Below are 60,948 nucleotides of genomic sequence, written 5' to 3'. Positions count from 1 at the left end.
GTCAGCCCCACAAGCAAGTTCTAATCTAACTGCAATCCATACAGTGACCCGATACGCAGATACACCATAGATACCTCACAATATCTATCTAGTCTATACATATATATATCCACACTATGGGACCTTCACTGAACTACAGTAGGGATCTCAACCTGAATAGAAGGCAACATGCGAATACGCACCCAAAAGTGGGCATGAGTACCTAGACCTAACAGGGTACACCCAACCTACTATAACCAGCTACACATCCACTGCATATACGTACCCTAACCAACAAGTTTGAGACTCAAGCTCAACTCGTGGTACCATAAACATATATATCTAAACTCCGTTCCTAACCATTCACAAGAAATCCAATAAGTCATTCGGCGTATTCAACCGTACCGACTTATATATATATAAGGAGGATTTATTTAACAACCCGTTCCCTTATTCCAAAATAGGTAGGACTGAGTATTTTAAATCAGTCTGTCCCTAATATGCCACCGTCCCATACCGGTGCATACAATCCACAAAGTCCATATAATTGATAGAACCAGTCATACTGTTCACCAATTAAAATCCATAAGGTAGGAATTAGCATTTTGAACTAAACCATACCTAGTATGCCACCGTCCCATACCGGTGCATACCATCCTCCATATCCATGTAAATTACAACATTCAAATGATAAGCAAGTAATTTACAATGCAAAACCAAACCCAGATAATTGACAGAATTTTAATGTGAGAATTCAGCAATTAAAATCCAATACATAATTCCAAATAATTGGTCAAATTTAATATAAGAATTCAGCAATTATAATCCAATATATGATTCCAAATAATTGACCGAATTAAGTATAAGAATTCAGTAATTATGTTCCAATACATAATTCCAGGTAAATTACAAGGCATAAATAATAAGCACGTAATTTATAGTCCAAAACCAACCATCCACATCGTTGCAGAATAGTATTGAGTATTTCAACAACTTAAAACCAAAACTATGTAAATTATAGACTAAGAATGATAGTACCGCAATTTAAAATCCAAAACCAATATCTAATTAATTACTGAAGATTTTTAAAAGTTTCAGCAATTTAAATCCAAACAATTAACCATATAGTTGCAGGGGATGATTTAATAAATCAACAACTAACATCCAGAGCCTGCATAGATTACATCTAACACATCAATGACCCTATAATATATTTAAGACCATTTTATAAATATATTACATCCCGCTCGAATGCCTAAAAATAAGCTTAAGCATTTAAAACTTCATCCATCCACCAATCGTATACAATTGTACATAAGTGTTATACAGTTTGATCTGTTAATTTAGAATTAACCTTAAATTAATTTAGTGTCTTAATAACACCCAAAAATTAACTATTTAATCCCTCCGTGAAGTCTCATTAAATTTCTAAAATTTAATCAAGCCATTCAGTTCCTTTCTCTGTTAGTAGCATACACCATTATATATTTTTACACTGCTTCATCCCTTGTCTTAAAGACTTAAACCATGCAACATTAAGTTTAATAACACTTAAAATTAACTACTTAGATCTTCTGTTAAGTCCCTACAGTTCATTAGCATCACTCAGAAGCTCAAACAGTGCTCAAAACACCAAACAGAGCCCTAAAACCACTTTCTGGACGTAAAAACAAATTGGAGCCAGCTCTTGGAATGGAAGAGCCGGCTCTTCCCCTATTGGAGCCGGCTCCAATCCCCTAGGAGCCGGCTCTTGCTGAAGGGGAGCCGGCTCTTGACTTTCTAGAGCCGGCTCTCTCCCTCTTGAGAGCCTCCAGTTCAGTCTCTGCTCCGTTTCCGTCAATCTGCTCCCTCTCCGATCAATTCCTACCCCTCTGCTTGTTTCTTAAACTGATCTAAAGGATCTAACACCTTCCTGATAGCATCCCCAAGGTTTGATTATAGCAATTTAAATCAATTAATAGAAGTAAACTTATGCAAAAACTGAAACCTCATGCATGGATTACAACGAAGCAAAATGCAACAGAGATCTAAAATAGAAATAGCACCCATCCTACGAGATTTACATAACTCCCGTAGTCTTTCCATACTTAGTTTACAGTAGTTGCAAAAAAAACAGAGACAAAAACTACGACAAGAACCCTCATGCTTAAAGGACGTAAAACTGAACCAACTTGCATGCACTGTAACAGATATTGCAGAAATCATCACAGAAATAATTCAAAGCATACATATGATTAATTTGATGTATAACATACATGAATGATTTAGTTTTCAATTTCCTTAAAACCCTAGAGCATATCTAGGTGCACAGAACACGGCTCAAAGGGAAAGAGGAAGATAGAATTTGCCTGAATAGGTTTGCAAACAAACCCTTGTTGCCGTTGGTCTCAGTTTTTCCGACATCCACGGAAACTTGTCTAACCTCCTAGAACCTCTGCTCCTTCCTTCTCCTTGGTTAAACCTTGGAACCCCAGTCGAAATTCTCACAAACTGCTCTGTTCTCACCAAAACTCCCTCTGTAACTCTCTCTATTTGGTAGACTTTTCCGTGTAAAAGTTATGACAATATGTAACCCTAGGTTTAACATATACTGAGGTATTTATAATTGCAAGATTAAAACCCTAATCCATAGAGCCCTAACTTCGTCGGCCCACAAAGTAACCCAGTTTAGATACATATCAGATGCTTACGAGACGGCTCCAAAAACCCTAACTAAAACGTATCTAAAACCCTAGTTAATGGGAATTACATAATTACCCTGTTCCAAAAATTAAATACTTAATAAATAATTAATTTAATAAAACCCATTAATTAAATCAAATAAGCAAGCAACGAATCACTTAAAACACATAAAATAAATAAAACAATTAATTAAAATAAACCAACAAATAAAGAATTACACCCTTAATTAAAATAAACAAACAATTAAAAAAAAAAAAAGAACACAATGAATTAAAATAAACAAACAATTGGACACATAAGCATATAGATACAAAATCAATTTAAAATGTACAAAAAGAAAATTTAAATTCCATTTTTATCCCTTTTGAAATTAGGGGTATTACACTTTATAAATAAGGTAATATTATTATAATAGTTGTATTACATTTTTTTTTTTTGTTTTTTTTGTTTTTTACAGTAAATCCATTCATTAAAAAAAAGAAATTGTACAAGGAAAGGCCTAGCCCAAAGGCAGCCCAGAAAAACAAAACTAAAACAGGCCCACACAGGAGCACATTGCAGTTGCATCCACAACTGTAAGAACAGGTACAAGTGCAACAACAGAGCAAAAAAGAAAACCTGCATCACAAAAAAATAGAGCTTGGAAGGCTCCACGCTGCTATCTTTACATCTATATATTTATTCAATTTTTCATTAAAAAACTGAGATCTAACATAAAAAAGGGTACATTTTTTTCTTTTCCTACAAGTGTCCAAGTGTCCGTGTCCAACTTTTGGACACTTTTATTCCGTGTCCCCGTGTCCTATAATTCGATAGATGGATGGATCAGACCTCTGGACACGCACCCGTGTCCGACACCCGCACCCGAGTCCAGGTAACATAGCTGTAATCTATCTTCTTCCTACAATATATATATATATATATATATATATATATATATAGATTGTGATTAATCAAACCACCACCGCCATCATCGTTCTTCTCGTCGGAGCAGTGGAGCCTCAGCATCAGGTCGTTGTTTTCTCTAGCCATCAACGTTGTCTGGTATGATGGTCGCCTTCGTTGAAGCTTCCACTGGTCGTTGCCGTCGTCGAGAATCACGGTTGGATTATAAGCTTTTGTTTGGTGGTGGGTTAGCGTCGGTGCAATGGCAGCGGCTGTGATTGTTGGGGAGAGGCGGTGGCGACTGTTGTTAGTGTCGGTGCGATGGTGGTGGCTGTGGATGAGAAGTGGTGGCGACGGCTGTGGTTGTTGGGGAGAGGTGGCGGTTGTTGTTGGCGTCAGAGAGACAGCGGCTGTTGTTGGCGTTGGAGAGACAGCTGTTGTTGAGAAGGGCGGCGACGGCGACGGCTATGGTTGAGAAGGGCGGCGACGGCTGTTGTTGATCATGAAGCGGCGACGACGGCTGTTGTTGAGAAGGGCGACGACAGCTGTTGTTGATCATGAAGCGGCCACGGCGGTGGATCAAGACGCAGAGGCGACAACGACGGCGGGTCAAAATGGCGGCAGATCAAGAGGCGGCGACGACAACGGCAGATCAAGACGCAGAGGAGACGACGGATCAAGATGGTGACGGTGGCGGATCTAGATGAAGGAGGCTTTGAGATTTGGTTATGTGTATATATATATTTATATATATATATATATATATATATATATATAATGGTATTAATGTAATAGTGAATATATATAAGGGCAAATTTGACTTTTCATGAGTTATAATATTTTACAATAAAAATAATTAAACATTAAAGGGCAATTTCGTCTTTTCAAATGTGTTAAGGGCTTGTTTGGATCAGAAATTCTCACAGGGGTGTCTTTGTTCAAAAAAGGGCTAAGTTGTATATGACTGTCAATATAGCAAACTTCAGGGGGTGTCATTGTAATTTTATACAAAACAGGTTCACGAATGACACTATTATTGTTTTTGGGAGCACCGAATTAAAGTCTTTGATTTGGAATTGAGAAAAAATTAATTGAAACTTTGAACTAAATTTTTTTCAATTCCAATTTCAAAGGACCACCAGTGTCTTGCATCAAAATTATTTTGTCAATAAATCTCCAATGTATCATGATGATGAGGTAAAGAAAAAAACCCAAAAAAACCATTCCAGATAGCAATTAGGCTTGCATCATATGACTTGCTCGTAAAATAACAGAGTAAAACATGGAGGATAACAACCACATAAAGTCTATTAACACATCATCAGTAGAGCAAAATATTCAGCAAATTAAGTCCACATACTCAAAGAAAGAGACCCACAAAAATACTATCATTGATCTCAAACTCCTCCTCCTCGTCGAACCTCTGACGACAAGCGGCGAACCGATGTCTCCTCCTTCAAACGTATAAATCCCTGGCTCGTCAAAAAATTCCATCTTTCTCTTTCCCATTATCTTCATTTTACTCTTGAAAGTCCGTTTGATTGCAGAGAGAGGTGAGAACTGAGAAATTTACTACAATATATATATTGGATTTATTTTCTTAGGGTTTCTTGGCAACCGAAATGGGGATCAGTGTTTTTATGCCTTTCATTGCCCTTTTCAGCTTCAACTCATATGAAGTGTTAGTTTAGTCCAGGCATTTCATGTTCTGGGATGTGTGCTGTCTCTTTTGGTTTACCTGGTAATTCTTTAGGGTAATTTTTTATAAATAAAATATAAATCAAACCATAGTTCTTTAAGGTTATAAATGTAATTTTGCATTCTATTTTATTTTGATTACAAAAAATAGCTATTTAGTACTTTTATATAATTTCATACATCACTTAATCATCCTTGGAAATGCAGTAGGAGTACTTTAAAAATTGAAAGACTTGATTGAAATAATTAATAGTTGAGGAGTGTATTTTGTAAAGTAAATATAAAGCTTTTTATGCTGAAAAAAAAAAAAAGAAAAATTTTGATTTATACTAACTTATATGCAATATTGGTAATATAGTGGGCTCCCACAAGTTATGGACACTAAAACTTATTTTTTTAAAATTATAAAAGATAAAAAATAAAAACAAAGTAAAAATTCATTCAAATCCATGAGTCTGCAAATTTATATTTATATTTTTTTATTTTCTTTACCGTCTAGTGTCATCTCCTAGACAGTGCTTGGGATTGGTTTGCTTTTTTATTTATTATTTATTTATTATATTTTTTTTTTTCATATGATTATTAGGTACAATATATGAGGAAATCAAACCCCTCAATTCTATATAAATCCGCTTGCCATATGACTGGATCAATAGAAAAATCCCAATTCATTGGGCCTTTTCGATGCCATCAATCAGAAAGCCCGGGGTGCCATATTGGAGGAGTCCAAATTATGTGATTGCCAAAAAAATAAAAAATAAAAAAAAATAAAAATAAAAAATAAAAAACCTTTGTGAGTGAATATCTTTTTCGTTGCGGGCGATGGCTCACTTTCCTTCCCCTTCTTCAAATTTTGATTTGTATATTTTGTATTTTTCATAGAGAAAATTTTGATAAAGGATAGAACAAGATATATTTTTATCGTATTTAAGGAATTTATTGGTTCAGGCCGAAGAAGCAATGTCACTTGATCATTATCAAATTGACTACAATCTTTTTATGTCCGTGACTCGCGGATCTCACCTGAGTGCCTTTTACTTCTATTAAGTTATGAACCAAATCAGAATAATTATTAGTGAGTCCATATGAAGTTATCCCATTTCTTTCATCGGGGTCGGGTATAGACCAAAAATCTTGAGTGACCGATCCGGCAGAACAACTCAAAAGATAAAAAAGTATTGTTAATTCTTCATGCTCGTTCCAAGTTCAAAGTACCATTTGTACAAATAAAAATCCCTTTCGTTTTTGTGCAACAGCCGTTCCTATGTGATAGAATAGGATCCCATGATTCTCAACCGATCTTATCTGGAATTGCAAATCCCAAGTTTGTTTATGAAGAACGAATTTAATTGTATTAGTGTCTATAATTGATTTCTTATGTGTAATACTTAATCGATAGAGCCTCATTGGTAAGTGCTAAACGGAACATGTAGACCTAATAGGGTTTGATTGGCTTAGTTCTTTTTAGAACAATTAACGGAGGTCAATCTTAAAAGGTCATTACCACTATATTCCCCAAAGGGACAAACCTGACAAAAATAAATTATGTCCAAGAAGCTTAAACTAATGCCTAGATTGCAAACCGAACACCCAGGCCAATACAAAGGTTCAAACAACATAGATTGTCAAGTAATACAATTTTTAGGTTTTGATGTTGTATGTAATTCATGTGCAAGTGCAACTAAGCAAGCCAAATGGTTGGTATGGTATGCATTGAGGTACATTCTCCCAAATTTTAGATAACTCTATAATTCAAACAACCCAAAATTGGAAGAGATAAATAGACAAGGAACAGATTTTGGATTATTTGTTAAATTTGCTTTTTTGGTAGTTCAGTCCAAAAGAAACAAAACAGATGTGCTCTTCTAATCAAACTCACTCCAATCACAAACAAAGTGCATGAAATGTGATAAATTATTGAAATAATTTTCTAATACAAAATACATATGCCTATATCTGAATATTTGCACGATCTGTACTTGAACCGCTTCAATAATTCACCCAGGAAATTCCAATTAACATAATACACTCACAAAAAAACCAAAAACTTTCGCCTGATTAAGCAAAAATAGAAGCAGAAGCTGCAAAAACTGCAATGGCGAATCCAACCTTAGCAAGGGGACCCTTTAAAGCAGAGAATGGAGCAGCAGCGCTAGGGGAAGGCGCGGGAACTGTGGCAGAAGGAACCGAAGAATTGGACAATGCTGAAGGAGTTGGAGCCATTGAAGAAATGCGAGGCACGTTGATGTCAACCTTCTGTCCAATTTGGCAGTGACCAGGGACACCACAGAGGAAGTAGTGGTGACCACGAGTGGTGATGGTGATGGAGTCATTGCCGGTGGTGTGAGTAGAGATGGGGGCAGTTGTATTACAAGACCTGTACTCGGCGTGTGTGACTTGCATCACATTGTGGAACTGAGGACTGTACTGAAAATCTGATGCAGCAACCACAAGAAGAAATTAGATCAAACGATCAAAACATATTAAATAAAGTAACTAGCATGATTTGAGTATATCTTGCTGAACATCCAACCACGCATATACATAAGTAGGAATCTAAGCAAAAAATAAAAAAATAATACCTAGAATTCATAAATCACAAAAAATATAAACGGTTTAATGTACAATATCAAATAATTTTCAATGGAGAGAAAATTAATTAGAAGTTAGAACATGGTTAGTTTCAATGATGCTTTGAAACCTCAAAATCTGCCATGGAAAGAAAAAGAGACTACAAAAAAGAAGACTTGACTATTTATTTCGCAAATGTTTGACAGGCATTTAATTATGGATTTTATTTTATTTTTTTTCCGGAGAGACACTTGACATGATTTGAGGGGCTCAGGGAAAAGCACAGAGGTCCAGTAAATGCTCAAATCAGTTATGGCCTTGTACAATGTCTTGTCCCATTCAAGGCAACCAAATGGAGGAAAAGTTTTATAGGGGTGAAAATCCAATTGATGGAGGACATGGTTGGTGTCCACAAAAGTTGGACGCTATAAAAGCAAGAAAGGACATATATTTGATTGAGCTAGCATTGCAGTTGGCAAGGAAATTTCTAAACTAGCATTCAATGTACTGCATTTGTAGTACAAGAAATATTCCGCAACTTTTTTTTAAAAAAGGCAAAACGGGGCAAGGTAGAGTCATCACCATGACAATGTTACAGGAGCAGCAACGATGCTGCAATTGGCAATAGCAAAGCCCCAAATTGCCATGCTCGGTGAGACTTGATATCGGGCAGGTTGCCTCATGCTAGGGGTTCAGATAGAAGCAGAGGCCAGACAGTTTCCTCTAACAAGGTAACATAGCAAAATTAGAGAGTTCCTGCAAATTGTTTCACTTCTCCAATTGACACTCATTTGGGCTGCAAACTAATACATTCCCAGTAAAGCAAAAGGAAAAATATTTATGTTATATTTGTAAGCACCGAATCAATAATTTAGATTTAGAATTTGAAAAAATTTAATTAAAATTTTGATCTAAATTATCATTTCACTTTCAAATACAACATTAGTCTAAAACAGACTTCGGTCCAAACTATACATAAGTTTTCCAGTTCGCACACATATTCAAATACAGGATTGAGTGGGAATGGTCAATGGTGACTCATGTCCAGGTCTAGCACTACACCTGTATATCATTACAATTTTACACAAGAAAGTCGTTTTGGAACTCATAGTTCCTGTATTCCTCTGTTCTGTAAAGTTTTTTTTTAACTATGTTTCGAATTTTTTATATGGATTGTTCTCTGTCAGACCAACAAAGCATGGATAGACAATTACTGCAACTGAAACAAAAGTGGTGGGGCTATGTTTAATGTTGAAGTAATGATGGGCATCACCATTGAATGTGTGCATGATGATGAGTTGGGTGGGGACGGTATTCATGATGTGGGACAAGACAAACATGGGGGTCAATGGGGTATGGTCCCAAACAAAAAGAGCCATTGGATGTTTGCCAGGTGGCAGATTAGAATCTGAGTGTCATCATACTGCCCCAAACACAAAAGGGTTACTTTTCCTATAAGCCAAATAGCCAATGGCAGGTCACTCATTAACATATGACCACCAAGGCATATGAACAGACAAACAAACAAATATACAGAGACCATGCTTCTTCTTGAAATGATCTGAAAATGGGAGAAAAATAGGTTTTATTTTGGGACAGAGAGTATTAGACTAGTAAAAGAGGTTTTATTTCCTGTTTGGTAGCAAGAAAACTACTGAGGGGAAAAGAAAGAATTTTTTTGCATTTTTGGGACTCGTACTAAAAATTAGGACTAAATTCGCTCCACTCGAGAGGATCCCACACCGTAAAAAGTTTTTAAAAGATTTTAAGTTCAACAAAATTTGATTTGATTTATTTTTTATTTTTTTTTTATTTTTCAAGTAACATGAACAAGATCACATCACATGGTTATCTTAGCCCCAATTTGAGAAGAGGCATTTGTGATGGTTTATGATGTTGACACGGATATGAGAGTAAGATATGTTGGGTGTAAAAGATGTTGGGACCATAAAAAGTAAAATACCCATGTGATCAATTAAAATCCCTGGTATTACATTTTCCAATTTTTCCATGTGCATGATGAATTGAAGGGGGTTATACCCTGTTTGGATTAGAAATTACCTGTGCAGTTTAGGGTTTTTTTTTTCCTTTTCCCCAAACCATTTTAGCCTTTTCCAGTATAAAAATTTTTGTTTGCCTTTATATGTATATATTCTTCCAATTTTTTCTTAACAACCAAACGGAGTAATAGTGAAAACCAGTTAAAGATCAAGAATATAGAATGGAGGGTGAGAACCCAATTATCCAATTACCCACAAACTGCAAATCAACACAGAAAATGATAAATACTTCACATACATACATACAGTATATATATATATATATATATATATATATATGAACTTACGAATGATATCTCCAACTTGAAAGGTCTTAGTAGCAGCCCACGCCTTGTAGTCAACATTGCCAATGGTGGTCCAACCAGCAGAGTCTCCAACCTTGTACACAGCTGCAATGGACACCTGCATCGCACCTAACATGACCAACAACATAGCCACGACTCTCTTCTCCACAGCCAAAGCCATGGCTAGCTCCAAACCCTTGAAAAGAATTTTTTTTATTTTTCTGTTGAAGGATTTGAAGAGAATTTGAAAGGTCACAGAGCCTGCGTTGGGATGTAGAATTGAAGGGTCTCCTCTGCTGTTTATAAATATTTGAACTCACTACTGATTTGGATGTTTTAATCTTTCTTTACAAAAGGGGTGCATGTTTTGATGACTCTTTTGTGAAATGACAGTTGTGGTCCTCCATTAATCCAATTATTTTTCATCTTTCCAACTTTTTTTCTCTGTCTTCTTTAACAAAAACAATTTGATTTGATTTGATTTGATTTGATTTTTATTTTTGATGCCTTTTGAGTCATTATTTTCAATTTCATGTATTTTTTTCAAATGAACAAATTTGGATGCTTGTAGCGTATTCTATAAACCATTTCCATGCACCTCTCAACATTCTAGCTAAAAGCAACTCATGAATTCAGTTTTGTACTTAAAATTGAACCTGAGAATTAGTAGAATTGAAGATTTTGAATTGTCCCAAGTATATCTTCCAAAATATATTTGGGCATGTAACTTTCCTGTGGGAGACTGGTGCGATCAGTGGCGCGAATTTTTAATTTCTTAGATGATTTTCCACACCAAGCATATTGGACAATGTATAATACAATTTAAATTGATACATTTAAGATCTAAAAGCAGAAAAGGTCTGTCTGTTTGGAGAACTTGGAAGGGAAGAATGTTATGCGTGTTGGTTGGTAATAGCATGGCAATGGTCTGTCTGTCTTCACGATAGAGAATTGGAGATCGAGTGCCATGATGATTGATGACATTTTGCCCACTATCTGATTTTCTTTCATTTTTCTACTTCAACCTATTGCTTTATACTTGGGACATGTATGTAGTTTCTATACATTGCTTCAACTACGTAGACCGCGGTTTAAGAAGAAAACAGAGGATACTGTATTTAACAAGGCTTTGGCAGTCAATTTTGATGGTGTTATTAATAGACTATTTAGTGAAATTTCTTTTCATCATCTCATGCACTCTTAGTGATGGTGTCAATTGAGCCATTCATTATTATCAGCAATAGTAGGGTTGGTGGTATGGGGTGAATATACCAAGTTCTTACTGCCAAGACAGACAACTAGACGAAGAAGCAGCCTTCAAGTTTGGTGAAACATATATAAATTTCAGATGTGCACCGTCCATCAACCATCTGTAACAGCAAACACTTCACCTACTTCTTTTAGTTCTTTATATATATGCGTTGGATCTTTTGGTAGGTTTATATGTTGATGAAGACATGTAATCGCAGAAACTTGTGGAATTGAAATCCAAATCAGCTTCAGCCGAAAAATTAAGGTGAAAAAAACATGTCTTGTTATATTAATTTCTTTTCCCATTAGCACGTTTGAATTTGCTTACACATCTGCAATTCATTCGACCCCAACTCTGCTCCCCCAACAAATTTTCATTCTGCATTACTCCAAGTTCCCAAGTTCAAACTATTGACAACAATGATATTTTTTTTTTTTCTGAAGCTTTCATTAATCAACCAAAACAAAGAATACAAGGGTAAGAGTCGTAAGACACAGGAAGTATCCTCAAATTACAATTGAAGATAACCATTTCCAGAAACTGAAAAAAAAAAAAAAAAAAGAGAAGCTGAAAAAAAAAAAAAACAGATAAACTCCCATCCACACACAAAACAATTGGCATAGTTCAAAATGTCCCCCAATATTCTAAAGATTTAGAATCGGGAAGCAGGATCAAATCCATTGGTATGCCCATTTTCTCCCTCCACATTGTCATCCATGAACCTTTTCCAGAACCAATGGCGCTTCCACACTCTCTCCGTCATCTCCTCAATCGGAATATTTTTAGTCTCCGGGAGCAGAAACAGCACGAAGAAGGACATGATGAACACCCAGCCCGAGAAGAAGAAGAATATGCCATACTTGAAATGACAGAGCATGGGGAGAAAGGCATGTGCTATCAAAGTGGTGAAGAGCAAGTTGACACAAACTGCCACGCTCTGCCCGGCTGAGCGAGTTGCTAATGGGAATGTCTCACTAGGAATGAGCCATCCTAGTGGCCCCCAAGACCAGGCAAAAGCAGACACATATGTCCACACCATAATGACAAACAGGATTGCAAAGCCATTGCTGAAATTGTCCGAGTGATCTTTGACCTTGATTCCCAGTATAATGGCAATCGCAGTTTGTGAGAAGAACATTTGGACGCCACCCTCCAGTAAGAGCACGCGACGTCCCACTTTGTCCACTGGATAGATGGATACAATGGTGGATACCACATTGACAGCTCCTGTAATAATGGCTGAGTAAAATGATGCATCATTTCCAAATCCTAATGTGTTAAACAACACTGGTGTATAAAAGACCATCGCATTTATGCCTGTGAATTGCTGGAAGACCTGTTAAACATTTTCGATAAAACAAAAAAAGAGTAAGGTAAGTTGCTGAGTTACATTGTGGTTGTGCTAACAAAAAATTTCGACCACAGCCATGAAATTGAAGAAATGTGGAAAGAAAATGAGAGATGAAAAGATTTAGAAAATTGAACTAGAAAAGTGAACTACTGTAGGAGAGATGATTTGTAATAGAAAAAAAAAAAAAATGAGAATTCATTTGGCCGACCCTATTAATATGGAATTGAAGCATGGACGATGATGTGGTAAAGAAGCTAACCTGTAAGGACACTGCAATGACCAGTTGGGGACGGTTCCTCCTCATGAGGAGATTCTTAAAGGGGTGTTTTACTTTTTTAGCTACACGGCTGGCCTCAACAAGCTCCAAGAACTCTGGTTCAATTTTGTCAGTGCCTCGAATCTTTCTAAGCACCAATTTTCCTTCATCCAAGCGACCACGCTCGATCAGGCTGTTGGGTGTCTCCACCACCAGGAGGGCTCCAACAGTTAGGAGGAGAGCAGGAATCGCACCCAGCCCCAACGACAACCTCCAGCCCCATCCTCCCTTGATCCTGTAGTTGCAAGGGAAACACAAATGACCGGAAAGAATCAAATGCAACTCCTGCAATGCAACTTGTTGCCCAACTACGTTGGAATGATTTTTTTTTTGGTTAACAACATTTAAATGCTTTAGAGGCCAATGTGTGGGGTTATTTAAATTACTGATTCACCAGTTAATAGTTTTGATCATTTGGGCTAAAGGTGAGCATGGGTCTTGGGGATGTTTCGAGTCCTGGAATTTTTTTTTTTTTTTTGGCAAATTAACCTCCTCGCTAGAACCAAAAGAACACCTACTTTTGAGTAGTAAGAAGTAAACACTCCATCCCCAAAAGAACAAACAATTTTGAGTACTAAGAAGTAAACACTCCATCCATAAATGGTAGCTATTGGAATTCAATAATTTATTAGCTAAAAAAAACCCGAAATGAATTATAGTCGATGTGGTTTGATAATAATTCGATCTGATCAAATATCAAATTAATAACAATTGAAGGGACTAAGAAATGAAGAACATGGGATTGATTGAAATAGAAAAAACCAAAATTACTTTGCAGCGTGATTGTCAACAAGAAAGCCAAAAAGAATGCCGATTGTGACATTAAGCTGGAACAATATGTTGAGTCCACCACGTATTCTTGTTGGTGCTATCTCCGACAGGAACAGTGGAACCGCCTGAAATTCATGCAAATAGATACAGTATTATAACATCATTAATAAGAGTTTTTTTGTTCGGAAATCCAAGTCATCACAAGAGTAATGAATGAAAGAACAAACCTGATTAGCGAAACCAACTCCACAACCAAGCAAGATCCTCCCAATAATGAGCATTGCAAGGTCCTGAGCTCCAGCATTCAGCACCACTCCCACGACGAAGAAAAGCCCGGCAATCAACATGGTGGGCTTTCGGCCTAGCCTCCTCGTCGTGTAGGAAGCCAAGAATGTTGCCGTTAAACCAGCTAAATACAGAGACGTTATGAACAATTGAAGTCCTTGATTTTCCTGCTTGCAATAATTACTGTTCGGTTCCGATTCTTGAATACTCCGGTAAACCAACGGAAAAAACCTTTCCAAGAAATCGCTCATTGAAGTAACCCCACCTGCATTAATTAAGAAAAATCATATGAATAACAACAATGCTTTCTGTCAATTATATTTTAGTGATGGATATTTACCAAAATTTTCTCTCAACCAAACCTAAATCTAATGGTTACAAAAACATATTATCATTTTTGCATGGAACAAACTGTGTATGAAATATAGGTAAATTACACAAATGATGTCGTGGAGTTTTTTTTATTATTGGCTGGAGAATTGGAGATACTAGAACAAAATTCAAATCCAACATTATATATGAAATAAGAATGAAGAAGATTATCCAAAGTAGCAAAAGAAAAGGAAAGATAAATGGACGAAAAGTTGAAGCAAGTTTACGAAGGCTAAAGATCAAGTTCTCAATGGTATAAAATTTTGTTCATGCTTTACTTGTCAAAAAATATATTGTTCATGCTCATATATAATAAGTAAATTTATCTGCAATCAAACTTGAGAACGAGTTCTTTTCTGTATGCAGATCATGTAACTGAAATTTTCTGACACAGTTTGATCAACCAGTTTCAAATTGCAGAGACCTTTTCGCCATTGGAAAGCGTTACCAATCAAAACCCCTAGTCTTGTGGCCCATAAAACCATTTTTTTTTTTTTAACAAATTTCATCTTTATGATCCCGAAAATGCTTTTTTTTTTTTTTTTTTCTTGTACATTTTCTTTTCTTTTCAGGATCCAGAAAACACATTTTCATTTCTATAGAAAGACAGCTGCATATTTCAGTATTTTTATTAAAGGTCTAAGTAGATTTGTATTCTTCTGAATTTTGGTACTTATCTTAGTTTAGTGATTAGAACTACTCTTCAAATATTGTTTTCATAACTTTTAGAGATAGCATCATTTTAGGCCTTTATTATTATTGTTTTTTTTAAGGTTTAATAATACTGTTAGACTTTCTATACGATTATAAGTATATGTATGGTAAGAGCAGAATTATTTATTCTTACATTGATTAATAAATATTTTAGATTCTCTTTGCTAAAAATATTGCGGACTCAGAGATTTTTTTTTTTTTTTTTTTTTTTTTTTTTTTTTGTGAACTCAAAAACATCCGTTCAGTCAGATTTTTCCTATTTTATATCATAAATAAAAATATATAAAGTATACACAAAGCTAAACAGAATATATATATATACACTGTATAATAGTTAGAAGGATTAATATTTAATAATAAACCTGTAACGCCGATGTCATAACCAAACATGAGGCCACCGGTGGCGGCCATAATGGAGAAGATGATGACAATCGGAGTGATCTTCGCCTCCAACTGGGTTCCACCAGCCGCTGGGCCAAAGATTCCTCCTCCCGCCATGGTTGTAATAGTTAAGGTTTCTCAGTATATATATGATTAGGATGAAGGAGAAGAGCAAGAAAATAATTTGACTTTTATTTGAGATGAAAAGAGTTTATCCATTAATTTTTTATGACTTTGTTGCATAGACAAGGCTCCAGAGAGAGGAGGACCATGAAAGACGTCATCTATGGTCAATAAGTCAACCAGTCAACATTATCAATTCCCAAAATTGAAATTAAAAAAAAAAAAAATTCAAAGTACTGATTTTATTGTTTAAATTAAAAATAAATTCAATTAAATTTCTTCCAATTCTAAATTAGAATTAGTTAATCCTCCAAAGGCATCAGAACTGAAGAACCATGAGATTGAATTCTCATAGTTCACTAGTTAAACACCAACTTTTTTAAGTTCACTAGTTAAACACCAACTTCTTTTAGGTTTTTATTTATGACGGATCTTATCGGATGTTTTATAGTAAATATTGATTAAAAACATGTAAACAGAGCAAATTGGGTTTCATTTCAATTTGAAATCCATTTCAGCTTCATCCGAAAAACTAAGGTGAAAAGCTAGTCATGTATTGCTATATAATTTCTTTTAATTTCCAGTAATACATTTGAAGTTGCTTACACATCTCGATTCTGCTCCCCCAACAATTTTCAATCTGCATTCGCGAACGCATGGGGTGATAGTATCAGAATGACATAAAACACTCCAAGTTCCTAAGATCAAACTATAGACAACAAATGAAATTTTGTAGACGTTCCTATTCATTTATTTATACATCCAACCCAATGTTGAGGTTTATATCAATTGGGAAGCAGGATCGCCCCTTTTTCGTTGCATCAGTGCTAGTAATGCCAATTTCTCCCTTCACATCGTCATCCATGAATCTCTTCCAGTACCAGTGACGCTTCCACACTCTCTCCGTCATCTCCTCAATCGGAATATTTTTAGTCTCCGGGAGCAGAAACAGCACAAAGAAAGACATGATGAGCACCCAGCCCGAGAAGAACAAGAATATGCCATACTTGAAATGACACAGCATGGAGAGAAAGGCCTGTGCTATCACAAAGGTGAAGACCAAGTTGACACAAACTGTCACGCTCTGTCCCGCTGAGCGAGTCTCTAAGGGGAATGTCTCACTAGGAATGAGCCATCCCAGTGGCCCCCAAGACCAGGCAAAAGCTGCCACATATGTGCACACCAAAACCACAACCATGATTGCAAAGCCTTTGTCAAGGTTTTCTGAGTGGTCTTTGACCTTGAGTCCCAGTATAACGGCAATCGCTGTTTGTGAAATGAACATTTGGACCCCAGCTTCCAGTAAGAGCACGCGACGGCCTGCTTTGTCCACTGAATAGATGGATACAATGGTTGATAGCACATTTACAGCTCCTGTAATGACGGCTGAGTAAAGCGACGCATCACCTCCAAATCCTAATGATTTGAACAACACCGGTGCATAAAACATGATTGCATTGATGCCTGTGAATTGCTGGAATATCTGTTATACATTTCAATCAAACAAAAAAAGATTAAGGTAAGTTGCATAGAAAATGTGACCGACCCTATTTATATGGGATTAAGGTAAGGATAAAAATAATGCAAAGAAGGTAACCTGTAAGGCCACTGCAATGACTAGTTGGGGACGGTTCCTCCTCATGAGGAGATTCCTGAAGGGGTGTTTGACTTCTTTAGCTATACGGCTGGCCTCGACAAGCTCCAAGTACTCTGGTTCAATATTGTCAGTGCCTCGAATCCTTCTGAGCACTGCTTTTCCTTCCTCCAAGCGACCACGCTCTATCAGGCTGTTAGGGGTGTCCACCACCAGGAGGGATCCCACAGTTAGGAGGAGTGCAGGAATTCCAGCCAACCCCAATGACAGCCTCCAACCCCATCCTCCTTTGATCCTGTGGTTGCAATGAAAACAAGAGTGATAGATCAGCAAATAAAAACAGAAAGAATTAATGAATCTCCTGCAACTTGTTGCCTTTTGAAGTTGGAATGATTTTTTTTTTTTCCGACAACATTTTAATGCTTTGTAGGCCAATGTGAGAGGTTGATAAAAATTACTGATCCATCCCTTAATACTTTTGACTTTTTGGGGAAAATGTGAGCATAGATCTTGGGAATTTTGAGTCCTGCAAATTTTTTTGTAAACTAGCCTTTGTGTTCGAATTACAAAAACAAACACTTTTGAGCACCATAAATAAAGGGTTTGTTTGATTCTATTTTTTGATAACACTTTTTTATTTTCAAAGAATTGAAAACTAAAATATTCTATAAAAATATGTTTGGTCAACAATGTATTATAAATGTTTTTTGAAACTAAATTATATATATATATATATATATATATATATATATATATTTAAATCTCTATCTTTTATAATTGTCTAAAAATAATATTCTATTTTCTATTTTCTAAGTGACAAACCAAGCAGACTTAGACAATCATATATAAGATTCATCTATCCTTAGTTTTTTGTGTGCCCTATATGTGTGGTTTCTCTTTTGACATTTCAATGGAGTAAGTGCATAGTTCAAATTAGACATCTCAAGTAGGGAAGTTCAAAGTTCAAAGGTATGATGAGATATGAGTCTTGGTGTTGCGTGTGGTCTTCACATAGAAGTAAACATTAGGGTGTCTCTGTTCTGATTCATTACACTAATTGTGTGCTACTCCACGCACTTACGTCATCTTTTTGTTAGTGTTCTCATTTTTCAATTAATGGACCATACACTAATGACAGGCAATGAAGCTGAAATTTTAATGCAAGGATAGGGTTTGACATATACCAACAAATTAAAGTCAACAAGTGATCAAAGAATTTGAACTAAAAAAATGGTGGTTTTTCTAACAGTAGCAACCTTCCTCTAATAGTGACACTACCGGCCACGGATTACGTGTATTATATAACTAATATTATATAACTAACTAATATTACTTTATACTTAAATCAACAATATCATAATACTTGTAGATATATATATATATAATTTTTTTTTCAATTTCGAGTAAGAAAAGATAATATAATACTCATAACCTGAAACAATTAAAAATTCCAAATTAAGCTAGGGAAGATATTTCAATTCAACTATTTCAAAAAATTGTTCAAAAGGGATTGATTGAAATAGAAAAATGAACTTACTTTGCAGTACCGTAATTGACAAGATTAGCAAACAGAATGCCGATTGTGACATTAAGCTGGAATAAAATGTTGAGTCCACCACGAATTCTTGTGGGTGCTATCTCTGATAGGAACAGAGGAACCGCCTGAAATTCATGCAAATAATACAGTAATTAATTTAATCCTCAGAAATATATATATATATACATATATATATATGTATGTATGTATGTATGTATATAATTTTATTAAAGTTGCACAACATTTGCATTAATTCACATCACAAGTAATTAATTTAGTCCTCAGAAAAAAAGAAAAAAAAAAAAAAAAAGATGTATGTATGTATATAATTTTATTAAAGTTGCACAACCTTTGCATTAATTCACATCACAAGTAATTAATTTAGTCCTCAGAAAAATTAAAAAAAGAAGTTCAATTGAACTTTTTATCTGATAAGATCATGAAAAGGTCATATAGGTATAATATGTGAATTAAATGGAATAGTACAAATAAGTTGGGAGTGAAAAGGACTAAATATGATCACGTTAAAGAGTAAGGGTAAAGATTTTTCAAAGAGAGAATGATTCAAAAAGCAAAAACACCACCGAGATTCATAGCCCCTGATCATTTGCTAACTCTGGAATAAAGTATGAAAAGCAAAGTGGCTAAAGAAGTGTTGTTTTGACCTTTTATAGAAAGGAAGAGGCATTGGAATATGATTTGAAAGACTTATCTTAAAATATAAAAAAATCTTGTCCTCACCTTTAATTTTATAATCTTATCCTTATTTTATTCCATACAAATTCTTAATCACAACATCAAATGATTCAATATCATCAAAAAATAATAAAAAATCTATCAATAATTCAAGTTTTCGAAGTTACACCTTCCAAATAACTTAAATTTTTTAGAATATACTCCCACCATTCCCACAAAAAAAAAAAAAAAATTATCCACATAGAGTACTCAAATGATTCAATATGCTCAAAAAAATAATAATAAGTCCATCGATAATTTAAGTTTTCAAAGTTACACCTCCCAAATAACTTAAATTTTTTAGAATATCCTCCCACCATCCCAAAAAAAAAAAATTATCCACACAGAGTACTCATTGTCCCAAAAAAATATATCTAGGGGGATATATATATATATATATATATATATATATTTAGGGTTTATTTTTTGCTAAATAATTTCTTGAAAGTTAGTTGTTAAGATAGTTTTGGAGGACCACCTATTTTTTTGTACTTTCTCCACACTTTCCATACGACCGGTGTGTTCGACGAACTTTAGGCCACACATAATAATAGAGAAGCTAAGATATTTTTAACTTTTTCCTTTGTCCATAAGTGCTAATATTACAAAAATAACCTTGATTGATAAAAATATAAATTGAGAGATTAATTGAAATTAACAAACCTGATTAGCAAAACCTACTCCACAACCAAGCAAGATCCTCCCAATAATGAGCATAGCAAGGTCCTGAGCTCCAGCATTCAGCACCACTCCGATGATGAAGAAAATCCCGGCAATCAACATGGTGGGCTTCCGGCCAAGATTCCTCGTCGTGTAGGAAGCGAAGAACGTCGCCGTTAAACCAGCTAAATACAGAGATGATGTGAATAATTGTAGTCCTTGATTGTCGTATTTGCAGTAGTTACTGTCCAGTCCCTCTTGAGTCTTCCGGTGAACCACCGGAAAAAACTTCTTCAAGAAATCGGGCATTGAAGTAACCCCACCTGTAATTAATTAATTAAGAAATCGCATAATTATTCATCAATAATTATATTTTAGTTCAACAATCATGACCCAAGTTTCAAAGTATGGAGTAAATCAAAAATCTTTCTCCGAATTTTTTATTACTGTAGATTTTGTAATAGAAATTTGGATTTTCCTCTCTTTTTAAAATTAATTCTGACAGCTGGTGATGATGGAGTCAATATTTCAGGCATAACAGCTACCTATTTTTAAGCATATCTTTAATGAGGAATTTGAACAACATAACATATACATATATATATACACACACACACAAATAAACGAATCAGAAAATAGACAGATTACCCGTCACTTAAGAGACTAAAAACCAAACACTTTTTTAAAACAATGATTTAATGCCCATAATAAATATCGAATTACCAAATTAATTCCCAGTTAAAATATATAGAGAGTATTACTATCTTGTGAAGATAGAGAGATTCAGAGAGTAATGATATGAAACTTTCTCTACACCATAATTGGCGACAGTTGGATATGATTTAATCGTAAAAAGGGCAATTACTAAAAAAAAACATAAAAATTTATATCCAAAATGTTTGATGTGGCTCTATTCATAAATAAAAATATATAACTCATTTGCTTAAAAATTTTCTCATACATAAAATATATATATATATACACACACGCAGTTGAATTACCCAAATGTAAACATCAAAGATTACTGCATCGGTGCAAGAACAAATCAGTGACAAAATCATGTATATAAATGTGCCGAGTCAGAGGAAATCAACAAGAAACATAATTGAACAGATATTACTATATATATATATATATATATATATATATATATATATTGAGAAGGATTAATAATAAACCTGAAACGCCGACGTCGTAACCGAACATGAGTCCACCGGTGGCGGCCATAATGCAGGAGATGATGACGATGGGAGTGATCTTGGCCTCGAATTCGGTTCCACCGGCCGTGGCCGCGAATCCTCCACCAGCCATAACTGTAATATATAGTGGAAACTATATATATAATTTCTGTGTATATATATAATATATGGTTAGGAGGAAGAAGAAGAGACTGATGATTCAATGAGAAATGGAAATGGTTTATGCAATTTGGATGGGTTTATATAGACAGAGCGATGGGACCATAAAAGAGCACGAGCCACGAGCTGTCCAAGAAGATAGATGTATTGGTCAATCAGTCAACCGCCCACAGCTTTACCGTGTCCACATACTACTCCGTTCCTAATTGGCGCCGATTATAGCCAATAACGTCTCTCTCTCTCTATATGTATACAACTCCATCTCTGTATCTGAATTCTGTCGGTCACTGTCTGGAGTCAGGACATGTAACTTTCTTGGAAGAAAATCGTCTCCATTTGCATCTCACTGGAACTTGTCCAGCGCTCAGCCCCTCAACTGATGTGACAAAAGTAATAAAATGAGTACTTATTGTAGTTTATGGTATATCATTTTTGGTACATATTTGTTTATAATACTTCTTTTCTTTTTGTACACTTTTCCTTTGTGTGTTTGATTTTCAAGTTAAAATTCTTTCTCAAAACCAAAATTGAAGTTTCCTAAAACTGATACTGATATATATATATACAAATATATGCCTTTGCTTTGTAAATCGAGAACTCTCTTTTCAAACATTCAAACTGAACTCTAATGGAAAGAGAAATCGAGAAAGAAGGCAACCAAGACATTAGACACAAAGATAAAAAATTTTAAAGAGAAGGTTCCTGTTTAGACACATAACGATAAAGATTTTTGAAGAGAAGGTCCCTGTTCAGAAGCTCCGTTCGAAAAAATCACCATAAATTCTGACGAGAAGCTGAAGTTCCGATCATCCCTTCCGACGAGAAGCCAAAACTGCGATCATCGATTCCGGCAAGAAGGTGAAGGCCCGATCATCCATTCCGGTGAAAAACTGAAGCTCCGATCATCCAGTCTGGCGAGAAGCTGAAGCTCTGATCATTATAAGCATTAGGTTGTTATTTTGAATTTCTTGTAACTTTATTCATAATGATATATCAAATCCGGTGGTGATTATTGGCAATCCAAAAATTTAAAGGCTGGGTTATTAGTCCTGATGGGCATGAATTCATCTTATTTTTAGGCAACTCGAGAATTGGGAAACTTGTTCTTGTGCGTATTTTATGTTCATATTTATCTGTTTTAGCCTTGTTCTCTATTTCTAAATGAACCCCATTAGTCATTAGTGAACAAAAAAATTTTACGATTATATATGCATATACTAGATTTTGAAGCTTGTTCTTGTGCCTATGATATGTCCATATTTATCTGTTTTAGCCTTTGTGAAATAACTTTATTTGTGAATGAACTCTATTAGTCATCAGTTATAATAAAAGTTTAGGATTGTATATGCATATACTATTTTGAAGCTTGTTCTTGTGCCAATGTTATGTTCATATTTATCTGTTTTAGCCTTCTTCAATCCTAAACTTTATTACTTTTCAGTTTGAATAAAATTGTAGAATTGTTTTTGTATATCCGAATATTGAAAGATATGATATTGTATTTATGAAAGTGTAAACATATATTATAGAAAAGTTGTGCTGTGAGGGTTAAAATATGTATTGCACCAATTCTTTTCATATAAAGTGTACAGTTTAAGTATGTTAGATGTATTTGATCTGTCAACATATGCCACATGTTATAAAACAGTTGCATTAATGGTAATGCATTATAATAGCGTAGAAGTCAATTATATGTGCATATGTTAGGTTTGCCACCAATTGTGTTCATATCTAGTGTACAGTTGCCGTATTTGAGATGTATTTGATTTCTTAACATATGGCACATATTAAGAAATGGTTGTATCAATGGTAAAGCATTTTAGTAGTGTAGAAGTAAATTTTTTGTGAATATGTCAGGTGAAAGATGTGATATTGTATTTATAAAACTGTTGACATATGTTATAAAAAAGTTGTATTGTGAAGGTAAAATTATGTTTGCCAGCAATTATTTGCATATCTAATTTAAACTCGAATTATGTTAGATGTATTTGTTATGGCAACATATGCCATATATTAGAAAAAAGTTGTATTAATGGTAATAAATTATAGTAATGTCTAAGTAAATTTTTAATGGATATGTTAAATGTATTTATAAAGTTGTTGACATATGTTATATAAAAGTTGTGTGAAAGTCGAATTATATTTGATACTAATTGTTTTGATGTATAATGTACAGTTGAAATTTGTTATATGAACTTGATCTGTTAACATATGGCACATATTAAAAAATTGTTGCGTGAATGATAAAACATTATACTAGTGTAGAAATAAATTTTATGTGAATATATTAGGTGAAAGATGTGATGTTGTATTTATGAAACTGTTAGCACATGTTATAAAAAAGTTATACTGTGAAGGTCAAATTATGTTTGTCACCAATTGTTTGTATATGTAATTTAACTAGAATTATGTTAAATATATTTGTTATGGCAACATATGCCACATGTTAGAAAAAAATTGCATTAATGATAATTCATTATAATAGTGTACAAGTAAATTTTTAATGGATATGTTAGGTGAAATATGTGATGTTATCTTTATGAACTTGTTAACATATGTTATATAAAAGTTATAATGAGAAAGTCAAATTATATTTAACACCAATTGTTTTGATATCTAATGTACAGTTGAAATTTGTTATATGAATTTGATCTGTTAACATATGGCACATATTAGAAAATGGTTGCATGAATGGTAAAGCATTATACTAGTGTATAAATAAATTTTATGTGAATATGTTAGGTGAAAGATATGATATTGTATTTATGAAACTGTTGGCATATGTTATAAAAAAAATGTGATGTGAATGTCAAATTATGTTTGCCACCAATTATTTGCATATCTAATTTAAACTTCAATTATGTTAGATGTATTTGTTATGGCAACATATGTCACATGTTAGAAAAAAGTTGTATTAATGGTAATTCATTGTAGTAATGTAGAAATTAATTTTTAATGGATATGTTAGGTGAAATATGTGATGTTGTATTTATGTACTTGTTAACATATGTTATATAAAAGTTGTGGTGAGAAAGTCAAATTATGTTTAACACAAATTGTTTTATTATCTAATGTACAATTGAAGTTTGTTATATGAATTTGATCTGTTAAAATATGGGCAAATGTTAGAAAATGGTTGCATGAATGGTAAAGCATTATACTAGTGTAGAAGTAAATTTTATGTGAATATGTTAGGTGAAAGATATGATATTGTAATTATGAAACTGCTGGTATGTGCTATAAAAAAGTCGTGCTGTGAATGTCAAATTACGTTTGACACCAATTATTTACATATCTAATGTACAGTTGAATTATATTAAATGTATTTGTTAAGGCAACATATGTCACATGTTAGAAAAAAGTTGCATGAATGGTAATTCATAATAGTAGTGTAGAAGTTAATTTTTAATGGCTATATTAGGTCAAATATGTGATATTGTATTTATGAACTTGTTAACATATGTTATAGAAAAGTTGTGGTGAGAATGTAAAATTATGTTTGACACCAATTGTTTTTATATCTAATGTACAATTGAAATTTGTTATATGTATTTGATCTGACAACATATGCAACCTGTTAGAAAATGGATGCATGAATGATAATGCATTATAGTAGTGTAGTAGTAGATTTGATGTGGATATGTTAGGTGAAATATGTGATACTGTATTTATGAAATTGGTGACATATGATATAGAAAGGTTGTGCTATGAATGTAAAATTATATTTGCCACCAATTGTTTGAATATCTTGTGTACACTTGAATTATGTTACATTTATTTATTATGGCAACATATGGCACATGTTACAAAATTCTTGGCTGAATGTATTATAGTAGTGTGCAACTAAATTTTTTGTGGATATATTATGTTAAATATGTGATGTTGTACTTATGAAACTAGTGACATATGTTGTGATACCCCCTGATTTCGGAATACGAGTTGATCAAATCTGCGCACAAAAACAGGGGACATCTAAAACAATTAAAGTATTTCAAACAAGTACAAAGTACAAAAAAAAATAAAAATAAAAAAATAATTCGCTGAAGGAAAATCTATTAAATAAAAATTCTATTAATAATTCTCCCAAAAGTTACAACTCGGGAATCCCGTAAATCAAGGACCCCTGATAACATAATCCAATAATCCAGTGATCTCTAAATAAAATATATCATCTAATAATAAAAAAAATATCCTACATTGAAATAAAAAGAAAGAATTGATAAATCCTCCAGCTGCGAATCCCCAACCTTGAGATTTGAACTTCTAATAACCTGAAAAAATAAATCGTGTGTTAAACCCTACGAGTAAGTTCTCTCTACCAGACCTCTGAAAACCAATAAGTAGATTATCTCTGATCAAAACCAAACCTAATAAAGAATTTTAACTTTAATACAACATGATATACATATATAAATAATTATAAATACTACACTAATCATATCCATTAATAGATTTATTAAATTTCAAAACCTATTAAATAATGATTAAAATAATAATCATACCTAGACCAACGCACCATTTCTTTTGAAAAAAACTCCTTTAATCTTAATCCTATCTTAGTCAGTTGTTTAATCATTTAAACAATAAATTATAATAAAAGGAAAATTATATTTAATCCCAAACCCGATAATGATTTTAATTATTTAAATCACAAATCCAAAATTTAAGCTTTGACAAATCATCTATATCTCCGCTAATATTATTTTATTAATATAAAATAATACATTAACTATTAAGTACTAGATTATTCTAATTTAAGAATATATAATCCTAATCCAATATATACATACAATAACCATAGATGATGTTTTAGTCATCTAACACATAGCAATTTAATTATGCTTTGGCAAATTAACCATGCCATTATAAATATTTTCATTTAAATATTGGCAACTCAACCATGCCTCATAAAGTATATTTCTTTATACTTTGGCAATTCAACCATACCTCCACAAGTATATTTATTCATACATTTAATTAGCAACTCTTCCATACTTCCCATATATGTATTCTATTCATACAAATATTTAAGTAATATATTTAATCCTTTGACAATTCATCTACGCCTACACTTTAACCATGAATCAACTTTAAACTTAACAATACACTAAATCATACATAGCCATCTCATGTGTATTGTACGCATATCCTTAATTTAATAATCAACCTACCAAGATATACCAAATAAGAATAATAATATTAATCATCTTAAATGATATATATATACACACATATTATATATATATATTTAAAACATATACATACATATATATATATATATATATATATCAATACATATATATATATATATACCTATATATATATATTAGTTAATTCATATACATATAAAATAAAAATATATATATGTACACTTCCTTCAATAACCAAAATATTTATTAATTATAATTACGCTAATTAAATGCAACAAATTGTTGTAGTAGCATCCTACAACCCTCAAATATCTAAAATACATCCTCTAACAATTAATTTCAACATTTATAAACTTGAAATCAATTCTGGGACATCACCGGACTCCACAGTAGCTTCCCGGGACCTCAAACACATCTGCACACGCCCCCACGCTCCGCCACACTCTCCTAGACATGCTGTATGTGTGATACCCCTCGGATCTGAGACACGGGTTGATCAGACCCAGGCCCAAACCCGAAGGAATATCAAACAATTAAAGTATTTTAAAGTAAACACAGAATAGAAATTTAAGAATTTAAATAAAGAACCAAAAGAAATATAAAATCCTCCAAACTGAAAATATTAATAATCCAATCCTTCCAAAACCTCCAAGGTTACAACTTGGGAATCCAACTAGTGGACCCCGAAATAAAACTTCAACTGAAACTGAATAACTGAAAATAAAAATAATCCAAGACTAAAGCGTGAAATGAAATCCAATGTTGCTGGTGGAATGAATGAGAGTCTCTGCTTAGCACGATCAAGCTTGAGACTGGAACTGTCCAATACCTGAAAAGAATAATAAAGCAGTGGGTCAGACCCACGAGCAAGTTCTAATCTAACTGTAATCCACATAGTGACCCGATACGCAGATACACCGTAGACACCTCACAATATCTATCTAGTCCATATATATAAGTATATCCACACTAAGGGACATTCACTGGTCTATAACAGGGGTCTCAACCTGGATAGAAGGCAACATGCTAAAACGCACCCAAAGGTGGGCATGAGTACCTAGACCTAACAGGGTACATCTCAATCTATTATAACCAGCTACGCATCCACTACATATACGCACCCTAACCAACGAGTCTGAAACTCAAGCTCATCTCGTGGTACCATAAACATATATATAAAGTCCGTCCAAAACCAGGGTATGTAGTTCAATTATTTATCGAACTGACATACAATAACAAATTAGTTAATCACTCAACTTATTCAGTTGATATGACTTAACTATAATCCATTAATCCAGGAAGCCACTCAACTTAGTTGCAGTTGATTTGACTTATACACAATTAGGATTTAATATTTATAAATCCATTCCTTCCGTTAGGTTAGGTTTAGGCGTTTTGAGCTAAACCGTCCCTAGTATGTTACCGTCCCATACCGGTGCATACAATCCTCCATATCCTTGTAAATTACATCATATATATAACAGTTTAGTAATTTAAAATCCAAAACTAATATCCAAATAATTGCAGAAAGAAGATTAACAATCTAGCAATTAAAATCCAGTATTAATCCATGTAATTGCATCAAAGAATTGAATATTCTAACAATTAACATCCAAAACATGCATTGTTCAAATTTAATATAACAATGACCCTATCATGTATTTAAAATAAGTTCTATAATAATATTATAGTCCAATAAATCGCTAAATTAATTTAAGCGATTTAGTTCCTTCCATCCGGTAACAGCGTACTAAGTTGTATACTTTCTTTCTGTTTTATCTTTTAGCACAGAGCCACACACTATGCCACAAGTCCAATTTATTAATTAAAAGACTTCACCGTGCATTTAAAATAAATTTAGAATCATTTTATAGCACCCTAAACTATCAGATTAAAACTAGACAGTAATTCTCCTTCCAGCCGTTAACCGCACGCAAAGTTGTCACATAGCGTACTGTTAATTCCATTAAAACTAAGGGGTAAATTTATGCAATTCAAGACCTTAGTTACATGTTAAACCAATTATTTAAAACCCCATTAAATTTCTAAAACTGTTCAAGAACCCCCAAATGCCCAAACAGTAGCTGAAAAGTCATTGTACGCACCAAATAATGAAAGAGCCTGCTCTAGAAAAATAAAGCAGGCTCCAAATCAGTATAGAGCCGGCTCTAAACAGGTGGGAGCCGACTCTTGGCATTCCAGAGCCGGCTCTCTCTCCCCCTGTGAGCTTCCCCTCCGTTTCAACTTCGTTCTGACCTCTGTTCCAACTCCGACCAGTTGCAACCTTTCTGTTTGGTTTTAAAACTAATTTAAGAGTCTTATTTAAGCCTAGTATCATCCCCAAGGTTTGATTACAATAATTTGAAACCAATTACAGAGATTAAACAAAGCCATTAAACTAGTATGCTTGAAGAACAACACTGAAAACTAATTTAAGAAGTTTTAGTTCTCTTCCAAACCCTCTGTTCCTCTTCACCACTGAACCTAAGGATCTTATATCATCCCATTAACATCCCCATGGTTCATTTACAGAGATTAAAAACAATTCCAAAGACTAAAGTTACAACAGAGCAACATGCTTAAAGAACAGAAAATTGAAACGAGACATGCATGAATTGTAACCGATTGGTTTTCAACATAAACAGATCATTCATATGACATATATTAAACATATAACTTTCAGTTATTGATTGATTAAACCCTATAGATTATCTAGGTGCACAGAACACGAGCCAAAGAGAAGGAGAAAGAGAAGAACTTGCTTGTGATTTCAATTATGAAATCCCGGCGTCGTCTCTAAGTTTTCCGGCAATTCTGAACGCCGTCAAGCTTCCTACTACTCCGTCTCTAATCCTTAATCAACCTCCTTGGTCCTCTCTGTACAATTCCACTTAAGCCTCGCTCTATTTCCTCACAAATGCTCTCTGTTTCTCTTTCTGTATCTTTGGTACGTGAATAGGGTTTTTCCAACCCTTGATACAAATTATAACCGTGTATTTATAGGCACAAAAATAACCTAAGTCTACTTAAAACCCTAGACTGTAATTTAATCGACCCATAGAAAACCTAAGTCATATTTTGTCGACTATCAATACACAACTCCTAAAACATACGTGAAAACCTACTTGCATAACCAAAACATTTAACTTATTTATTAATAAAAAAAAACTAATAAAATCCACGTTAGATAATTAAAACATTCAATTAAAATAAACACAACAATTTAATTAAACAAAACAACTAAATAAAAATAATCAAGGAAACTCATTTAACTCAAATAATTCAAATAAATGCAAATAATTCAAATAATTTCAAATAAACAAGCAACAAAACCATTTAAATAATTAAAAATACAAATAAATACTTAATTAAAATACCAGGACTATCCTCTTAAAATTAGAGGTATTACAGTACGCGCCTGCACGCGCTTCCACTCCTTGGCAGGCGCGTCCACGCGCCTGCACGTACCTGTTGTACTCGCGACGTGTAACACCCCCGGATTTCCGGATGCGGGTTGGCCAGGCCCACGCCCGATTACCCGAGGATATCAAAACAATTAGCAATAATCGAACACAGAATAATTATATCAAAAGAGATAAATAAAATTTGCTAAAATGAAAACTAAAAAAGTAATCCAATATTTGAAAACCTCAGAAATAAAATTTCATTAATAAATAACCTTTATGCTACAACTGATCCTCCATATACAACTCGGGAATCCATCTAGTGGACCCCTATTCAAATCCCAACTGTATTCAAAAGAACTGGAAATAAAACTCAAGTCTTAACTTGAAATAGAATCCTATGCCATCGGTGCAGTGAATAACTGTATCTGCCCAGCACGATCAAGCTCTACAGCTTGGACTGACGAACACCTGAAAAAATAATAGAAGAGTGGGTCAGGCCCACGAGCAAGTTCTAATCTAGCTGCAATCCATACAGTGACCCGATACGCAGATACACCATAGATACCTCACAATATCTATCTAGTCCATACATATATATATCCACACTATGGGACATTCACTGAACTACAATAGGGGTCTCAACCTGAATAGAAGGCAACATGCGAAGACGCACCCAAAGGTGGGCATGAGTACCTAGACCTAACAGGATACACCTCAACCTACTATAGCTAGCTACGCATCCACTGCATATACGCGTCCTAACCAACGAGTCTGAGACTCAAGCCCATCTCGTGGTACCATAACCATATATTTAAAGTCCATTCAAATCCATCCATAGGAACTCCAATAAATCGTTCAGCTTATTCAGCTGCACAGACTTATAAGAGATCCAATAAGTCGTCCAGTTTATTCAACTGCACAGACTTAAATATAAGGAGAATTATGTTTTTATAATTCGTACCCTTCTTTCCAAAATAGGTAGGACTGAGTATTTTGAATCAGTCCGTCCCTAGTATGCCATCGTCCCATACCGGTGCATACAATCCACAAAATCCATATAATTGATAGAACAGGTAAAACTGTTCACCAATTAAAATCCATAAGGTAGTAATTAGCATTTTAAGCTAAACCATACCTAATATGTCACCGTCCCATACCGGTGCATACAATCCTCCATATCCATGTAAATTACAACATTCAAATGATAAGCAAGTAATTTACAATCCAAAGCCAAACCCAGATAATTGACAGAATTTTAATGTGAGAATTCAGCAATTAAAATCCAATACATAATTCTAAATAATTGACCAAATTTAATATAAGAATTCAGCAATTATAATCCAATATATGATTCCAAGTAAATTACAAGGCATAAATAATAAGCACGTAATTTATAGTCCAAAACCAAACATCCACATCGTTGCAGAATCGTATTTAGTATTTCAACAACTTAAAACCAAAACCATGTAAATTACAGACTATGAATGATAGTACAGCAATTTAAAATCCAAAACCAATATCCAATTAATTACAGAAGATTTTTAAATGTTTCAGCAATTTAAATCCAAACAATTAACCATATAGTTGCAGGAGATGATTTAATAAATCAACAACTAACATCCAGAGCCTGCATAGATCACATCTAACACATCAATGACCCTATAATATATTTAAAACCATTTTATAAATATATTAAATCCCACTGGAATGCCTAAAAATAAGCTTAAGTATTTAAAACTCCATCTATCCACTAACCGTATACAATGTACATAAGTGTTATACAGTTTGATCCGTTAATTTAGAATTAACCTTAAATCAAGTTAGGGTCTTAATAACACCCAAAAATTAACTATTTAATCCCTCTGTGAAGTCTCATTAAATTTCTAAAATTTAATCAAGCCATTTAGTTCCTTTCTTCTGTTAGTAGCATACACCGTTGTATATTTTTACACTGTTTCATCCTTTATCTTAGAGACTTAAACCATACAACAATAAGTTTAATAACACTTAAAATTAACTACTTAGATCATCTGTTAAGTCCCTACCGTTCATTAGCATCACTCAGAAGCTCAAATAGTGCTCAAAACACCAAACAGAGCCCTAGAAAACACTTTCTGGACGTAAAACAAATTGGAGCCGGCTCTTGGAATGGAAGAGCCGGCTCTTCCCTTATTGGAGCCGGCTCCAATTCCCTAGGAGCCGGCTCTTGCTGAAGGGGAGCCGGCTCTTGACTTTCTAGAGCCGGCTCTCTCCCTCTTGAGAGCCTCCAGTTCATCCCTGTTCCGATCAATTCCTACCCCTCTGCTTGTTTCTTAAACTGATCTAAAGGATCTAACACCCTCCTGATAGCATCCCTAAGGTTTGATTATAGCAATTTAAATCAATTAACAAAAGTAAACTTGTGCAAAAACTGAAACCTCATGCATGGATTACAACAAAGCAAAATGCAACAGAGATCTAAAACAGAAATAGCAACCTTCCTATGAGATTTACATAACTCCCGTAGTCTTTCCGTACTTAGTTTGCAGTAGTTGCAATAAAAAAACACAGACAAAACTACGATAAGAACCCTCATGCTTAAAGGACATAAAACTGAACCAACTTGCATGCACTGTAACAGATATTGTAGAAATTATCACAGAAATAATTCAAAGCATACATATGATTAATTTGATGTATAACATACATGAATGATTTAGTTGTTAATTTCTTTAAAACCCTAGAGCATATCTAGGTGCACAGAACACGGCTCAAAGGGAAAGAGGAAGATAGAACTTGCCTGCATAGGTTTGCAAACAAACCCTTGTTGCCGTTGGTCTCAGTTTTTTCCGACATCCACTGAAACTTGTCTAACCTCTGCTCCTTCCTTCTCCTTGGTTAAACCTTGGAACCCCAGTCGCAATTCTCACAAACTGCTCTGTTCTAACCAAAACTCCCTCTGTAACTCTCTTTATTTGGCAGACTTTTCCGTGTAAAAGCTACGACAATATGTAACCCTAGGTTTAACATATACTGAGGTATTTATAATTGCAAGATTAAAACCCTAATCCACAGAGCCCTAACTTCGTCGGCCCACAAAGTAACCCAGTTTAGTTACATATCAGATGCTTATGAGACAGCTCCAAAAACCCTAACTAAAACGTATCTAAAACCCCAATTAATGGGAATTACATAATTACCCTGTTCAAAAATTAAATACTTAATAAATAATTAATTTAATAAAACCCATTAATTAAATCAAATAAGCAAGCAACGAATCACTTAAAACACATAAAATAAATAAAACAATTAATTAAAATAAACAAACAAATAAATAATTACACCCTTAATTAAAATAAACAAACAATTAAAAAAAAATAACACAATGAATTAAAATAAACAAACAATTGGACACATAAGCATATAGATACAAAATCAATTTAAAATGCACAAAAATAAAATTTAAATTCCATTTTTATCCCTTTTGAAATTAGGGGTATTACACGACGTGTGATGGCTTACTCCTATTGTCCATCCCTGTGTGTTCTGGTGCGCTTGGCCGCACCAGAATATTTTAATGATGACTGGACCTCATATATGGTCCACATCAGTGATTGTAACCCTTTCCCATGCTTACACCCCTACTAAATCATTCCATCATCCATCATCTTCATCCACGGCCCAGGTTGCGTCCGCACCCTCACTCCATGCGCCGCACCACGCTGAATCTTCCTCTAATTATCAGGACCATCCTAAGGTCCTAATTTTGAGCGCACTGTAGCGCTGTATGCCGCGCCGCACTCTAGCGTACCCCTTATTGGAGGCGCCGAATCCAAACTTCCCAGCGTATATATATAAACCGTATATATATATATATATATAGTAAATTTTCAACCAATTAATAATTCCAGAAAATTATAAAAAAAAAAAAAATACCAAAAAATTTCAGAAAAATACCAAAAACTATAAAAACCCTAATTAATCCTCTTGGGTCACAAATTCACCTATACATGATTTTAAAATATATATATACAACACCTAATATATATCAATTTAAACTCCAAAATTCTAAAAGATCAATTATAATAATTTATTCATTTAATTAATCCTATCTAATCATGATTTTTAAACAAACAAATTTAATCTAAATATTGATACTCAAGGTGATAAACTTATGGGTTCTAAGAGGAGAGTTAGAAAAGAACTTGCCTGAATGTTTCGAAATGAAACTGACGTTTCAAGCCTTGATTGCCTCTTCCAAATCCGACGTCCTCTATGTTGGTCTTCTCCCTTTTCTCTCTCTATTTCTCTTATTTCTCTAACGTGTAACTTTTAACCCTAAAACCTTATGTGTATATTTATACATATAAAATTTTAAATCCCATTCCAACCACGACTATGAATTAAAATAACAATCTTTAAATAATATATATCCATAAACATATATTATATTACATATATATATTCCTTCCATAATTAACCATTGGTTAATTAAATCATATATACCTATATATATCAATATATATATATATATATATATATATATATATATATATATAATTATCCAAAAAAAAATTATCATTTTAAAAAAATCGAATAACCATGGGCCTTTAATAATTAACCCAATAAGGCTTCATACAAGCCCAAGACCACATCTTTTGGTCCAACTTCCCTTAAGCCCAAATCCAATTAATTTAACTAAATCAAATAATTAAATAAATACTTAAATTAAAATAACTAATTACATAAAGCACATAAACACGTAAGAATTTTCAACTAAGTCATACTATACTAATAAAATAAACACGCCAACAATTCAATCAATAATTAAGCACACACACCACAATCATCATATCAATAATTCACGAAATATAAATTAAATAAAATAATTAATCTAAGTACTCAATAAAACAAATCAATTAAAAATTAAACGTAATTAATTAAAATTAAATCAAATAATTCATTTAAAAATAAAATAAAAGTAATTAATTACAATTAATACATCATTTAAAATATCGGGGTATTACATATGTTATAGAAAGGTTGTGCTGTGAATGTAAAATTATATTTGTCACCAATTGTTTGCATATCTAGTGTACATTTGAATTGTGTTAGATTTATTTGTTATGAAAACATATGCCATATGTTACAAAGTTTTTGTGTCAGTGTTAATGCATTATAGTAATGTAAAATTAAATTTTCAGTGGATATGTTAGGTGAAAGATGTGATATTATATTTCTGAATGTTGACATATGTTATAGAAAACCTATGCTTTGAATGTAAAATTAAGTTTACCACCAATTGTTTGCATATCTAGTGTACACTTGAAATATGTTAAATTGAAGATGCAAGAAGTTCGTTCTCCTTTCTCTCTCTAGAATTCTTACACTTCAATAGAAAAAATTCCCTTTTTATTCACCCGTAATGGTCTATTTACAGACCATTACAAATTTTCTAAGTAACTGATTACATTGGGCTCCTATTCAAGGGTTTTCTTCCTTTTGGGCCTAAATTTCCAATGGGCTTGATTTTCTTCAGTGGATCCTCCAAGCTCGGCCCATTCCATGGTGCTTTTGCATGGGCCATACTTCAATTGTTTGACTCGATCCCATGCAAGCGAGCTATAACCGGCCCATACCACTTATTGCATCCTCAACTGCTCCCATAATTACTCCATATTGATTAGGGGGTAATTATTAGAGGCTGTTAATCATGACCTGACGGCTCGAGAAGATCACGTGGGAGAATGGACGGTTAGATTTGGGGGTCGGCGTTTCGAGATTAAAAAAACTCCTCGTTTTCCTGACTCCTCGGCCCTCAGGCCCACCTTGTCTTTATAAGCCTCATAGATGTTGTAATACCCCTAAATTTTAAGGCTTTTATTTATTTATTTATTTATTTTATTTTGTTTTATTTAACTACATGGCTATGTGAATTATTATTTAGTTATTTATTTTATTTGTTTTAATTATCTACGTGGCTATGTGAATTATTTGTTCTTTAAATTATGTGAATTATTTGTTCTTTAAATTTTATTTATTTAATGTGTAATTAATTGTTATTAAGCTTTGGTTATTTAATTGTTTGTTTAATTTTGTTTAGTTAGATGTTTAGGGTGTTAAATTAATTACTTTATTTTAGATTTGAGTTTAAAATATTAAAGGAATTTTATATGTAGTACGAATTTACACACACACACACACACACATATATATATATATATGGTTACTAATCTAATGGTTAGTATTATAGTAATATATATATTTATTTTTATTTAAATTATACCCTCGGATTTTCGGATGCGGGTTGGTCAGGCCCACGCCCGATTACCTGAAGATATCAAACCAATTAGCAATTAACGAACACAGAATACATTAATATAATAGGAACGAATAAAAATTTTGCTAAAAAGAAACTAAAACGAATATCCTTTATTGAAAATCCTCAGAAATAAAAATTTTATAAATAAGAACTAGTTTGATACATCCAACTTCTTCTCCACTTCTAATACAACTCGGGAATCCAACTCGTGGACCCCTACTAAAAATCCAATACTGAAAAATGAACAACTGAAAAGAAATCCAATGCTAAACCATGAGGAATACTCCTACGTCGTCGGTAGAGTGAGTGACCGTCTCTACTCAGCACGAATAAGTCTAAGTCTGGAACTGATGAGTACCTGAAAAATAGTAGTGGGTCAGGCCCACGAACAAGTTCTAATCTACTACAATCCAAGCAGAGACTCGATACGCATATACATTCTAACCAACTCAACCATAGCTAATAGTCCGTACGTATGTATATTCACATTACAGGACTCTCACTGGGCTATGAAGAGGGTCTCAACCTAAATAGAAGGCAACATGCGAAAACGCACCCATAGGTGGGCATGAGTACCTAAACCTAAACAGGGTATACCTCAACCCTCACAGCCAGCTACGCATCCTATTGCATATATGCACCCTAACCGTCGACGCTGAGACTTAAGCTCACATCGCAGTATCATAAAACTATATTTAAACTCCGTTCCTAACCATCCACAATAAATCCAATAAGTCGTTCGGCGTATTCAACCGCACCGACTCATAAATATAAGTAGGATTTTATTTAATAACCCGTACCCTTATTCCAAAATAGGTTGAACTGAGTATTTTGAATCAGTCGGTCCCTAGTATGCCACCATCCCATACCGGCACATACAATCCACAAAATCCATATAATTGATAGAACAGGTAAAACTATTCACCAATTAACATCCATAAGGTAGGAATTAGCGCTTTGAGCTAAACCATACCTAGTATGTCACCGTCCCATACCGGTGCATACAATCCTCCATATCCGTGTAAATTACAATAAATAATAAGCCAGTAATTTACAGTCCAAAACCAAATATTCCTACCATTGCAGAAAAGTATTTAGTATTTCAGCAATTTAGATCCAAAACCATGTAAATTACAACCGATACATAACAGTTTAGCAATTTATAATCCAAAACCAAAATCCAAATAATTGCAGAAAGAAGATTAAAAATCTCGTAATTAAAATCCAATATTAATCCATGTAATTGCATCAAAGAATTTAATATTCTAACAATTAACATCCAAAACATGCATAGTTCCAATTTAATATAACAATGACTCTATCATGTATTTAAAATAAGTTCTATAATCATATTATAGTCCAATAAATCGCTAAATTAATTTAAGCAATTTAATTCCTTCCATCCTGTAACAGCATACTAAGTTGTATACTTATCTTCTATTTTATCTTTTAGCACAGAACCACACCCTATGCCACAAGTCCAATTTATTAATTAAAAGACTTCACAGTGCATTTAAAATAAATTTAGAATCATTTTATAGCTCCCTAAACTGTCAGATTAAAACTAATCAGTAAATCTCCTTCCAGCCGTTAACTGCACGCGAAATTGTCAAATAGCGTACTGATAATTCTATTAATACAAAGAGGGTATTTTATGCAATATAAGACCTTAATTTAATCCTAAAATAATTATTGAAAACCCCATTAAAGTTTCAAAACTGTTCAGAAACCCCAAGTGCCCAAACAGTAGCTGAAAACCTACAGTACACATTAAAATGGAAAGAGCCTGCTCTAAAAAAAAATAGAGCAGGCTCAAACCAACATTGAGCCGGCCTGCTCCAAAAACTTTTGGAGCAGGCTCAAAGTGCTTGGAGCCGCCTCCAAAATATTTTGGAGCCGCCTCCAAGAGAGGGGAAGCCCACTGGTCCGCTTCCTTCTTCATTTCCGATGATCTGCTTCGACCCCGACCACTTTCTACCCTTCAGTTGGTTTCTAAAACTAATCCTAAGGGTCTTATTAATACCAAATAGCATCCCAATGGTTTAAAAACAACAATTGAAATTAAATACGACATCAAAACAACAATCGACTTAACATGTCTTTATGCTCAAAAACTGAAACGAGTTAAATTCTATATGTCAGTTAATCCGTAGCTAGCAGTAGTTTAAAACTTAAACATACTTGTTCCTACCACTGTTCCATGATTAACATATTGTAACCATCCATAGTAATCTGCTAAATTAGTTTTTTAAGTGATTAAACTCTTCATCTCCAATGACAGTATCCGGATTTTCATATTCCGACTTATGTTCTGTATCACCCTGAACAATGGTGTTTTAATACTCAGTAATCAACTCTTGAAAGTTATAATATGAACTTAGATCATCCCAAAACACCTCAATATAGCTCCTACCAGAACTTAAAAATCCCAAAATCTGAGCACCACAGCCCAAACAGTCGCCCAAAAACTCAGGAAACTGAAGAATTGAAAAGAGGCTGCTCCAAACAAGTTGGAGCCGCCTCCAACCTAGATGGAGCCGTGTGATACCCCTCGGATCTGAGACACGGGTTGATCAGGCCCAGGCCCAAACCCGAGGGAATATCAAACAATTAATATTTTATAACGAACACGGAATACAAAATGAATTAAGAAATGAAAGTTTAAAGCTGAAAAGAAAACTAAAAGATAATCCTTAAATAATTAAATACTTAAATTTGATAAACCAAATATCCAAAATTTGAACAACTCGGGAATCCATCTCTAGTGGACCCCTAATAAAAATCTCACACTGAATGAAAGTAAAATGAAAGATAAAATCCAAATCCAAGATCTGGAAAGAAATCCTACATCGTCGGTAGAATGGAAGCTCGTCTCTGCTCAGCACGAACAAGCTCAAGCCTGGAACTAACGTACACCTGAAAAATAGGAGTGGGTCAGGCCCACGAACAAGTTCTATCCTATTACAATCCAAGCAGATACTCGATACGCATGTACATACTAAATAGTTCAACAATAACTAATAATCCGTACATAAATATATCCACACTATTGGACTCTCGCTAGGCCATGAAGGGGGGTCTCAACCTGGATAGAAGGCATCACACAATACGCACCTGAGTGGGCATGAGTACCTAAACCTAAACAGGGTATACCTCAACCTTCACAATCAGCTACACATCCAACTGCATATACGCACCCTAACCGTCGACACTGAGACTCAAGCTCATGACACGGTAACATAAAAATATATCTAAACTCCGTTTCTAACCATCCACAAGAAATCCAGTAAGTCACTCGGCGTATTCAACCGTCCCAACTTATATATATAAGGAGGATTGTACTTTATAACCCGTGCCCTTACTCCAAAATAGGTAGGACTTAGCAATTTGAGCTAATCCAAACCTAGTATGTCACCGTCCCATACCGGTACATACAATCCAATCCGTCCAATAGTTGATAAAGCATATACAAGTACATAACAATATCAATGAGTCCATATCAAGCATATCAGAATGTATTAACAACCGTTCTGGCATAGTCCAAACAAATTGATTAACATTGGAAACATAAATATCAATATTAATTACTCTATTCCACGCATTTAAATAATTTATAAATGCCAAAACCAACAATTCCAACCTAACCATGTTAGAATAGATTAACCATCATGCTTTAATAAATCCAACCATTGATTAAGTACTAACAGTATCAGTGTCAAAACCCACAGTTCCAAACTAAGCACATTAACATGCTTAATTAATCCAACAATAAGCCATTACCTGATCACCCACAGGACTGTGTCTGTAAATATAAGTTTATTCCCGGTATCCATAATTAACAGAGCTTAAACAAATGTTATAATATTTATTTCCATGGCATGCATAATAAATCTAGACAATTTATCATACTGTTAAGCTCCTATTCAACAAAATTGACGAATTAAATGTTAAGTTTAATCACCAATTAATCTTTAGCAAAAATACCGATTCCTTGTATGAATGTATATTCTAAGAATTTGCAATTAGCAGTGCACAAACTCTCACAAGAAATTTTACATTATAATCTAGAAGTTAGAAACTCCAAATCCACACAAGTCTACAAGACATTCGTAATTAACTCCATGTAATCCTAATGATTAATGCTTTGTGTCCAATTCTATGTTAATCTGATCTTTGAATATTTATGTTTACTCTAAACCACTCCTAAACCATCCATTACAGTATTCATTCTCCACTAAAACATATTAAAACAATCACTATGAAGCCTAATCACTGAAAAGTGGAAAAACAAACAACAGAACCAAAAACCCACGTAGAAAACAACCTGGAGCCTGCTCCAGAATATTGGAGCCGCCTCCAATGGCCTTGGAGCCGGCTCCTAGACCATTGGAGCCGCCTCCAATCTAAGGAGAGCCGCCTCCAACCCAATAGGAGCCGGCTCTCTCCCTCCTCTTCTTCGTGTTCTCCTCTCCAGTCGTCGTTTACGCCTCCGACACTTCACAGTATAGGTTTTCAGAGAGTTTAACTTAACCCTTAATTCAGTCCTTATTATGCTACTAATATGGATTAAACCAAGAATTAAACAAGAAAGTTCAAAGTTAACCAGTTTAACAATTTTAAAACAAATTCAGTTTCAGTTAACCTCTAAACATGAAATAGATAACGTTTTTATTTTTAAACATGTAATTCATCCTGGAACTATTGAGTATGCAAAGAACACGAGTATAAGGGAGAGAGTAAGGTTAGAACTTGCCTTTGAGATCTTTGTCCAAAAATCTCTACGCCGTCTCTAAAGTTCCGACGAAAACCAACGTGAACACTCTTTGTTCTTCCTTTGTCTCCACAGTCGTATACTTGGTTTTGTTATGTTTCTCAAACCCTAACCAAACATCTAATATATATTTATAGGATTTTACTAAACCCTAAATTAATTCAAGCCCCAACTGAAATCCTAACCGGCCCATCCAACATACTGAGAAACCTACGACGGCTTACAAACTGATTAAAAGTAAAACCCTACTTATTAAATCAAGACAATTACCAATTTAACCCTAATTATTAAATCAAGACAATTACCAATCTAAATTTACAATAAAGAATTAAATATAACACCATTACAATTAAACACATAACTAAACAATTAACTTAAATAATCACAATTATCACAATTAATGTAAATAATTCAAATAATTAATTAAACCAAAGAAAACAAATAAACCAACTAATTAATTCAAATAACACAAATAAGTCAAGTAAATCAAATAATTAAAAAGTCAATTAAAACATAATTCAAAACAATTAATGAACCAAAAACAATTAATGAACAGAAAACAATTAAACAAAATACCGAGACTATCCTTTTGAAAATTAGGCGTATTACATATAACTGATGGCTACCTTCAGTGAAATATAACAGAGACATGTAATCCAATTTAAGTTTGATTCTTGTTTAATCCTGGAGTTGAATTAGACATGCAAAGAACACAAGTCTAAGAAATAGAGATATGATTAGAACTTGCCTTACACCGACATCGTCCTAAAGTCTCCGGCCAAGCCTCTTTGTTTCTTCCCTCTCTGTTGCTTCCCAGACTTCTTCCAAATTACTTCTGCCATTTCTATATCGTGAATATAACCCTCAACCCTAGGCAGAACATCACTGGTATATTTATAGACCACTAATTCTAGGTTCCATTAAACCCTAAATGATTTATCCGGCCCATAGACCAACCTATATTATACCAACGTCGGCTGCATAATTGAGGGTGATAATAACACTAAAACCTTAACCTATTCTTACCATAGTGGAAAAAGAAATAGAACAATACAATTAACAATTTAAATAATTCACATAAAGCAATTAAATCCATCTAACTAATTCAAATTGCAAATAATAAATGCAAATTAATAATTAATTAAATTAAATAAACACATCAACACATAGCCATGTAAGCTCCCAAAAATAATAAAATAATAATAATAATAATAATAAAAATAATAAAATAAACAGTAAAATTCCAATTATATTCATTTTTAAATTAGGGGTACTACAATTTAATTGTTTGTTTAATTTTGTTTAGTTAGATGTTTAGGGTGTTAAATTAATTACTTTATTTTAGATTTGAGTTTAAAATATTAAAGGAATTTTATATGTAGTACGAATTTATATATATATATATATATATGGTTACTAATCTAATGGTTAGTATTATAGTAATATATATATTTATTTTTATTTAAATTGTAGTGTTAAATTGCTTTTGGTGGCTTTAAAAGCCAAACCTGGCAGTATGTGGTTGATTTGTAATGGGTATATGGTAGTTATATGGTGTATGTTACCTTAGTATGATTATTAATTCTTTAATTTTAATTTTATTACTTTACATGTGTTAGCTTTCAATGATCTTGGATTGTTGTGATTAGTGGGCCTGATAGTGCTTAGGTTAGAAAAAGGTTAGTCATTGCATTATATATATATATATATATATATGTATGTTACTGGGTGTTACGAAATAGAAAAGAAAAAAAACCCAGGGGCGGCGTGAACAGGTGAGAAAAGAGAAGAAAAGAAAGAGAGAAAGAAAGAGGCGGAGGAGGAGACTAGTGAGGCCAGCTGTTGTAGGGATTAACCGGAGCAACAAAGGTAGTTAACGGCGACCCGAAGGCCGCCGGCGTCAAAGGAAATTGGTGACGAACAGTGTTGAATTTTGACCCGAAAATAAAAGGCAAGTCCTTGTTCTATTCATTCTCTTAGATTGCGTGATCGGTTCATCTCTAGAATGATGTTAGGATTTAATTGTAAATATAAATCAACAGAGAGTATGAAATTATATTGGTGTATATATATATATATATATTCATGAGCATAGTTATTATTTTCTGAAATTTAGATGTACCTATGCATGACTGAGTGCTTTAAATTTACTTTACCAAGCTTAGTATTAGTTTTAGAGATCATTCTAGACATAGTGTTTTAAATCTATTTTACCAAGCTTAGGATGGAGGAGCCGACTCATGCTAGGAGTTGGGTTCTTTGGGGCTTACGAAATCCCTGTGACCATACTGAAGTGGGTTATTTGAGGTTGTGAAATCATGTGACCACAGAGGGTATCCGTGGTGAACTGGGCATCTACTGTTTGTGTAATTGTATTATATCATGTGAGCAATTTAATATCAAGCTACAGTAGCATTTACAGGTTGTGTAATTATATTATAGCATGTGGGCAATTTAATATCAAGCTATGGTAGCGTTTATAGTTTGTGTAATTATATTATAGCATGTGGGCAATTTAATATCAATCTAAGGTAGCACCTACAGGTTGGGTAATTTTAATAGTATGTTGACATTTTATTATCATAGTGTGGTTAGAAAAAAATTATTGTAGAGATAATGCTATTATAATTGTTCAGTAAACAATAAATGGCATTGGTTGCATTTTAAGTTATCAGCATGAAACTTTTAATAGCTTGAAAATTTATTTTTATATATTTTGGTGGTAATATAATAATTGATCACGCCAGTGTTAATATAAATAATGTTAATTGCATTAAGTTAATTGCATGATAAGTATAGAAGCCTATGCCGCCATTTAAAATACTCAGATAAAATTCTATTAATAATGTATATTAATTTTTAGTATACATACTTGTATAGGAGTGTATAATGGAGGACCATTGTTAGGATATGGTCTTAGCAGCACCATTGTTAGGATATGGTTTGCTGACATATATGGACTAGCTCTTAAGTCTAGACCTATACGTTTTGTCATACCGTTGTCAGGATATGGTTATGACCTTTAATTGTGTCATTGTCAGGATATGGCTACAGTTACTTAAATATATTTTAATTGGGTACCGTGATACGAGTGTGAGATCTCGGGATCGATGGTTAGGGTTAGCATATACTGCCAGATGAGATGAGTAGCTGGTTATAGGGATGTGTTTGCCCTGGTAGAAGAGATACTCGTGACCACCTTGTGTGCGCTTGCATGAGACCTACTATCCGGTTGAGGCTGTCTTATGATCCAATGAAAGTCTATAGTGTGTATACTTATATATATTGACCTACGTAGTTATTGCATGAGTCAGACTAGGATGTACCGTTTCTCGGGTTTCTGTTTGGGATGTAGTAGAAAGGACTTGTTCGTGGGTTTTGACCCACCTTTGTTGTTATCTTTTCAGGTCCTCAACAGTTCCAAACATAGAGTCAGTTTGTGCAGAGCAGAGGCCAGACTTCACCACTCTTCCGGTGTCATAGACGTAGGACCTCCACTATGTTTTCGCTATCATTTATTATTTCTGAGTTGGACATTTATTTGTTTCGTCTTTAGTTGGGATTTTTATTAGGGGTCCACATTGTATGGATTCCCAAGTTGTACTCTGAAGGTTTTATTCTTAAAATGAGAATTTATTGGAGATTAATGTATTAGAGGATTTACTATTTAATTATTAATTTAGATTTTCCTTTCAGCGCTATTTATTTATTTTTTTATTTTTTCCCCCTTGTATTCTGTGCTTGTTTATTATTGATTAGCTGATATTCCCTCATTTTGTGCGCGGACCTAATCAACCCGTGTTCTGAAGTTAGGGGGTGTCACAAATGTTCCATCGATTCTCTTTACCGTCTCCATCTCACTTTCTGTTGTTCGAATCTTCTCCGGCGATTTCTTACAAAAGATTCTCCTTCCAGCGACCTTGCAGTACTCTTTGCCGTTCTCAGTTTCTGAGGTTAGTTTCATTTGCATTTTTCTTTCGGAAGACCTCTTTCTCTTCCTTAAAATCTTCATTCATTCTCACTATGACTGTAGATCTAGATGTTCTTCACATGAAACTTCACCTCCCTGACGATATACAAATTAGAAAGTGCCCTAAAGAGGTGAATATTAGAACCGGTGCTGGCCTTCTTCCCGGCGAGGTTCTGTTTTCACACCTTCATCTTAACCTCCTTAGGTTCCCTTTGCATCCCTTTTTTTGCTACGTTTTCAACAAACTGAAACTTTCCCCTTTGCAAGTAAACCCAAATTTCCTTAGGATTTTGTCTGTTATGCTACTTCTGATCCGTGACAGAGGTCTAGATCTAGACCTCATAGATCTTCTCCTCTGTTACAAGGTTAGCAAGATCAGAACTGATGAACCGTTTTACTACTTTTTCCCCATTGAGAAGAGGTCCATCTGCACAGAAAAAATCAAATCCGAGAAGGGTTGGAGGAAAAATATAATTGGGGTTAGGGGAGCCTGGTTTTCTCCAGCTGCAGAGGATTTCCCTATCCCGAGCGCTTTTGGAGAGTGCTGTCTCTTCTTACAAGAAATACAAAACCCATAAAAGTGACTGTCCTTGCGAGATTTGCATTCCCCGTTTTTGTTCTTTCTTGTGCCATTCCTTAGGCATTCCTTGTGATGATTTGAGCTACGATGTGTGCAGGGATAGGGATAACTACCTGAAGCAGTACGTTCTGACCAACGTTCCCTCCTACTCGGACCTCCTCACTTCAAACAACCTTCTTGCTCTCTCAGCCCTCTGCAAGATAATGAGTCAACTCCATATCCCTTCCTTTGGCAGGAGGAAAACTGCCCCCAGGCCTGTTATCACCCCCACAACAAATTCTTCACCAGCTTCCTCTGCTACCCTTTCTGATACCACTCCTTCCACCGATCCGATCGTGACGACTACTGACCCGATCTCCAACACAGCTACCGCCAGTCCGAACGTGACCCCCTCTATCAGCAATTTTCCCGGCTCTACTACTGCTTCCGCACGGGAAAAGGCAAGAGGAAAAAGGCACCAGCCTGATAGTGCCCTCAGCGTCGATGATGTTCCTTTGTCACAGAGGCTTAGGCCCTCTGGGCCGAATGTGCTATCTCTAGCAAGGCCTCCTCAGACTAGGCCCCCTACCCCTTCTGGGTATGCCTCTGCCTTAGGAATGGCACCATGGAACCTTCGCTTCATTCGAACAGACGGGTCGTCTGTAAAACCGAACGAGACCATGTTCAAGGATGGTCAGACCGCTATGGCATACTACAGGAGCATGTGGACTCCCAAGGACATTGAGGTAGCCAAGGGTCTGTCTCAGAAAGAAGTGTTCAGCCGATTTCCCTTATCTGCCATGGAGGTAACTTCTGCCTCTTAATCAATAAATCTTTATACAGTCTTTACACTTAGTTTCTTTTAACCATCTGCTCGGATTAACCAGTTGTCCTGTATATCTCTACAGACCCTGTACGGGATGATGGCTATGCAGAAGCAAGTTGAGCTTGTGAACGCCAACGTTCGTACGTTCTCTGACAACCTTAATGCAGCGAACAAGGAGAACGATGCTTTGGTTGCTCAGAAGACCGGGTTGATGTTCAGCTTGGCAAGGTTTAAAAGAAGAGGGACTCGCTGAGGAAGGAGATCGACTCTCTTCAGGATGAGAGGAATGCATTGTAGCTCGAGAAGAGCGTCTGGCATACCGAGCGGGAATCCCTTAAGGCTTAAAAGGAAAAACTTCTACGCCTTCTGAATGATGAGCAATCCGTTCGGATGGCCTTTGAGAAAAGGGCTTTGGACGAGCGCAATGCTTTACTCGACACCATTAGTAAGGTAAATGGTGGTATGCTAGCTCTGCATGCTCGGTTTTCCAGAGTTGGGGCCCTCAGATATGCTCAGGGGTTCCGAGAGGGTTATGCCGATCGTAATCCGGGTGAGGGTCAGACTGGTTCTACCCCTGATGATGTTGACAGGGAGCTGGAGATTGACCCTCCGGGTATTTATGCCGATCCAGACTCCACCGCTGTTGAGGGCATATTTGATGAGTGCCAAGAGATTGCCTCTTCCCGGATCACTCCTACTCCTTCTACTACTCTGACTTTGGACATTCTTCCTCTGTCCACCGTGACTCCATCTGTTACTGCTGCTGAAGATAACCCTCAGCGGAATGATTCTTCCAACACTATTGAGGGTAGGACTCAGCAGAATAATTCTGTCATTCAGCTCGACTCTCCTCCTCGTGAGGATGGTGACACCAACAATGATGAGGAGACCGTCCAGCACCATCAAGAGGCAAACGCTTCTTAGTTAGAACCTTTTTGATGTATTGATTTTCGTTCTTTTGTATTTTTGCCATCTGTATACCTCATCATTTTTGTAACTCTTTAAACTTTATTATTAATGAAATGGCCGACTTCTTATCAAACTCTTTCTGTAAATTCTCTAATTTAATGATCTGATCTAGTTCTTCCCTGTATGTCAGTGGCTGGCTTTCAACTAGTGTGTCACAGCAAAAGTAGTTTTTTGTGTAAGTTTTTGGCGTTCAGCTCATAATGCCGAAGGCCACTTACTTTGCTAAGCGGTTGGCGCTCGGCCAGAACGCCACTTACCCATTTTTTTTTTTTTTTTTTGCAAGTTTTTTGCCTTCGGCTCATAGTGCCAGCTGCCACTTACTTTGCTTAGGTGCTTGGCGCTAGGCTAGAATGTCACTTGCCACTTGGCTTTTTATTTCTTAGCAAGTTTTTGGCGTTCGACTCATAGTGCCAACTACCACTTACTTTGCTGAGTGGTTGGCGCTCGGCTAGAATGCCACTTGCCACTTTCACTCTTTTATTTCTTTTGGCAAGTTTTTGGCGTTTGGTTCATAGTGCCAGCTGCCACTTACTTTGCTTAAGTGCCTGGCGCTCGGCTAGAATGCCACTTGCCATTTGGCTTTTTATTTCTTAGCAAGTTTTTAGCGTTCGGCTCATAGTGCCAGCTGCCACTTACTTTGCTTAGGTGCTTGGCGCTCGGCTAGAATGCCACTTGCCACTTGGCTTTTTATTTCTTGGCAAGTGTTTGGCGTTCGACTCATAGTGCCAGCTGCCACTTACTTTGCTTAAGTGTCTGGCGCTCGGCTAGAATGCCACTTAGCTTTGCTATTTTTACTTAATCAACCTCTTAAAGAGGAATACTATTTTTATAAATCTCATAAACTTGTACATTTGCCTGTATTTAATTGAAAATGAACAAAATTCAATATTGAAATTCAACTTTTATTGATAATACCTCTTCAGAGAAGTAGCGTTCCAAGGCTTGTTAACTAGCCTTCCGGCCATGGTCTCTAAGGTATATGCCCCCTTTCCTATGGCTTCTGCAATTCTGTATGGACCTTCCCATGGTGGCATCATCTTTTTGACTATCCCCACCTTCTTTTTCAGAACCAGATCACCCGGTGTAAAGTCTCTGTGCTTTATTTTTTTGTTATGACTATTCGCAAGCGTCTGCTGGTAGGATGCGAGCCTTACCGCCGCTGCATCTCTTTTTTCCTCCAACAAATCGAGGTTAAACCTCAACATACTGTCATTATGCTATCGGTTCCATGCCAAGCTTCGAACAGTTGGAACCAAGTGCTCGACCGGTATAACTGCCTCGGTACCATACACCATGGTGAATGGGCTTTCTCCGGTCGGTCGCCTTGGGGTCGTTTTGTAAGCCCATAGGACGTTCGGCAGTTCATCTAACCATTTTCCTTTCTTTTCTTCAAGCTTCTTCTTGATACAAGTAAAGATTGTCCTATTTGTGATTTTCGCCTGTCCATTGGCCTGGGGGTGACTTACTGTCGCTAGCTTTTGATTAATTTTGTATTCCTCCAACAACCCTCTTACTTGCTTGCTGTCAAGGTTGGTCCCATTATCCATGACGATTGACCACGGAACACCAAACCGGCAAATAATATTACTCCAAATGAACCGTCTCACATGAGTTTGAGTAACGCTCGGGTACGGCTCTGCTTCCACCCACTTAGTAAAGTAATCTGTAGCCAGCAGCACATACTTGTTCTGAGCTCTTGCAGTTGGTAGAAGACCAACCACATCCATCCCCCACTGTGCGAAAGGCCATGGTGTGGCCATTACGTGCAAGTCCTCAGGTGGTTGGTGAATCAGTGGTCCGAACCTTTGGCACTTATCGCACCTTCTGGACAATTCTTCCGCATCTCGCGACATGTTCGGCCAAAAGTACCCTTGCGTCATTGCTTTGTGCGCTAAAGACCTCCCCCCTGAGTGATTTCCACATACACCTTCATGAATAGCTCGTAGTACCTGCCGAGCCTCTGTGGGGGTGACGCACTTTAAGTACGGTCCGGAAAAAGATCTTCTGTACAACTGGTTATGCACTATGGCATACTTTGCAGCATTCGATTTGATTTTCCTAGCCTCATCTCTTTGCTCAAGTAGAGTATCATCCCGGATGTAAGTTATGATCAGATCAATCCAGCTTGGCTCATATGGAATAACATTCACTTGCCAAGGATCTGAGCCCGAAGGTTCTTCGAAAATGGATGGCTACTTTAATATTCCTTCTAGAATCACCCTTGCCAATGTTTCTCCAGAACCCGAGGCACTACATGCTAGCCGATCGGTATCCTCGTTATGCTCCCTTGGAATTTGAATAAATTCAATTTTTTCAAAGTTTTTGGCATCCCGCATAACAGCAGAATGATATGTTTCCATCGTTTCATCCTTAGTTTCATACTCGCCATTCACCTGCCGAACAATTAACTGCGAGTCACTAAAAACAGTCAAATTCCTGACCTTCAGCTCCTTTGCAAGCTTAATTCCTACCAGCAGTGTTTCATATTCCGCCTCATTGTTTGTGGCTCCGAATTCAAGCCAAAGTGCTTGACTTAAGGATGTCCTTCTGGCATCTGCAGTTTGATCCCAATGCCTGCACCCATCTGATTTGAGGATCTATCGACGAAGAGTTTCCATAAGCAACCACGAAGGTCTTCCTCCATGTCCTCTGAATCACATTCTAGTAAAAAATCTGCCACCGCTTGCCCTTTGACTACTGTTCTGGGTTCGTATGTGATATCAAATGAGCTTAACTCTATGGCCCACTTCGTCATTCTTCCTGAGAGATCTGGTTTGTGCAGGATTATTCTGATATGGAAAGTGGTTAGAACGATGATAGGATGGGATTCAAAATAATGCCTGAACTTTTTTTTCGCATGCACTAGCGAGAGTATCACCCGCTTTGCCTTTGAATAATGCCTTTCGGCCTCAATCATTGTCTTGCTAACGTAGAACACTGGATATTGTTTCCCTTCTGCATAGCGGATCAAAACACCACTTGTCGCGATGCTGGATACTCCGAGATATAAAAATAGCTTTTCGCCCGGTTCTGGAGCTGATAGGACCGGAAGGTTCTGCATATACTTTTTCAGAGCAGTTAACGCTAGGCGCTGTTCATCCCCCCAAACTTGCCTGCCATGGCTTCGTATTGTGTCAAAAAATGGTTTGCAATGATCTGACAATTTGGAAATGAACCGGCTCAGTGCAACGATCCGTCCCGTAAGTGTTTGCACTTCTTTGACTATCGTCAGCTCGGCATTCTTAGTCAGAGCTTTTGCTTGGGCAGGGCTTGCCTCGATGCCTCTAAGATTAACCACGTGCCCCAGGAATTGGCCAGAACTTACACCGAATGAGCACTTGGTTGGATTGAGCTTCATTCCATATTGCCTCAACACATCAAATACGTCTCGTAGATGTTTCAAATGGTCAACTTTCTTCTTACTTTTTACCACCATGTCATCAATGTAAGCTTCCACGGTCTTCCCTATTTTTCCCTTAAAAATTTTGCTAATAAGTTTTTGGGAAGTTGCTCCGGCGTTCTTGTGATACCCCTCGGATCCGAGACACGGGTTGATCAGGCCCAGGCCCGAGCCTGAGGGAATATCAAACAATAAATATTTTAAAATGAACACGGAATACAAAATGAATTAAGAAATGAAATTAAAGCTGAAAGGAACTAAAAATAGAATCCGCAAAATATTATAATTATTAAAATCCATCAAACCCAAACTCCAAAACCCCATCAGTTTACAACTCGGGAATCCATCTCTAGTGGACCCCTATTCAACATCCAACCGGAAACTAAAACAACTGTAATAAACATCCAGAAATAAACTATGGAGAGAATCCTACATCGTCGGAAGAGTGAATAGAGACCTCTGCTCAGCACGAACACGTCTAAGCCTGGAACTGTCGTGTTCCTGAAAAAATAGAAGTGGGTCAGGCCCACGCACAAGTTCTATACTATTACAATCCAAACAGAGGCCCGATACGCATGTACATCATAAACAATTCAATAATAGCTAATAGTCCGTAAATATATATATAGTCACACTAAAGGACTCTCACTGGACTACAGGCTGGTCTCAACCTGAATAGAGGTAACATGCTAAAACGCACACGAAGTGGGCATGTGTACCTAAACCTAAACAGGGTACACCTTTAACCATCGTATCCAGCTATGCATCCCAATGCATATATGCTCCCTAACCATCGATCCTGAGTCTCAAGCTCATATCGAGGTACCATAAAAGTAATATATTTAAAATCCATTCAAAATCCATAGTAGTGCCGCTCAACTAGTTGTTGCCATGACACTACAAATCCATAGGATTTAACTTTTAGTTAATCCATTCATTAATCCAGAATAGGTAGGTTTTGGTATTTTGAAACCAAACCATCCCTAGTATACCACCGTCCCATACTGGTGTATACTATCCAACCATCCAGCAGTTGATAAGATCGGCAACTGAAGCGAATATCAACTAATTCCATACATCCAATAACTGATAACAACAATAGTGATGTGAGCATCAATAAGTAGAGTAAACATAGTCAGTACATACTGTTACACAAAATCCGATATAATACTAAGTTTAAATATTAATAGTATTCCACATCCAGTAGTTGATATCACAGACATTTGGGGTAAATATCAACAAGGTCCATGCTCCAAAAATTGATACTAGCAGTACTAATGAAAGCATCAAAACAAAACTTTAGCATATACATAGGCATGCTTAATCTCTAATGTTTCACAGACTCAGTAGAGTGCTAAGTATGTTTAAATCTTAATATCACTCAACTCCAATGCATCCAAAACCAATATAATTTAGACACTTGATCATGTTATATGGTGACACATGTATTAATTATATTATTTGTCTCTGAAGAATACAAAACATAAAGGATTAAACCAATCTAACTCTTCCGACTCCAACTACAGTGTTTTAAATTGTTTAAAACATATATTGTTCAAGTGACAACCATAGTTAGGTTATTAACATGCCTCCTGAAGTGTTAGAATTGTCTCCAAGTACCATCCATACACCTCACACATAGCCCTAAACCCAACTGGAACCACAGAGAACCTACCACTGCAACTAAAACTGCCTGAAAACGAAAAAAAATAAAAATTGCATAAAGGAGCCGGCTCCACCCAAAGTGGAGCCGCCTCCACTACCAAGTAGAGCCGGCTCTACTACAAAGTAGAACCTGCTCCACTTTTTAATTGAGCCTGCTCTACTTGAAATAGAGCAGGCTCCTTCCCCTGTGCGTCGTTTTTCCAATTCCGGCGATGTCCGGCTGTGTTGATCCTCCAAACCAAATTTCTTGCTGATTAAAATTAAGTCCTTGGGTGTTCAAAAGTTAATTAACTTCCTTGATTAATAACCACATTCAGTGGGAACAAGAATTAAACAAAATAATTTAAAAACACTTAACATGTACCTAAAAGAAAACATGCTGTTCAACTTCTTCTCCAACTCTGGCAACTTTGTTCCTCCAACCCAAGTTTCCTATGGATTAAAACTAAGTCCCAAAGTGCTCTAAAGTTATTTAAGTTCATTACTTGTTAATCAAATTCAATTAAAACAAGACCAAGCACAAACAGTTTCATCACGAACGGAAAATACATACAATAACCCATACTGTTTGAAACAAATAATTACAACCAAATTAATTTAGCTTTATTTCTTCCTGGAACTGAATTAGAGATGCAAAGAACACAGGCCAAAGAGATAGAGTTAGTAATAAAACTTGCCTGTGAGACTCGGTTCAGAAATCTCAACGTCTTTCTTCTAAGTTTTCCCGGCGCCCCTTAGGTTTTCCTCCCTCTGTTTCTTCTGTCTTCACAACGTGGTTAGGGTTCTAAACCCTTGACAGCCTTATACAGATATATTTATAGGTTTATAAGTTTACCCAAAACCCTAGTTTAATTTAAACCCTAAACTAAATCCTTAGTCGACCCATATGAAACCTAATTAATGCTTAATTTTGTCGGCTACATACGTGACTTCTAAAACCAAAACCCTTAATTAATCCTACTAACATACAACTCTATTTATAAAAAATCCATTTATACTATATTAAATCATTTAACACTTAAATCAATTTCAAGAAAAATAATTAATTCTATTTAAAGAAAACAATTACATCTAATAATTAAAACGCAATTAAATAAACAATTAAATAAAATAAAATGCAATTAAACAAATAAATAAATACCAATTAAATACATGTCACATAGGTAAACAATTAAATAAAATAATTAAACTAAATAATCACGCAAAAATATAATAAAAATAATAAATAAATGCCGAGACTATCCTTTTAAAATTAGGGGTATTACAGTTCTTCAGTCCGAATGGCATGACTTTGTAGCAATACGTCCCGCGCTCGGTAACGAAAGTAATTTTTTCTTCATCAGCAAGGTCCATGGAGATCTGATTATAACCTAAATAAGCATCTAAAAAGGTCAAACGTTCATATCCAGTAGTTGCATCCACCATTTGATCAATCTTTGGCAGCGGGAAGCTATCATTCGGACAGGCTTTGTTTAAATTGGTGAAATCAATGCACACTCGCCATTTCCCATTCTTCTTCTGCACAACGACAACATTTGATAACCAGTCAGGGTAGTACACTTCTCTTACAAACCCCGCATCAAGCAGCCTGTCAACACGATTACAACACAGACACGATTAGAGTTGACACGAACACGACATGATTATTAATCGTATCTAAGACCCTTGACAAGAACACGATATGATTATTATACGTGTAACACGACACAACACGCATAACCTGTTTAATAAATGGGTCAAGATTTGACACGACGCGAAAAGACACATTTAAGTTATGGGTCAAGATTTGACACGACGCGAAAAGACACATTTAAGTCATTTTCGACACGAATACGACATATTTTGCTAAATGGGTCATTTTTGACACGAACATGACACGTTTAGTTAATCGAGTTAATCATGTTATAATCGTGTTTATAGGGTCAAACACGAACACGACACGTTTAGTTAGTGGGTCAATCCGTATCGACACGATTATGACACGAACACGATTAACCCAAACCCTAACCCGTTTATCTCGTATTCGTGTCATGTTAGCGTGTCGTGTCAAATATTGCTACCCCTACCTATAACATCAAGTGGGTGATGCTTAATTTCCAGATTCCGTGAACAAATTATCAGATTTCAATACGGATAGAGAAGATGATGATGATCGGAGTGGTCTTCGCCTCCAACTGGGTTCCACCAGCCGCTGGGCCAAAGATTCCTCCTCCCGCCATGGTTGTAATAGTTAAGGTTTCTCAGTATATATATGATTAGAATGAAGGAGGAGAACAAGAAAAGAATTGACTTTTATTTGAAATGGAAAGAGTTTAACCATTAATTTTTTATGACTTTGTCGCATAGACAAGGCTCCAGAGAGAGGAGGACCATGAAATACCTCATATATGGTCAATAAGTCAACCAGTCAACATTATCAATTCCCAAAATTAAAATTAAAAAAATAAAATAAAATAAAATTTCAAAGTACTGATTCTGCTCCCCCAACAATTTTCAATCTGCATTCGCGAACGCATGGGATGATAGTAGCAGAATAACATAAAACATTCCAAGTTCCTAAGATCAAAATATAGACAACAAATGAAATTTGTATACGTTCCTATTCATTTATTTATGTATCCAACTAGCATACATTACATAGCCCAAAAAGTTGCCCAATGTTGTCAAGGTTTATAACAATTGGGAAGCAGGATCAAACTCCATTGGTATGACCGTTTTTCGTTGCATCAATGCTAGTAATGCCAATTTCTCCCTTCACATCGTCATCCATGAACCTCTTCCAGTACCAGTGACGCTTCCACACTCTCTCCGTCATCTCCTCAATCGGAATATTTTTAGTCTCCGGGAGCAGAAACAGCACAAAGAAAGACATGATGAGCACCCAACCCGAGAAGAACAAGAATATGCCATACTTGAAATGACACAGCATGGAGAGAAAGGCCTGTGCTATCACAAAGGTGAAGACCAAGTTGACACAAACTGTCACGCTCTGTCCGGCTGAGCGAGTCTCTAAGGGGAATGTCTCACTAGGAATGAGCCATCCTAGTGGCCCCCAAGACCAGGCAAAAGCAGCCACATATGTGCATATCAAAACCACAACCATGACTGCGAAGCCTTTTTCAAGGTTTTCTGAGTGGTCTTTGACCTTGAGTCCCAGTATAACGGCAATCGCTGTTTGTGAAATGAACATTTGGACCCCAGCTTCCAGTAAGAGCACGCGACGGCCTGCTTTGTCCACGGAATAGATGGATACAATGGTTGATAGCACATTTACAGCTCCTGTAATGACGGCTGAGTAAAGCGACGCATCACCTCCAAATCCTAATGTGTTGAACAACACCGGTGCATAAAACATGATTGCATTGATGCCTGTGAATTGCTGGAATATCTGTTATACATTTCAATCAAACAAAAAAAGGTTAAGGTAAGTTGCATAGAAAATGTGACTGACCCTATTCATATGGGATTAAGGTAAAGATAAAAATAATGCAAAGAAGGTAACCTGTAAAGCCACTGCAATGACTAGTTGAGGACGGTTCCTCCTCATGAGGAGATTCCTGAAGGGGTGTTTGACTTCTTTAGCTATACGGCTGGCCTCGACAAGCTCCAAGTACTCTGGTTCAATATTGTCAGTGCCTCGAATCCTTCTGAGCACTGCTTTTCCTTCCTCCAAGCGATCACGCTCTATCAGGCTGTTAGGGGTGTCCACCACCAGGAGGGATCCTACAGTTAGAAGGAGTGCAGGAATTCCAGCCAACCCCAATGACAGCCTCCAACCCCATCCTCCTTTGATCCTGTGGTTGTAATGAAAACAAGAGTGATAGATCAGCAAATAAAAACAGAAAGAATTAATGAGACTCCTGCAACTTGTTGCCCCATGAAACTCAGTTTAAAAAAAAATTATTTATTTTTAGATAATTGTCTTTTATAATTGTTTGAAAACAGTATTTTGTTTTCTATTTTTTAAGTGACAAATCAAGCATCTCAAACACTTCAGATGACAAATCCTATGAGATTCGTTTATCCTTAAATTTTTTGTGTAGCCTATATGTGTGGTTTCTCTTTTGACTTTTCAAAGGAGATAGTGCAACGTTCAAATTGGACATCTCAAATAAGGAAGTTCAAAGTTCAAAATGTATGATGAGATGTGAGTCTCGGTGTTGTGTGTGGTCTTCATATAAAAGTAAACATTAGGGTGTATCTGTTCTGATTTACTGCACTAATTGTGTGCTACTCCACACACTTGGGTCATCTTTTTGTTAGTGTTCTCATTTTTCAATTAGTGGACCATACACTAATGACTTTGAGGCATGAAGCTGAAATTTTAATGCAAGGATGGGTTTGATATAAACCAAAAAGTCAACAAGTGATCAAAGAATTTGAACTTAAAAAATGGTAGTTTTTCTAACAGTAGCAACCTTCCTCTAGTAATGACACCACCGTCTCCAGATTACGTGTATAATTAACTAATCTTACTTTATACGTGAATCTCGAGTAAGAAAAGTTAATATAATATTCGTAACGTTGACTGAAATAATTAAAAATTCCAAATTAAGCTAGGGAAGATATTTCAATTCAACTATTTCAAAAAATTGTTCAGAAGGGATTGATTGAAATAGAAAAATGAACTTACTTTGCAGTACCGTAATTGACAAGATTAGCAAACAGAATGCCGATTGTGACATTAAGCTGGAACAAAATGTTGAGTCCACCGCGAATTCTTGTGGGTGCTATCTCTGATAGGAACAGAGGAACAGCCTGAAATTCATGCAAATAACACAGTAATTAATTTAATCCTCAGAAATATATATATATATATATATATATATATATAAATGTATGTATATATATAATTTTATTAAAGTTGCACAACCTTTGCATTAATTCATATCACAAGTAATTAATTTAGTCCTCAGAATAAAAAATAAAAATAAATAAATAAATAAAAGTTAAATTGAACGTTACAAATAAGTTGGAGTGAAAAGGACTAAATATGATCACGTTAAAGAGTAAGGGTAAAGATTTTTCAAAGAGAGAATGATTCAAAAAGCAAAAACACCACTGAGATTCATAGCCCCTAATCATTGCTAACTTTTGAATAAAGTATGAAAAGCAAAGTGGCTAAAGAAGAGTTGTTTTTACCTCTTCTAAAAAGGAAGAGGCATTGGAATATGATTTGAAAGATTTATCTGAAAAAAAAAAATATCTTGTCCACCTTTAATTTTATAATCTTATCCTTATTTTATTCCATACAAATTCTTAATCACAACATCAAATGATTCAATATGCTCAAAAAATAAAATAAAAAAATCTACCAATAATTCAAGTTTTCGAAGTTACACCTCCCAAATAACTTAAATTTTTTAGAAGATACTCTCGCTCTCTCACAAAAAAAAAAAAAAAAATTATCCACATGGAGTACTCATTGTCCCAAAAAAAATATCCACATATTTATTACCTTAGGGGGATAATATATATATAAATTTAGGGTTTATTCTTTACTAAATAATTTCTTGTAAGTTAGTTGTTAAGATAGTTTTGGGGGACCACCTATTTTTGTACTTTATCCCCACTTTCCATACGACCAGTGTTGTTCGACGAACTTTAGGCCACAAATAATAGAGAAGCTAAGATATTTTTCACTGTTTTTCTTTATCCATAAGTGCTAATATTACAAAAATAACCTTGATTGATAAAAATGTAAAGTGAGAGATTAATTGAAATTAACAAACCTGATTAGCAAAACCAACTCCACAACCAAGCAAGATCCTCCCAATAATGAGCATAGCAAGGTCCTGAGCTCCAGCATTCAGCACCACTCCGATGATGAAGAAAATCCCGGCAATCAACATGGTGGGCTTCCGGCCAAGATTCCTCGTCGTGTAGGAAGCGAAGAACGTCGCCGTTAAACCAGCTAAATACAGAGATGATGTGAATAATTGTAGTCCTTGATTGTCGTATTTGCAGTAGTTACTGTCCAGTCCCTCTTGAGTCTTCCGGTAAACCACCGGAAAAAACTTCTTCAAGAAATCGGGCATTGAAGTAACACCACCTGTAATTAATTAATTAAGAAATCGCATAATTATTCATCAATAATTATATTTTAGTTCAACAATCATGACCCGAGTTTCAAAGTATGGAGTAAATCAAAAATCTTTCTCTGAATTTTTTAGTACTGTAGATTTTGTAATAGAAATTTGGATTTTCCTCTCTTTTTTAAATTAATTCTGACAGCTGGTGATGATGGAGTCAATATTTCAGGCATAACAGCTACCTATTTTTAAGCATATCTTTAACGAGGAATTTGAACAACATAACATATATATATATACACACACACAAATAAACGAATCTGAAAATAGACAGATTACCTTTATATAATTATAAAGCCCTTTATTATAGTAATAATCGTCACTTAAGTGACTAAAAACCAAACACTTTTTAAAAACAATGATTTAATGCCCATAATAAACATCGAATTACCAAATTAATCCCAATAAATATATAGAGAGTATTATCTTGTGAAGATAGAGAGATTCACAATATGATTTAATCGTAAAAAGGGTAATCACTAAAATAAATAAATAATTTATATCCAAAATTTTTATTCACAACATTTGTACGTTTATATATTAATAAATAAAAAATATATAATATCATTTGCTTAAAAAATTTCTCATACATAATATATACATATATATATATATTCTTACACGCAGTTGAATTACCCAAATCTAAACATCAAAGATTACTGCATTAGTGCAAGAATAATCATCAGTGACCAAATATATATATTGAGAAGGATTAATAATAAACCTGAAACGCCGACGTCGTAACCAAACATGAGTCCACCGGTGGCGGCCATAATGCAGGAGATGATGACGATGGGAGTGATCTTGGCCTCGAACTCGGTTCCACCGGCCGTAGCCGCGAATCCTCCACCAGCCATAACTGTAATATATAGTGGAAACTATATATATAATTTCTGTGTATATGTATAATATACGGTTAGGAGGAAGAAGAAGAAGAGACAGCTGATTTAATGAGAGATGGAAATGGTTTATGCAATTGGGATGGGTTTATATAGATGGAGTGATGGGACCATAAAAGAGCACGAGCCACGAGCTGTCTAAGAAGATAGATGCATTGGTTGATCAGTCAACCGCCCACAGCTTTACACGTGTACACACACTACTTCGTTCCTACTTGGCGGCTATTCTAGCCAATAACGTCTCTCTCTATATATCTCTATCTCTGTATCAACAGTTTCTGACATCTGTCACTCTCTGTCTGGAGTCTGGACATGTAACTCCTCTATGTGTATGTGTATGTGTATGTGTATTTTAACTATTTTGTGTGTGTGAACGTCTGCATTTAGCCGTGTGTGAGAATCGAAGTTGTCAAATTCGTTTGGTTCTGTTAGAGAGAGAGAGAGAGCCAAATGCTCAAGTTGTCTGACTGTGACTTTTATGGTAGGGGATGCTAAAATTCAAGTCAACTATATGTTTAAAAAAAAAGTTGAAAAAATATATATATTGCTACGAATTAGAGCATCTCCATTTAAAAAAATATTTTTGTGTAAAATATACCTAATTTATGTATTTTTTTTTATCTCTAAGCTAATACATTGCACCTATTTTGCATAACTTTTTTGCACAACAACATATTTTCTTTTTCCTTCCATTTTTCATGCCATTAATAAATCAACCCAATAAGTTTGTAAAAATTTTGTAAAATTTTGGACATAATACATGATTGGTTGTTATTATTTTTACACAAAATATATAACATCATATTTATACACTATATATATATATATATATATAACCCTTGAAGATGCTTTTAATCTATCAATACCTTTTTAATTTAAAATATACTATAAACCATAATTAATTAAACAATTTCAGGAAGCTTAATAAATATCTCAGCTATAATTTAAGCGGAAGTTATACAACCGTTGGTTACGACTTCCACAATTAAAGCTACTTTATGGACTCCTATTGGATGACTGATTAGATGGTACTGTAATTTAATATCGTATGTCATTGTAAAAGGTGAAAAATTAAAAGAGCAACCCTACACAAAGTGAAACTTTTGTTCGAATAAATAATTAAATACCAATTAAGACTAATCCAAATGTATCTTTATGTGGGGTGCACCTAATATCTCTTTAATGACTAACAAAAATTTATTTTTATGTGAGGTACACTTAATATCTCTTTAATTTTTTATGATTTTTTAATTCACATTACTTAATCGTTTAGGTATGTTAATTTCAAAAGATTTATTCAAATAAAAAAGCTAATCCTTACATGCAATAAA

General features: G+C 35.1%; 4 protein-coding genes across 4 annotated transcripts; all 4 read right to left on the bottom strand.

Moving 5' to 3' along the window:
• Positions 1-7,027: 7,027 nt before the first annotated feature.
• On the bottom strand, positions 7,028-10,474 carry LOC132275136 (mavicyanin-like). The gene is made up of 2 exons (XM_059776542.1): positions 10,163-10,474; positions 7,028-7,679 (listed from the first exon to the last, which is right to left on the bottom strand). Exons 1-2 carry the CDS (start codon positions 10,338-10,340, stop codon positions 7,303-7,305), a joined length of 555 nt encoding a protein of 184 aa, XP_059632525.1. The 5' UTR covers positions 10,341-10,474; the 3' UTR covers positions 7,028-7,302.
• Positions 10,475-11,773: 1,299 nt separating this feature from the next.
• LOC132275135 (sugar transport protein 13-like) lies at positions 11,774-16,030 on the bottom strand. The gene is made up of 5 exons (XM_059776541.1): positions 15,583-16,030; positions 14,077-14,399; positions 13,850-13,974; positions 13,022-13,313; positions 11,774-12,747 (listed from the first exon to the last, which is right to left on the bottom strand). Exons 1-5 carry the CDS (start codon positions 15,716-15,718, stop codon positions 12,064-12,066), a joined length of 1,560 nt encoding a protein of 519 aa, XP_059632524.1. The 5' UTR covers positions 15,719-16,030; the 3' UTR covers positions 11,774-12,063.
• Positions 16,031-16,257: 227 nt separating this feature from the next.
• Positions 16,258-21,975, bottom strand: LOC132275132 (sugar transport protein 13-like). Its single transcript, XM_059776538.1, has 5 exons — positions 21,429-21,975; positions 20,254-20,573; positions 18,856-18,980; positions 17,322-17,613; positions 16,258-17,207 (listed from the first exon to the last, which is right to left on the bottom strand). Exons 1-5 carry the CDS (start codon positions 21,559-21,561, stop codon positions 16,479-16,481), a joined length of 1,599 nt encoding a protein of 532 aa, XP_059632521.1. The 5' UTR covers positions 21,562-21,975; the 3' UTR covers positions 16,258-16,478.
• Positions 21,976-55,046: 33,071 nt separating this feature from the next.
• Positions 55,047-59,688, bottom strand: LOC132275133 (sugar transport protein 13). The gene is made up of 5 exons (XM_059776539.1): positions 59,443-59,688; positions 58,359-58,678; positions 57,260-57,384; positions 56,129-56,420; positions 55,047-56,014 (listed from the first exon to the last, which is right to left on the bottom strand). The coding sequence occupies exons 1-5, from the start codon at positions 59,573-59,575 to the stop codon at positions 55,319-55,321; spliced, it is 1,566 nt and encodes a 521-aa protein (XP_059632522.1). The 5' UTR covers positions 59,576-59,688; the 3' UTR covers positions 55,047-55,318.
• Between the last annotated feature and the right edge of the window lie 1,260 nt (positions 59,689-60,948).

The sequence above is a fragment of the Cornus florida genome, unplaced genomic scaffold, assembly GCF_030987335.1.
Source record: "Cornus florida cultivar Cherokee Brave unplaced genomic scaffold, ASM3098733v1 CherokeeBrave_3.0.0_Hap2_Chr09, whole genome shotgun sequence".
In the NCBI taxonomy this organism is placed as follows: domain Eukaryota; kingdom Viridiplantae; phylum Streptophyta; class Magnoliopsida; order Cornales; family Cornaceae; genus Cornus; species Cornus florida.
This window is presented reverse-complemented; position numbering and strand designations above follow the sequence as displayed.

Coding starts and splice junctions, on each gene's coding strand:
- LOC132275132 (XM_059776538.1), bottom strand. CDS start 21,561: ATGGCTGGTGGAGGATTCGCGGCCACGGCCGGTGGAACCGAATTCGAG. Junction 20,574..21,428: donor TTACGACGTCGGCGTTTCAG/GTTTATTATTAA, acceptor AATTAATTACAG/GTGGGGTTACTTCAATGCCC. Junction 18,981..20,253: donor GAGTAGGTTTTGCTAATCAG/GTTTGTTAATTT, acceptor CATGAATTTCAG/GCGGTTCCTCTGTTCCTATC.
- LOC132275133 (XM_059776539.1), bottom strand. CDS start 59,575: ATGGCTGGTGGAGGATTCGCGGCTACGGCCGGTGGAACCGAGTTCGAG. Junction 58,679..59,442: donor TTACGACGTCGGCGTTTCAG/GTTTATTATTAA, acceptor AATTAATTACAG/GTGGTGTTACTTCAATGCCC. Junction 56,421..57,259: donor GTCAATTACGGTACTGCAAA/GTAAGTTCATTT, acceptor TTACAACCACAG/GATCAAAGGAGGATGGGGTT.
- LOC132275136 (XM_059776542.1), bottom strand. CDS start 10,340: ATGGCTTTGGCTGTGGAGAAGAGAGTCGTGGCTATGTTGTTGGTCATG. Junction 7,680..10,162: donor TCAAGTTGGAGATATCATTC/GTAAGTTCATAT, acceptor TTGCTGCATCAG/ATTTTCAGTACAGTCCTCAG.
- LOC132275135 (XM_059776541.1), bottom strand. CDS start 15,718: ATGGCGGGAGGAGGAATCTTTGGCCCAGCGGCTGGTGGAACCCAGTTG. Junction 14,400..15,582: donor TTATGACATCGGCGTTACAG/GTTTATTATTAA, acceptor TAATTAATGCAG/GTGGGGTTACTTCAATGAGC. Junction 13,314..13,849: donor GTTGACAATCACGCTGCAAA/GTAATTTTGGTT, acceptor TTGCAACTACAG/GATCAAGGGAGGATGGGGCT.